Here is a 72,089-nt window from a genome sequence, read left to right on the forward strand (position 1 = left end):
GGATGACTGTTTTCCATCTTTTGTTACAGACCTACACACTGCTCCTGTCTTGTTGTAGCCTTGTTGTTGCTTTGCCGGTCATTTATGGACTGACATTGACTGCTTCCTTGTTTCATGGTGTTTTACTCTTGTTTGTTATATTTTATTCATGCTTTTGAAAGAAGTTGCATCTTATAGTGTGTGTTTGTTCTTCTTTCTTTGATATCTCATTTACTCAGCTTGCCAGAGTGGGTGTGCGTCGCGAAAGGCGCCCGCCAGAGGTGGTGTGCGTGTCAGTTCCCTAACTTTTCTTGGCCCCTGTTTCTTTTACAAGAAAATCCCCCTCCCCCCAAAGAGTTGGAATGCAGGCTGATAATGATGGAGCTGAATTCTCAGAGAATGAAGTGCTATACTGCGCATGACTGAAATGTTTCCGCATCTAAAGACAGCTCTGTGAGTCATGCCGAGGAGTGACGTTAACCTTCTCCATTGTCGAGAGAGAGAGCCCCTGCTACTTTCTTCTACCTGACTCGGCCACCTCAAATTTGGGTTCGACGTGAAGTTGTCACTCCAATGAATGTTTTTTCCTTTTTCACTGTTGTGCTTCGTGGTATTTATCTGCCAAAGCAATACAACGCGCTCCACCGTGCACACTGCAAAGTATCAAACCGGCAGGCTGTTCTTCGCTCTTCACGAGCACACGACTAAGTTCTTCACCAGCGAAAGAGTCGTTACTTCTTATTATCTCCTGCGATGACTTCCTGCATCTTCTTCTTGCGCTACTCAAAGCGAGAACAGAAAACAGTGAGATTTTATAGCTTTGATCTCAGTCCCCGCCCGTCTCCTCCCCCATCTCGCTCTCTACCTCTCTCTCTCTTGCTCGCCGACCTATCGCCACTCCTCTTTCCCTACGTATCTCTCTCTCTCTCTCTCTTGCTCACCCACCTATCGCCACTCCTCTTTCCCTACGTATCGCTCTCTCTCTCTCTCTTGCTCGCCCACCTATCGCCACTCCTCTTTCCCTACGTCTCTCTCTCTCTTTCTCGCCCACCTATCACCACTCCTCTTTCCCTACGTCTCTCTCTCTCGCTCTCTCTTGCTCGCCGACCTATCGCCACTCCTCTTTCCCTACGTCTCTCTCTCTCGCTCTCTCTTGCTCGCCGACCTATCGCCACTCCTCTTTCCCTACGTCTCTCTCTCTCGCTCTCTCTTGCTCGCCGACCTATCGCCACTCCTCTTTCCCTACGTCTCTCTCTCTCTTGCTCGCCCACCTATCGCCACTCCTCTTTCCCTACGTCTCTCTCTCTCTTGCTCGCCCACCTATCGCCACTCCTCTTTCCCTACGTCTCTCTCTCTCTCTCTCTTGCTCGCCCACCTATCACCACTCCTCTTTCCCTATGTCTCTCTCTCTCTTGCTCGCCCACCTATCGCCACTCCTCTTTCCCTACGTCTCTCTCTCTCTCTCTTGCTCGCCCACCTATCGCCACTCCTCTTTCCCTACGTCTCTCTCTCTCTCTCTTGCTCGCCCACCTATCGCCACTCCTCTTTCCCTACGTCTCTCTCTCTCTCTTGCTCGCCCACCTGTCGCCACTCCTCTTTCCCTACGTCTCTCTCTCTCTCTCTCTTGCTCGCCCACCTATCGCCACTCCTCTTTCCCTACGTCTCTCTCTCTCTCTCTTGCTCGCCGACCTATCGCCACTCCTCTTTCCCTACGTCTCTCTCTCTCTCTTGCTCGCCCACCTATCGCCACTCCTCTTTCCCTACGTCTCTCTCTCTCTCTTGCTCGCCCACCTATTGCCACTCCTCTTTCCCTACGTCTCTTTCTCTCTCTCTCTCTTGCTCGCCCACCTATCGCCACTCCTCTTTCCCTACGTCTCTCTCTCTCTCTCTTGCTCGCCCACCTATCGCCACTCCTCTTTCCCTACGTCTCTCTCTCTCTCTCTCTCTTGCTCGCCCACCTATCGCCACTCCTCTTTCCCTACATCTCTCTCTCTCTCTCTCTCTTGCTCGCCGACCTATCGCCACTCCTCTTTCCCTACGTCTCTCTCTCTCTCTTGCTCGCCGACCTATCGCCACTCCTCTTTCCCTACAGCTCTCTCTCTCTCTCTCTCTTGCTCGCCCACCTATCGCCACTCCTCTTTCCCTACGTCTCTCTCTCTCTTGCTCGCCCACCTATCGCCACTCCTCTTTCCCTACGTCTCTCTCTCTTGCTCGCCCACCTATCGCCACTCCTCTTTCCCTACTTCTCTCTCTCTCTCTCTCTCGCTCGCCCACCTATCGCCACTCCTCTTTCCCTACGTCTCTCTCTCTCTCTCTTGCTCGCCCACCTATCGCCACTCCTCTTTCCCTACATCTCTCTCCCTCTCTTGCTCGCCCACCTATCGCCACTCCTCTTTCCCTACAGCGCTCTCTCTCTCTCTCTTGCTCGCCCACCTATCGCCACTCCTCTTTCCCTACGTCTCTCTCTCTCTCTCTCTTGCTCGCCCACCTATCGCCACTCCTCTTTCCCTACGTCTCTCTCTCTCTCTCTTGCTCGCCCACCTTTCGCCACTCCTCTTTCCCTACGTCTCTCTCTCTCTCTCTCTCTCTCTTGCTCGCCCACCTGTCGCCACTCCTCTTTCCCTACGTCTCTCTCTCTCTCTCTCTCTTGCTCGCCGACCTATCGCCACTCCTCTTTCCCTACATCTCTCTCTCTCTCTCTCTTGCTCGCCCACCTATCGCCACTCCTCTTTCCCTACGTCTCTCTCTCTCTCTCTCTCTTGTTCGCCCACCTATCGCCACTCCTCTTTCCCTACTTCTCTCTCTCTCTCTCTCTCGCTCGCCCACCTTTCGCCACTCCTCTTTCCCTACGTCTCTCTCTCTCTCTCTCTTGCTCGCCGACCTATCGCCACTCCTCTTTCCCTACGTCTCTCTCTCTCTCTCTCTCTCTCTTGCTCGCCCACCTGTCGCCACTCCTCTTTCCCTACGTCTCTCTCTCTCTCTCTCTTGCTCGCCGACCTATCGCCACTCCTCTTTCCCTACATCTCTCTCTCTCTCTCTCTTGCTCGCCCACCTATCGCCACTCCTCTTTCCCTACGTCTCTCTCTCTCTCTCTCTCTTGTTCGCCCACCTATCGCCACTCCTCTTTCCCTACGTCTCTCTCTCTCTCTTGCTCGCCCACCTATCGCCACTCCTCTTTCCCTACGTCTCTCTCTCTCTCTTGCTCGCCCACCTATCACCACTCCTCTTTCCCTACGTCTCTCTCTCTCTCTTGCTCGCCGACCTATCGCCACTCCTCTTTCCCTACGTCTCTCTCTCTCTTGCTCGCCCACCTATCGCCACTCCTCTTTCCCTACGTCTCTCTCTCTCTCTCTTGCTCGCCCACCTATCGCCACTCCTCTTTCCCTACGTCTCTCTCTCTTGCTCGCCCACCTATCGCCACTCCTCTTTCCCTACATCTCTCTCTCTCTCTCTCTCTTGCTCGCCGACCTATCGCCACTCCTCTTTCCCTACGTCTCTCTCTCTCTCTCTCTTGCTCGCCCACCTATCGCCACTCCTCTTTCCCTACTTCTCTCTCTCTCTCTCTCTTGCTCGCCGACCTATCGCCACTTTCCCTATGTGTCTCCGTGTGGAAGACTCCATGCAGCTGTTATTTATAAGTTGATTTCCTACTACAAGAGTTGACAGTAAAAAATGGTTCACCATTTAAAGTTAAAAGGGTATACATTTAATACTATTTCATATTAGTTAACATAAACATAAAACATGTAAAAACGGTAAGAAAATTTCTATAAAGTGATTATTTTTCATGTTGCACTACTAGTTGTCATTTTATTCATTAGGATTGCGATGTGTTAATCACTAATCTGCTTGTAAGCCTTTTCCTTATCAATTGGGAGTGCCTCCATTCTCCACTAGGGGGCTTTCGCAACTCAAAATCACTCTCGTGATTCTTTCCCCCTGTTTTCAGAGGTGTAAGACCTGGATGAATGCCCAAGAATTTTGCATGAGCAAAGCAGCAAGCTTGTACTAAGGTCACCTGTAATGCAGCTTCCTGATCTGGCAATAATATAACTTTATACATGTCTGGATAAAAGTAGCAGTGCTTTTAAAAGGAGTACTTTTTCTGGCTCAATAGACCTATTTCCCGCCTAAAATTTGAATGTTTTACATTACAACTGAGCACCACTTCAGTGTGGGTGGGCTTATAGCAACCATAAAGCATCCCAAATGTACAAAATATAACAACAGAGGACATCGAGGAAATGCTGCTCAGTCGATTTTTTTTTTGTCCAGTGACGTCAGCCCAGGATCAGAGTTTGATGGTCTTAAAATATGTGCTCATTTAGACAAAGAAGTAAAATGTAATAGTTAATTTAATTTATGTTTTCATTTTCAATTTGGTGTATTTTGTTTTTTTACAGGACCAAATCACACCTCGAAGTGTTTTATATTGTAAAACAATATTTATATTGTATAACACACATGCTTTATTTACATGCTTATACTTATACACAACAATGTCTTTAAAAATCAACTCACGCACACTCTCACTACTTGAGTCTATCAACGCCCGCTAAGGCTGTAACAAAACGTTGAAAAGTTTTATCTAAAAAAACTATCACCACACCATCAGCAACATAACAGCAACAAAAGGCCAGGATGTCCTCTTTTGAGCACAATAGGACTTATTGGGGCAGCTCACATAAGCCAAAAGATATAGACCAAAAACAAATGTCCAGTAAAGAGGACCGAATTTGATAGTTTTTGTTCAAACGACAAGCAGAAGCAGCCTAACTCTTTTGTACATTCCAACACTGCTCTCTACAGGGAAGAAGATGTTAGGACAGCCGGTTTTGTTTATTTATTTATTTATTTATTTTATCCTATATTATATATCCCATCACAGACTCTCTCAGATATTCTCTGCAGCTTTTCGTTTCTGCAGTCACATCAGACTGACACTGTTTTTAAGAGCTGTTGTTGAGATTGTGGTATTGTGTTAAACAATTCACACACATCATCACTAGATTATTACTCTGCATAAATAAATTTATGTTGGTTCATATTTTAAATACATTTTGTTACAAACTGACAAGTTCAATTTTGTGTTTCTCCATCACCTCAAATGTTTTATAGATCTGCCCACACACAAATCTCAAAGCCAGATGTCAGTAGACTGCAGATTGTATTCTGAGTTCTGTTTTCTTACCCCTTCCAATTCAAGTGCATAATCCTAGCTATGGTAGTATGGAGCCAGAACACTTTGGGGTACTGACAAACAGAAAAGGAAAGGAAAGGAAACTGAAAAACTAGCTGAAGTATACAAGTATGCACTGATTGCATGAAAATAGCAGGCTGTTTACAGTGATGCAATATGTATGGCAGGCTAAATTTAGATTACATCAAGACTTGTAGACAATGGTTTACATTTAAGATGGTGGCGCTGGTTAGATTCACTCAATGAATCCCACCCGTCTACTAGATTCAGCTACTCTTGCAGCTAGTCTAAGGATCTTTAAATGGAAGTGACTGGACTTCTTTATGTTTTGTGAGGATGTTTCATCTCTAGTGTGAGAAGCTTTTTCAGTTCTAAAACCAAAAGGTCCCACCTTTAACCCTAGTGGTGGTGTCACTTAAGAGAGTTGCTAACCCACTATTGATCATGCACCTCATCACAAGAACCAAGATGTGAGCAACAGCGTGGGCCATTACCACCTGAGGTTTCGCATGAAACCACTGTAAGACCTTGCCTCAAACTATCATGTGTCCCACTGGGGTCACCTGAAACAAGATGGGAGGCACCTGGAAATGAATCTCAAGACTGCATTGTATGTAGGTGGCCAAGAGTTGGTGTTGCAGCCACCCCCTCTGTTGACAGATGGCTGTTCATGGTAGACACTGGTCACAGGCCTCTTTTACTCCTCTTCTGTCATCTATCTTCTCAGTTCAACAACGTGATTAGCGAGAATGGCAAGGGCCATTTCAGTCACTGTAATCAACATGGAGGGTCAACGTGGCAGGTCCACGCTCTAATCTCTGCATTTTTAATGGATTCACTTTGAAAATACAGGAGTTTGTTGGAAGATGTGATTACATACTAATAAATGTATACACTCAACTACATCATTATTGTTTTCTACTTAATAAACTCAAAAATGAACTTAACGTAGCTCCAGGTATTCCAGTAATAACTTTATGTATTCAATTTCCTGACTGAGAGAAAGAACTAAGGTGGTGACAAAACAGTTGGGTGCAATTTGCAGATTTCAGCTGAAAAACATTCTGCAAAGTGATGCACAGCTACAACCAGATGGCTCTTCAGAGACCACAAGCATTTGATATCATGAGTGAAAGGAAACAATGCGAGCGACAAGCATTTACAAGGAGGGAAAAACAAAAACAAAAGTAAGAGAGAGGGGTACTGACTTTACTCATGCACATGTGCCTGTATATGCACATTGACCTTTGTATGATATATTTCCGAGGAACGCAGAAGAAATTGAGACCATAATTATTCGCCCAAAAGTGATCAGTCTGGTCAACCTGCTAATAATCCTTCAGAGAGTAGCCGACAGAATTACTGACATTTTCGCATTAATGCCTTTAAGCAAAAAGTCATAGAAATGATAGTAAGATTAGATGACCACTGTAGATGTTTAGCATGTACATATTTCAGCATGCCTCTCCCTGCAGGCCAGTGTAACTCTGATGTTTGTGTTGCTGGTGGTGCTATAGCTAATGGTAAGGATCTGGACAGTCATTTAAATAAGGATGCTGCTGCTGTTAATTGTAATTCTTCTGCTGTTGTTCTACCACCTTCTCCTGGTCATTTTGACATTTATTAGCTTCTAAAACCATCTAGCAATCATTGTGATGCAACTGACAACTCTGTGCAGAGGGGTGGTGGGAGTGGTTGGGATTAGAGCTAGAGATATAGCAGCTTTTAATCCCAGAGAATTGTGTCAGTGTGTTGATTTTAGAGAGACGGGTGTAGATAATCTAGAGCACGCAGATTGTTGTAAACTCCTAAAACACTTACTGTGTGAAGTTGCTGGGGAAATGTTCTCTGAAAACACAACTGGACCTACAATCAAAAATCTTTTGAATAATAGGAAAATCAAACAAACAAAACCTAAGCAACCAAAGAGTTCTCTACTTATTGAAGGCCATGTTGGAAAAAAGGCAGCAGAGATCTGAGCTCTAGACTGAGTCGGCTGTGTAGAATGTCTGATCTGTGAATTCTGTGAATATGACTAACTAAATGGGTGTAATAAAGGGGTGTGGAAAAACACAGAATAAGACTGACCAATGAAGCCTCAATTTAATTCAATTCAATTGTATTCATACAGCACCAAATCACAGGAACTGTCGCCTCAAGGCGCTTCATATTGTAAAGTAGACCCTACAATAATGCACACAGGGAAACTGCAAAACAGGAAAACGGGGTCGGTTGATGTTCAAACTATCAGCTTATAGAACACGAAACAGGAAAGAGGTTATTAACCAGAGTGGTGAAAATAAACTAACAGAAAGGAAATTTACTTGAGAAAGGAGAACACTGTGCAAATCAAAAGGCCAATTTAAGAAAGATTCCCACTATGTTCTACCAAGTTAAAAACAAATTCAACAAAGCACTTTAAGTTATATTTATCATTTAAATCAGTCTAAAAAAGAAGTAGGTGTTCTATTCCACAACAGCAACATTGTCCAAATTAAAAATAGTAATGCTCATAAAGGCTCTGCTCTTCATACTGTCAGGATAAAGCAATATTAAATAACGGATCCTCCATCTGAAATAATTCCAATTTGTATAAATTCACACTGAAGACCAAAATAGTTGTCACACATGATAAAACAGAATTAAATAATGCATTGCCTGTTAATTAAACAACAGTGATTTAAAAGATTACATTGAGCTCAATACCACACTATTGTCTCTAAACATTTAGATCAACAAACTATCAAATTTAAATAACAAGGAATTAGAAATGCATGCTGGTAACAGGTTTTGATTCAGATTGGTTGAAATCAGAGAGAACCAAAAATGAAGCCTAATTAAATCACCCAGGAATTGGGGTGCGGGTTGTGCATGCTCAAACGGGCACATACGTGCACGAGTAAAGCCACCACTTATATACAACTGGGATAAACTCAAACATTGAGACTTGATACAAGGAAAGGTAAGCAAACATGGAGATGTAACCTGAGCACAAGAGATACTAAAGAAAAACACAGAGATGAGACTGGAGCAGAAAAAACACCGAAGAGAGCTAACGTCATTGCTTGAAGAGCTCAAAAGCTTCAACACCAAAAAACCAAAGTAGAGCTAGAACATAATGCCTTACCAAGACCAAAAGCCATAAGCTCAAAAATCTCAAAACTCTGGGTCAAAGATGCAGGGACCATAACAACTAAAGCTGGGCATACACTGTGCGACTTTTGGCCTTTTTTGAGACAATTTCTCAGTCGTGCGACCGTTTTGGGGATCGGCCCAAGTCTTGCCTTAATTGTGTCGTCCATCGTGTAGTATACATGGGGTAACGAGAAGCGATTAACACCTCACGACCAGCTCCTGATCAGCAATAGTATGGTCGCAAGAAAATCAAACCTGCTTGAAATCCTATCGCCCCTCATGAGGTTATCAACGCAACATCTCACACTGCGCACGCGTAATCACAGAAATGAAAGTGAAAAGGTGGAGCAGCACGGCAGTGCAGCGTGTGATCTGGACACAAGCGATGGAGGCACAACTTGTAGAACTTTGGCAAGCTCATCCGAGCCTTTCGATGTGGCCTCACACATAGCTGGACTGGCCATCGGGCATACCGGGCACACACACTCCAGAAGTTTTTGTAACAGTATAAACAATGAAAGGCAGTGGATTGGCTTTTAATAAACAATTATCTGAATCTTACAACCAAAGTGGTCATCTGATGTAAAATGTATAAAAATCCATTATTGTATATAGTAAATATTAAATCTAATATATACTCTAATAAGCTATAGTACTTTTTCCTTTGAGAAGGTACCGTGTGTGCAAGCTGCAATTCTGTTGAAGAAAGATGTTGAATGTATTTAATTACTGTAGAAAAATAATTGGTTTCTGTGCATTTGTTTAACCCTGGCAATAAATTAAAGTTGATTACGTCGATTAAGCATCATGAGGCGGAGGGTGGGGGGTAGTTCCCTATTTTTTTGCTGGGAGTTGGCAACCCTGCTAGTTAGGTATATGTAATTATTGATTAGGTTGTTTGATATTTCCGGTAAGTACTGTTTAAAATACCAGAATTGGGAGGATGGTGTAGGTTTATTAGATTGATACATACCAATAAGATAGTGTACATCACTGTCACAACAGCATTTGTTTTCATTCAAAGGCTTTATGGCTTTTCCTTATAATACCTGGCGGGCCGGTCTCAAAATGCCCGGGCTGATTTTTTTGTCCCAGTCTCACAAAATTATCACGACCACAAAAAATGTGAAAAGAGTTGGATGGACATTGCTGCTCAATCACAGCTGCCTCAATGCTTTTCAGTCTACCAAAGTTGATGGTGGTGGTGTGTGAGTGAAAGACAGAGAGAGAGGGAGAGCAAGAGACAGATTTTGTCTTATAACCTTCATGTTATGGACGCACAGTGTGAGCACTCAGGTCCCATCAGAGCATCGGGCCGACTAGTGTGAGACCCTGTACGTGACCTACAAACTTCTAACCACTGTGGTTCAATCATACAGTTTGAGCAGGAGCTGAATAAGAAGACTGAAAAATTTGCACAGTGTATGCCCAGCTTAAGGAGACAAAGTCCTCAAAAGAAGGGGCCTCATTTTAGGAGATTAATCAGTCTTTCACTTGATCATTTTAGGAGTTTAAGCAGAGGAGGACACTAGCTGGCCGGCCAGACCCAGCTGCCAAGGTGCAAAAGACATATTCAGGGTTTGAAGAAACATGTCTCCACAGCCAGTGTTGGGAAGGTTACTTTTAAAATGTATTCCATTACAGATTACAGATTACATGCCCCAAAATGTATTCTGTAACGTATTCCGTTACGTTACTCAATGAGAGTAACGTATTCTGAATACTTTGGATTACTTAATATATTATCGTGCTGTTTACAACTACGTGAATGTACTATTGCTGTGATTTATTACTGTTACTGAAGGTCCACGGCTCCAAACCGTAGTAAAGGGACCTCTGGCTAATACGGTGGGTTCATGTCGGGCTCGTAGCTGAAAACTAGCTTTACTTTGTTGTCTGGGTCAACTTTGCTAGCAGAGACAGAGAGAGGCATTGAAAGGCTGCTCCAACAGAACTTATTGTTTTGGAGGAAAACACGAACACGGTGTACAGTCGAGTCTTAATAGCTTACTTACAGCTGGGCTCGTCAGGCACTCTTCTTGGCTGCAGTGGTTATTATTATATTTACATGCTTCCAGCTCCCGTTTCTGCTCGATGACAGCTCGTACTTTTCCTTTTTCTCCCTCCCTCGCTCACAGACACATAACGTGTATGGCAGTCCATTCTCCCTGCAGCACGGACTACACTGCCCATGATGCTACATTCTTTAGAGCCTGTAGCATTCTGCCTGTTAGCTTAGCACAACAACAACAAAAAGGCCTCTCTCACCCAGGAAACACAGAGAGAGAGAGCGTCACCGTGTAACCATGGCAACCGTAACGCTGCCGCCTGGAACAACAGAACGTAGCTGTCAAACAAAACCCAAACAGTCCTGACCCGCCACAATATGAAACAGGGAAGTACCGCCGTGTAATCCATTTATTTCAACAAAGTAACTGTATTCTAAATACCACCTTTTTAAACGGTAACTGTAACGGAATACAGTTACTCATATTTTGTATTTTAAATACGTAACGGCGGTACATGTATTCCGTTACTCCCCAACACTGTCCACAGCTGAGCAAAAATGTACAACAAGCAACATATAATGGGTGAATATGAATAACTTTTTATTTCAGCAAATGTTAAATTTAACTTGGGAAAGATTACAATAACAGTGAGCATGTGAAATTATACAGATTTTACTGGCCAGAGTAAACAAACGTTCTCAGTTGTATTATATACCAAACACGCAACCAAAACTCAAAGCATCTTGTTTTAACACAGACTCTACATATTGTATTGAACTACACAAGCATCAGCACTTTGAAATACTTGAAATGAACTTTGAAATACTGTTGGCCATCTTCACTCAACCAAGAGCCAAAATGGTTACATCCTACCCTCTGACAACTTGAGTGGTGACCACCGTTGAGGTGGCCGGCTGCATGTTGGCCCTGATCTTCACCTCACGATGCATCTGGCACCAGACACACTGGTAACACCAAATTATTTTACACCAGTCATCACAGCACGAACCCTGCAGGATGGAGAAGAAGAAGAGAAGAATAAGACATAACACAACACAATGAGGCAAACATGGTGAAGTCCCCATGCTTGTCTGATTTAGATGATGAAAGGAGAGGAGAAAACGCCATCCCACAATTCATGAAAACTGTCAGTATAATTGGTAAAGTATGCAGATGATTTAAATCTTAATTATAATATAATTTTCCAATTTGTGCCATAAGCTAGTGATTTTTCACAAGAGTCTGCACACACAAAGCACATGCAGACAATTTATGTCAATTTTCTGTGTTTCCAAATTTGATATTTGATATTACTCATTGCCATTGTTCCTATTGAAAACATGAAGGCATATAGGGAATGATACATGGGCACTGTAAATATGACTACTTTGGACCTCTGACCTTTCTGCAAGGTCAAATAAGATCAAAATTTCATAACATTCTATTTATTACTTAATGGCAACATTTAGGAAATAATATTGCTATAAGGGGACTCAAAATATCCAAAATAATTTACATCCAAATATCATGTCACATGTGACCTTTTTCCTTCTGACCTCATTTCTACATTGTACATCTATGTTTCTCTTTCAAGGTGACCCAAAATGTGTTTTTATTTTTACTGCCTACATATTCTTAAAGTACATTGAAAAAACACAAAGAAAACAAAATATGAATATTTTGTTTTCTTTGTGAATAAATGAATATATAAAACTGTACAAGATACAGCACTGTTCATTAAAAGTAATTATTGTCCAGAGTGAGCTGGCTTGGCAGACGTTTACACTCCCAGTATGCTTCTTTTTATGTTGATTTTTGTAGGAAAAGCTTATCTTTTAAAACGAAATAGAATTTAAATAAAATCGTTTTTCACTCCTCGGTTTAGCTTTTAGCTAACAACAATAACCGTGACCCTCCCCCGCCCCCAGCCTTACAGGGATGCCGTGGCGCTCTCTGATCGACTGGCGAAGCGTGCAGGACACCACGCAGCATGCATCACAGAGTGGGAGGCAGCAACACCACCCGTGCTTGTTGGCTGTATCGCACTGCATGCAGGGGAAACACCAAAGGGCACAGCAACCTCGACAGAAGAGAAAAAAATATGCAGAAACCCAAGTTTATTTCACTGTTGAATAAGTTCTCCCTCAACAACTAGCTTGTGCATCCTGTGTTTCATATGTTGACTTCAGCTCTAATTTCAGATGATCAGAAGACCCTCTGAATAAAAGTCTGAGGAGATTGTTGATACAAAAAGCACTACTATTTGTAGAGTTTGCTAGATTAACTTACAAGTGCCCATATCAGCACAGCAATCACAGAGGCCAGTGCTCCAAGTCCCAGGGCTTTGATTAGTGCTGGAGACTGTCACTATCTGGGTGGGCTGCTGGTATTCAGCCATTTCTGGAGGAAAGAAGGTAGAAATGGAGATGCATTGAAGGGTTATAGTTTTAGTTGCTCCTGTGTACGGAGAAATCAAATGCTAGAATATGAAAAAGATATCAACATTACTGTCCACAGTGTGGATATTTTTACACATTACAGTTTCCTGTTTCATGAAAATCACTGTAATGACTATTGGCAGCAAATTTATGAGTTCACCCTTTAAAACTCATAAATTTGCTAAAACCAAGTTTACAAACTGCATTCACAGCACATTTCAAATCTATAAAATTCACAGTTTTAAACAGTTCAAAGTCACACAAAATCTTTTGAGAGCATCCAAAATAATGCAGAGCATTCAAGACGCACCACATCAGAAAACCAAAGACACTTTACACATTATTATTTGTCCTTGTGTAGTGATAAATGCAAATTGCAGAACCATTGTGTCAAAAACTAAATTCATCCCATCATTGTTTCCTGTATAACTTTATCAGTCTCTCATATTGTTGTGCATGAATTTTAGCCCACCTTTCTTTTCTTTGAAGTTTGTAGGTGTCTATTTATACAAAGGCCTCATTTTGGATACATTTTGCTCTAAACAAGCACACTTTGATACTTTGATGCTGCTAAAACCATGCAGACAGAAATTAACAAATAAACTTTATCTTTGGTGTGACCACAGCTATCAAAACAGGGCAAAACCTATGAATAAACACACACAACATGCCTTCATTTCCTCATATCAAAAAACATTTTCCAGCTTTGACCTGTTGAACGTTAGAAATGGTAACATTTTTGTGATGTAACAGAAACAATATAAGACATATTTAGAGTTATTTATCCATTTTTTCTTTGGTACATAATTTCATATAATTTGCTTCATATATTTGATGTCTTCAGTCTGAGTACCAAATTTATGGTCAACTCAATGAATGCAACGTACCCAGGTCTTGTGACTGCCAACACAAATCATCACCATTCACCCGTTTTTGACAGTTGGTAAGACAAAAGGAAAATTTATGCCAAGTTTCGTTTTTGCTAACCATGAAGCGGTGCCTGATAACTAAACACTGCCACTTCCGTCTTGTCTGTCCAGATAAACCTTCGCAGACTTGTGAACAGCAAGAAATTAATTAAACCTATGTCAATGAGTGAATACATAGGCATAAAGTCTAATTACACTATCACACATAAAAAAACACAAAAAAACTTCTATTAACACTCTTTAGTTGTTTCAAATAATCTAGCTTTAATAATAAAATATTTTTTTCAACTTTAAGGGTTTTAATAAAACATTTCCTCTTATCTTCCTACAACAGATAGCTAAAATTTGGCATCCCTGGAAAAGATGAGCTTTCTAGCATGACGTACACTGTTTCTTGAATAGTGTAATTAAACAAAAAGGAACTACCTGAAATTCAAGTATATTCATCCATGTAGTGATTTCAAAATGTGGTTTCACCATAACGAACGCTACATGGTCTTCCTGTACCCCCTTTGCTTTTCTCCAAAGACATGCATATTAGGTTAAATGATGATTATAAATTGGCTGTATACTGAAAATGGTACATCTGTAGATGTGAATATGAGCTAAATAAAGATGTGATTTAAAACATGTTGAATGCTGAGCACAAGACTTGAAAAATGCTACATAAAAGCCATACCAAATGCATTTTTAGGCCCATTATTTACAGTTTAGCTAACTTCAGGTTCATTCAAGCATACTAAACAGGGACAGGAGAGGCTATGTGTTTCTAACAAATCCTAAATTTGGCATGCAGTTTATTTCTCACATTGGAAGCTGCTATCTGAATGCATTTATAGCGCAGACAAAGCAACATCAGTAGCCAAAGTTTTGTTGGCTACTGTGCCTAAAATGCTATCATGTAAAGGGTGTTTTCAGTTGTAGTGCATTACATGTTACACATAAAACCCAACAACTAACATTTACTGAACTGTGAGCTAATGCAAATTAATTGTTTGACAGAATAGTCGCTAAAATGAGTTTAAAAGGCTAAACTGTAACTTCCTTTGTCCTCGCTGTGCTGACAGCAATGATAATTATCACACATCCAGATCATGTTTTTCTTGAAGAAAGTACAGTTTTCCTTTAACTAACTCACAGCAGCTTACTCATGATAAAACTAACTACATACCAACCAGTATCATATGTTCACAAAGACCTCACTGTTTTAAGATGTTCATTAGTATAAAAATATTTTGTTACCTTTCCTCTGGTTCTGTAGGCTTTGAAGATGAGAGTAAGAGCGAGAGGAAACTGTAACTACAAACTGTGAGAGGTGTGGTGGGTGGGCTGAAGATTTTCTGAAAATGAAACTCCTCTGCAAGGAGAAACACAATTCCACGTACTTTCAAACCTGTGTACATGCGCAGCTGCATAAAAAGGGAGACAGAAGTGAACTTCCAACAAAGAAAGTGTTAAAAGTACAAGTTATGGTCAGTGCCAAATTTAATGTTAAAGTATTTTATTCTCATCATTATATTATTTACTCTGTAATTAAACCTTGATTGATGTAGAGTATTTGAGTTGTACTCTGTGTGGTGTAAACACAGGAGCTGCATGTGTCTGAATGCAAAGCTGTTTTAGAAGAAAAACAAATTGCACAGATTAAACACAGCCTCTACAGAATAATGCAGTTGACATGACTGATTGTTAACACCCACTGTTGTTTTGCACTCTGCCTGGATACTTCCTGGAACATTTTGTGGTTTCAGATGTGAACAACCGCAGATTGAGCTGATGTGTAGACTCTAACAATGTTTTTAAAAACCGTTCACGTACAATGTCACTACTTGAGTTTTATTAGATCTAACTTCTGCTTTCAATACGGTAGACCATAATGTTCTCCTAATGTGCAAATTCCCTGCTGACTCAGCCTCAGGATGTCTAGAGGCAAGAATCAAGCGCCCCCAAATGAGCGCATCAGTGATCATGTGTGCATCACGCAGAGGGAGAGTGAGAGACGTAAAGCAGCAGCAAAGCATGGCAGTTGTATCGCAGTTTGTGTGATTCCGTGTGCGTTAATGAGACTACAACCATGCTTATAGTCACCTGTACTGCATCTGCCACAATTATAAGTGCATATCTGGCTGTATCACAGTTGGATTTATCCTGGCAAGCCCTGCTGTAACCGGTTCTTCTGTGAAGCTTCATTAAAGACGCTGAACTAAACTCCTGGACTGCTGCAGTCTTTCTGACCGAAGACTTAGGCCAGACTTGTATACCCAGCACTTCCAGTATATATATATTCTACACCTAACAAGGAACATGAAGTTGGAACATGTAGTTGGCCTTAAAGGTAATGTTCTTTAATGGTTTAAATCGTATCTATCAGATAGATCCTTCTCTGTCACCATGGGGAAATACTCTTCCTCTTCTGCCCCTGGTAATTGTGGTTGGCCTCAAGGGTCCGTATTAAGTCCCATGCTGTTCTCCCTGTACATGCTGCCCTTGGGACTCATCTTTAAAAAACATAACATCTCCTATCACTACTATGCAGATGATATCTAAATCTACCTTCCTCTAAATTTGGATGCCATGTCCCCATTCTCGCCTTTGTTCGAATGTCTGCGGGAGGTTAAAGACTGGCTATCCCAGAATTCTCTTAACTTAAATGAAAGCAAAACAGAAATTATTGTTTTTGATAGCCACGTTCCCCTTGGCCAGCTAACTGACACAATGGGGTCTTTCGACAACCACCTTTCTCATTCTGCCAGAAACCTCGAAGTGCTCATGGATAGTTCTTTTAAATTAAACAAGCAAGTATCCACTGTGCTAAAAACCAGCTTTTATCAATTACGCCAAATTTCCAAAGCTAAGCCCTATTTACCACATAAAGAACTCGAAAACTCATCCATGCCTTCATCACTTCTAGATTGGACTATTGCAACTCTCTTTACCTGGGCCTCCAACTCTCCCTCCTTCAGAGCCTGCAATTAGTCCAAAATGCAGCAGCACGCTTCTTAACCGGCACCAGAAGGCATGAGCACATCACCCCTGTCCTCGCTAACCTACACTGGCTTCAAATATCGCATTGATTTCAAAATCCTTCTGCTCACTTTTAAAATTCTAAATAACCTGGCCCCTAGCAATTTAGCTAATCTCCTTAATCCGTACAACCCAAAGAGAGCATTAAGATTCTCCAGCCAACTGCTCCTAATGCAAGGTCTCGTTTAAAAACCAGAGGTGACTGTGCATTTGCCATCGCTGCCTCTAGACTCTGGAATAATCTCCCAATCCGTACATTGTAATCAATTCAATCATTCAAATCCCGCTTAAAAACACACTTGTTTAACTTAGCTTTTGAAACAAATTAGTTTGACTTTCATTCAGCCTGCACTACACCATGTAAATGCAATTTTAAGTATAATTGTACTATTTGTTCTTTGTTCTGCCCGCATTGTGGTTTTATTGTGAAGCACTTTGATGTACTCTAGTCTTTTAAATGTGCTATATAAATAAACTTTGACTTGAGTCTGTTAGGCTGTAAAAAAACAAAAGTTAAAAACTGTCATCATACCAGCAGCCACATAACAATACTCAAGTATATCCCCCTGAGAACCGAAGAAACAAGAATCTTTTGGTTTAACATTTTTTGTAAAGTCCTGCTTATGTGAGCTAAAAAGGGCCAAACAAACACATGAGCTATCACTGGAAAGGCCAGGGTGTCCTCTTTTGAGCACAATAGGACTTATTTGGGTAGCTCAAATACGTCACCTGGTTTTCTCTCACTCTAACTTCTGGTCTGTCTCAGTCAAGCTGCCCACCTAACACTAGTTTTTATTTGTATTTTTGTAGAATTGTGGCTCTGGTGTTATGTATGGGTAAAATGTGAAGAGGCACTGTTGTTACGAGCTCTTAGAAGTTTCATAGCCTTGAAAGAACTCACGAAGGTGTAGAACATAGGTGTCAAACTCTGGCCCGCGGGCCAAATGTAATTTGGCCCGTGAAACCATACCAAATTACTATTAGAGCTGGCCTACTGGTATTATACAGCTAATATATATATTGTTTAGTATTAAGCTTTACTTGTTCCATATTCAGTTTTCCAGCAAAACTTATTTGAGTCCATAAGAAAAGATTCATTCTTATATCTGGAGGAAGTTTTTTTTTCAATAAATATTAATGTTAGCCCGCGACTTTGTTCCAGTTTTGAATTTTGTCCCACTGTGTATTTGAGTTTGACACCCCTGCCATAAGTCATTGTTGATTTTGTCTTCACTCTCCATCCCCTGCCAAGCTGCACCTGTGATTCTGCGGCTGCTCGCTGATGAGCTGACAGATAAGATCTTTTCTTATCCTCTGCATCCTTACCCTATCACCTCTGCTTCCCACAGGGCGCTAGCCTGCCCTGTTGAAACACTATTTTTTTTCAGTGTTTCAACTGAAAAAATAGAATGCCATTGATCCAAAGTAGAATGCCTTTGATCCAAAGTAGAATGCCTTTGATCCCTTGTGATGTCATCATCTTGCTGAGAGAAAAAACCCTTAAGTAGGAGCTTTGCTCTGTTAAACTTTGCTGCTCAACGGACCTTGACCTGACAGTAAGCAAACCCTTTTGGAGAGTTTTGAGAGAATTTCGCGTTACTTAGCAATTCACTGACCAAGCCGACACATTTCACCATGTCAGCTAACCCATCCTTCCGCTCAAATGAGCTTGGAATAGTTGAAGGGAGCATTTTGGGAAACCACTACAAGGTAGAGGCTTTCCTTGGAGAAGGGGGCTTTGGTATTGTAGCCAAATGTCGTGATACCATGACCAACCGAGCTGTGGCTATTAAAGTGAACAAGAGCCGCCCTGATATTCTGCAACAGGCAAAACTGGAAATTTTCATCCTGGAGCAGCTGAGGAGGTTGGATCCAGATGCCGCCAACATTGTTAAATGGAACGGCTTTTTCCACGACGGAGAGCGGGTTTGCTTAAAGTTCGAACTCCTTGATCAATGCCTGTGGGACTACATAGGAGACCGGAAAAACCAGGGTCTCCCCATAAGTGAAGTCAGGCCAATTTTAGGTCAGCTCACAAATGCTCTGTCCCACCTGGGTTCTGTGGGAATAGTGCACGCTGACCTCAAACCTGGAAAACATCATGGTTGCAAACCGCCATGAGTCTCCCATCAAAGTCAAACTTATAGACTTTGGCCTCGCATGTCCTGCGTCTGCAGTGATGCCTGGTGACCGTGTGGGGACAGTTGGTTATAGTGCACCTGAAGTTATGCTTGGCCTTCCTTACAATGAAGTAAGTGACATGTGGTCTCTGGGGCTGGTAGCTGTGGAGCTTGGTACAGGGGTGCCACTCTACCCTGGAAATGAAGACTATGATGTTTTGAAATTCATCATAGAGACTCAGGGTCAGCCACCAGATCATGTTCTAGACCCTGGCGTGTACACTGAAGACTATTTCATTGAAGACAACGACAACCAACAGCGCTGGACATTTAAGACTGACCAACAATTTCAGTACGAGACAGGATATGAGTCCCTGGAGACAAGATACATAAAACTGACGCGTCTCGATGACCTCGAACAAGTAATGATGTTTAGAAGAGGACCTGAAAATGGCCAACGTTTGTTTGTAAGCTTAATTAAACAGATGTTGGCCTTGGATGCAAACCAGCGCATAACACCGTCGGAGGTTCTCCGGCATCCCTTTTTCAACCCTAAGAGTTCCCCTTGCATTGACATGAGTGCTGAAAGACCACAAAACCCTGTGGTCTTTCAGCACCCTTCAAACTTGAAATGCAAGAGATCAGAGAAAATCAACTGCAGTTTTCAAAACTCGGTTAAATTTTCTCAGCAAGTATTCGTCCACACGTCAGCCAGCCCATCCTTCAGCTCAGATGAGCTTGAAATGGTTGAAGGGAGCATTTTGGGAAACCACTACAAGGTAGAGGCTTTCCTCGGAGAAGGGGGCTTTGGTATTGTAGCCAAATGCCGTGATACCAAAACCAACCAAGCTGTAGCTATTAAGGTGAACAAGAGCCGCCCTGATATTCTGCAACAGGCAAAAAAGGAAATTTTCATCCTGGAGCAGCTGCGAAGGTTGGATCCAGATGCCGCCAACATTGTTCAATGGAATGGCTTTTTCCTTGACAGAGAGCGGGTTTGCCTGAAATTTGAACTCCTTGATCAATGCCTGTGGGACTACATACGGGACCCGAATAACCGGCGACTCCCCATAAGCGAAGTCAGGCCAATTTTAGGTCAACTCACAAATGCTCTGTCCCACCTGGGTTCTGTGGGAATAGTGCACGCTGACCTCAAACCTGGAAACATCATGGTTGTAAATCGCTATGAGTCTCCAGTCAAAGTCAGACTTATAGACTTTGGCCTCGCATGTCCTGCGTCTGCAGTGATGCCTGGTGACCGTGTGGGGACAGTTGGTTATAGTGCACCTGAGGTTATGCTTGGCCTTCCTTATAACGAAGCATGTGACATGTGGTCTCTGGGGCTGGTGGCTGTTGAGCTTGTTACAGGGGTGCCACTCTACCCTGGAAAAAAATATTATGATGTTTTGAAATTCATCATAGAGACTCAGGGTCAGCCACCAGATCATGTTCTCGATCCTGGCGTGTACACTGAAGACTATTTCACAAAAGACAACTACAACCAACAACGCTGGACATTTAAGACCGCCCAACAATTTAAATACGAGACAGGATATGAATCTTTGGAGACAAGATACATAAAACTGACACGTCTGGATGACCTCGAACAAATAATGATGTTTAGACGAGGACCAGAAGATGGCCAATGGTTATTTGTCAGCCTAATTAAAGAGATGTTGGCCTTGGATGCACACCAGCGGATAACACCCTCTCAGGTTCTACGGCATCCCTTTTTCAACCCTGGCCTCTCCAACAGGTTCCCAAGTATCAACACTGAAAAACCATACAGAGTCAATCTCCAGCATGACATCTTCCACCCTGGACAAAAGTGATAAAAACACAAACTGGGGTTGGAAAAGGATATTAACAGCAAATTACACTGGAAATATTAATTAAGCTGCTCCAATAATTATCACTTTGCCTTTTTTTTTTTTTAATTTTCACTCCCCCCACCCCAACCAGTCGCGGCAGATGACTGTCCCTTCCTGAGCCTGGTTCTGTCGAAGGTTTCTTCCTTTTTAAAGGGAGTTTTTCCTTCCCACTGTCGCTAAATGCTTGCTCATAGGGAATCTTCTGATTGCTGGGGTGGCCAAAACTCTAGGGGAACTAGCAATTCTTATGAAAATTTAAAAAAAAAAAAAGCTTACCAATATTCAAAGCAGAGCAGCGGACACCTTACCATCACATCAGTCCTTTAATCCGACCTAAAACACCATGTTTACAGAAATAAATTCCATACAAATTGGAAATAAATTGTTGTTTTTGATTGTTTATAAATATATAGTGCTACCCTTCAGCCTCCTAGTAGACATACCTGTGTTATAAATGTGAAACTCCTCCGATTTTCAGAAAAGTTGACCTCTGACCTTGAAGTTTTTAAGCTTCACAGAGATTTTCAATAGATGCAACCATGGTATTGATTTGAAAAATCTACACAATCACAAACTTGGACAGCACCTCGCCATATACCAAAGATTAAGAGGTGTTTTTTTCTAGGTTTTTATAAAGATTACAAAACACAAATAACAAAAATGCCAACACTATTGTCATTTTTGACAATGCTATTTTGATGTTGTCCAATGTAGTGCAAAAAAATAAAACAAAACCAAAATTTAATAAATAAAGTAAATAAGGTATATACTACATAGTATACAAAATTTTAGTGGTCCACAATGGGGTCAATGAACAGAATGAAGGAAGTAAGTCTTTTATATGACAATGGTGTGAAAAAGCGTTTTCCTATTTATTTGTATGTTTGTCACACTTAAACATTTCAGATCATCAAACATTTTTTTTCTTTTTTATGTAAAAAGAAAAAATCCTTTAACTATCCAGTTTTCTTGATGTTATGATGCTTCTACCACTGGTTTGTCATTAATAAATCAGACTTTGGCTGCTGCAGCAGAAAAAGACAAAGAGAAAATGTAATCACACAGATCAGAGGTGCAGATTTACACTTTACCTGAAACAGAGCAAAAGTGCTTTTTAAATAGGTTAATGAATATTAAGTAATATAGGCTAGATGTCTGGACATTACTAGTTTCATTTGGGCCTTCTGGGCCATTAGTCCTCTGGCTTATTGCCAGTTACCAGCCAAATAGCTTGTGTATTTTATTATCTTAGTGTGTTAAAGATTCTAGTTCTTATTCTGGTCAAACTGTGCTTCATTATTTGTTTACAGCACAGCTACAGTTCCAGGTGACTTCAAGTCAAAAGGATACTACGTGTCAATGGCCAGCAGCCTGTATTCAGTTTGAATATTGCAGTAAATGTACCTGGATCTGTTTCTATTGGGTTGTGAATTTGGTCTCACTGTTACATCCAACTTTTAGAGTGGGATAAAGACAAAAAGAAACAAGAGATAATGGATTTGTAGTTAGAAATCCAAAGTTGCTTCTGTTTTGCCCACAGACATTGATGATGATTTCACATCACTAAGCAGGTTATCAAATGTGGACAGAATGTTAGCAGAATCTTATAATTCTCATAAGATTCTGTTTTTGTGTCATTCAATACAATGTGTTTATGTGTGACATACTGATATGAATCATAGTATCTTATGGAATTCCAAAAGTAGCTGCCAGGACAGCTGCCACCACACTGATGTGACACACTACAAATCAACTCTTTGATGCTCTGTGCCGAGTCTGCACAATAACCTGCACTTAAACATTCATTTAGTATCACGTACACATATACACATACTGTCCCTCAAGAAGACACTGAGAAAAAATAAAGAATAACATTGAGACTGTAACTTTGCCATAAGTCATAGGTGTCAAACTCTGGCCCGCCCTTACTATTAGAGCTGGCCTACTGGTATTATACAGCTAATATATATATATTGTTTAGTATTAAGCTTTGCTTGTTCCATATTCAGTTTTCCAGCAAAACTTATTCGAGTCCATAAGAAAAGATTCATTCTTATATCTGGAGGAAGATTTTTTTTTTCAATAAATATTAATGTTAGCCCGCGACTTTGTTCCAGTTTTGAATTTTGGCCCACTGTGTATTTGAGTTTGACACCCCTGGTGTAGAATAATCTGATGTGTAGAGTTAATGGAGCAATGATAACATTTATGTAACACTAAACAAGTGAGTACTGGGTCTGATTGATTTCCTTTGACTGTGTTTTGTCGCCTTTAAAACACCTGTAAGGGTGTAAGCATGTATGTGGGCTACTTCCTTTTTCTTTTTTTTTTAAGAATCCTTTCCTGTCAGCATTTATTTAAAGTGCACTTTAACATAGTGTTAAATTACATTTGCATGCCTGTCTTGCACAAAAGCATTGATGCATGAAAGTGATGCATCTACAGCCCTTCCTGGTTTCTTACTTTCATTTCACAGGTAACAGACAGATGTACATTCTCTGTCTCATTTGGTGCACATCAGACAATATATGAAACTCATCAAACCCACAGGGCTGATCAGAAGTTTCTAATCTGTCAAAGTGTTTATGCAAATAATAATATGCCCTTCACACACCGTGTAATACAAGGATAACAAGATGTTTTTTTACTACTTGTGAAAACAGTGAAAAACATGATTTATTATCATGCAAGGAATTCATTAATATTATTATTTGTATACTTCACAACAACAGACATCTAATGAGACGTGTGAGTTTCTACCATTTTTTTTCACATGGCTGTTGCTCCACTCAAATGTCTTCTAAAATGAAAGTGTCTGATCTCCCTCCTCTGCTTCTCAAATGATTTCCCTCCAAATTTAGTATTAGTTTTAACTCCGCCTTTCTGGCTGTCTGCTCTTAACAGGCTTCATCAGGTCTCAACAGTCTTTTAGTTATTTTTAGGAAGTGACATCTCTGCCGTGGCGGCATTAGTCACTGAGCGAAAAATGTAAGGCCACTTTTTTTTTTACATTCAACACACATAAAAACAACAGTTGAGTACAGAAAGCCTGTCACTTAACTATAAAGGACTGAAGGGCAGGCCAACACTGCCCTCTGCAGCAGTTGTTGTTGATAAAGCTCATGGTTAATATAAAGTCTCCTTATCATTGCTGAAAAGGCTGATTTGATTACCATTTAGCAGAGGGGATCTCACTTTCCTTCCTCATTTCATGGCTGGAAGTTTTCCTGAAGTGTGTGTAAGAGCTGTTGTTGTAACAGCAGTGCCGTGACTGTTAGATTGCCTGAATGCAACCTGTCACAACATTATTACCAGGAGAAATAAAATGTGCTCCTCTTCAGATAAAGTATGTAGGAAGAAGGTGATGACGCTAAATTAACAGCTCCTCCATTTCTTCCAACCTTTACCTCTCTGTTTTTTCTTTTTTAATGTTAAGGATCAGAACACTGTGTGCCACTCCAACAGGTTCAAACACAACCAAATTTAAATTAACTTGTATTTGTGTGAAAACTTAAACAAGTGGACAGCAGAGGTGGAAAGTAACAAATTACAAATACTCTGTTATTGTATTTAAGCAGAATTTTCAGGTATCTGTACTTTACGGAGCCCCGCAGGGGACATGGGAGAAAAAAAAATTAAGACGGACTTTTGCGAGATCTCGTAAAAGTCCGTCTTAATTCCAAAAGTCCGGCCCCTTTTTTTATTTCAGTATTTATTTTTCTGACAACTTTTTACTTTTACTTGCTACATGTATTTTCTACCCCTTACATTTTCAAAACAGGATCGTTACTTTAGGTTCATCTAGTATAAGTCAGCCTAAAGGAGTGCAAGTATCCGTATGTTGTGTTCACAGTACTTCTTTCACTCTAGCTAGCACAAAGGAGGAAGGAAGCACACTTTTATAAGTGTCAGGTAATTCCAAACATCAGCAAACACACAATCTGTTGGTGTGAAGTTTGTCACACTGTGTGTTGCTAGCTAAAGGCCCGGCTGCTGTATTTCACAGAGGGAGAAAAGAGTGAGAGCTAACCTCACTCAGAGATGGAGGAAGAGATAAGAAAAGACACGACAGGAGAGGAAGAAGAGAGAGTAGATTTAAAGGTGAGGACTGATCAGTGATGCTTAGAAAATACTTTAAGCTTACATGTAATGTCATTGTTTTAATCATATATTATATATTCCTGCAAAACAAACTATGTCATACTAACTTTGTGTTATTCAAATCTAAAAAATGTGCTGTAGTTTGTGTGGGATAAAGAGACTAGCTTGTGATAGTGTGATGGATTTACTGAAAAAAAAACTGTTGGACTGGTGCACAGTGCACATTGTTGGTTTATATCAGATGTGGTAGACTAATTTGCATTTATTCACTGAATTCCACCTTTATACAACTGCATACTGAATATTTTTTTAACACGGGTATCTCTACTTCTACCTAAGTAAAGAAAGCCTGTACTTGTGCCTGCCACATGTCCTTGAGGTACCCCACTTCTCGGGAGAAAGCGGAAGGTGATGCGTGTCTGAAAGCGTCTTGGTGCAAAGTATGCACAGCAGACTGACAAACTGCAAAATATTTTTGACACTATGATGTTTTTTTGTAGATAAAGACCAATTCTGATGTATATTCTTATTTGGTAACCTATCAGAATAATGCATGACAGTAAGTGCATTTTAATAGTTTTTATTTTAACAAAGGTTAAACTCAGATCTGAAGAAGAATTCAATTATAATGACAACGATGATTGTATGAAATAGAAGGATTTTATTTGTCACAATGAAAGCTTGTCTCAGATATCATCCAACACATTAATATGCCAACAAAACTCTAAGCATCTGGTCTTAACAGTAACATTTGCTCTCTAATTTGGAGGTCACCCAACCCCTTATACCCTCTATATGTTCCTTTCATGCAAACATGTCACAAAACGCAGTATCCAGTTCACTTCTTTCATGACACTACATGATATAGATATCAGTTTGCTGTTTACAGTGCAACCCATAAGCTAATACTAAGGCTGATGAGACAGCTTGGAGCTTCTTGAGGGTGAGGAGGAAGGATGTGCACATAGAGGAACCTTCAATAATTTTCAGTACACCTTTTGTGGATCTCATAAAATCTACATTATAATTGATGTTATGAACATAAATATAAAAATGCACACATACAAGGCAGCAGATACAAAGTTTCTCATCCACTGATTTGGGATAAATCAGTATAAATAATTTTTAAATGCTTTAACTGTAAACCCCAAGCAGCAACCTTCAGGGCTTGAAAATGAAGCCAGTGTAGAAGTTTTAAGACTGTACTTCCTCCAGTGGTCACCGAACTGAAACTCTCCTCCATGTTTGTGCTAGCTTGAGCATTTTTCAAGGTATCATCAAACAAATAATTAGGCCAACAAAGAAATTTGAGTTGTCGCTTCCCTAACTGAGCTTTACCTGGATGTTAACCTGGATGTTGTAGCGCTCTGATGGCCTTGCGGAGAAACAAGGACACCAGACAACAACAGAGCTCATCCAGGAGTGGCATGCAACACCATCCATATTTGTTGGCTGCATCACACTTCATGCAGGGGAAACCTCAAGGAGGGGGAAAAAAAAAATATATATATATATATATATATATATATGTATATATATATGTGTGTGTGTGTGTGTGTGTGTGGTTCGCATATGTTTTCTCATGTTTTGTTTTGGGGACAGTGCTGACCTCTCCAACACTGTGTTGCAAACTTTCTGGTGGTAATGCCTAAAATGGACAAAAACTCCCTGATGGGTGAGATGGACCCAGATATTTTATCAACCAAAAGATCTTGAAATTTCCGCTCACGTTCGGAAACTCTGCTACCTTTCACAAAAATCACTGCTGTTTGTAGACTTTGTTGGGTTAACCTGCAGGTACCCACATCAGGGGAGCAATCACAGAGGCCAGCGCTCCACTGCCCAACACTTTGAGAGCTGGTGACTGCCACCAGCTGGGTGGGCTACTGGTAGATGACGGCCATGCCTGGAGGAAAGAGAAATGGAGGCTCAGATTTAAGGAGGGATCATATAAAATCACTACAAAGCTGTGAAGTAAATTTTTAAAAAGTTGGGGGGGGGGGGGGGGGGGGGTTGTTTTATTTTTATTATGTTGCATTGCCTTGTGTTTTAAAATATGTTACAGCAAAATCGATGAGTTTGTGTGAGATGCAACAAATATGTTTTCAAGCAAACATTCATCCTCTTGTGGGCTAATGCACAATCGAAAAAACAGGCTAGGAAACCTACACGGCAGGTACGGACATTAGACCAGGGGTTGGCGACCGCGAGCTGCAGGCTCTTTTGGCCCTCAGCTGTGGCTCCTGCAAACTTTGGGTGAAAAAATAAAACTAAGAAAAAATTTCATGTTACAGGCATAACCTTCCCTTTAATACGACAGAGTATTGGGGCCACATTAATAAAAATATTTTTGACCATTTTGAGAATAAATTTGAAATGTCGAGATTACAGTTGTTGTTTTCAGACAAACTGCCACAGTTGCAATGCCCTCTGAGTTAGTGAAATACTTCAGAATCTGTTTTAGTAACAAGGACGGTAATTATTTCTCTTTTAGCACATAAACACAGTGTAGTGATCAGTATAAGGATGTTGAAAAGATGGTTCGTCTGGTCAGAAGGAAAAACACAAGAGTTTCTGTAACCTTCTCTCTCTTCATGTCTCCACTTTGCTATAAGTTGATCCAGACCACAAAGCTAGCTAGCAGTTACTTGCCAAACTCAAGCCAGAGGTCTCTCTGCTACGGTGGTACAATGATGTCCTAACACCACTCGTTCCTGACCGAGGACACTCTGCTGTCCTGCATGAATATTAAAGTGCTCCTGAAGCTCTGCAGTAATGTTTAGAAACAGAACTCACACTAACCTAATTTTATTCTAAAATTATTGGGCCTCTGCTATGTTTTATTTATTTGAAAGTGGGCAATTTTTTAGGTGTGAACTCAAATAGACAAAATACAAAATGATGCTTTATGTAAAAGTAGGCCTCTACATGCCAGTGTTGTTTTTTCTCCTCTTCAAAGCGTTTGTTAAAAGGTTCTTAAAATAAAAAGACTTCTTATTACATTTGTAAGTATTATCCTTTCCGAATTTCATCACTCTGGGCACTCGGTCTGTGACCAAATGTTTTCTACACTGTTAAAAAAAACATCTTAAAAAAACGGTAATATTCCGGCTGCTGGGCGCCAAAATACTACCGTAAAATAACAGAAAATAACTTCCTCAGAAAAATACGGTTATTTTCAGTAATGACAATACAGTTTGTTGCGCTAATTTTACATGGGATCTTGCCTTTTCAAGTGATTTTAAACATTAAATTAGGAACATGTTAATGTGATTAAACAATGAAATTATCTATAAATAGGGGGAAAAAAAACAAATCTTAAAAAAACGGTAATATTCCGGCAGCTGGGGCGCCAAAATACTATCGTAAAATAATAAATAAATAATTCTCATAAAAATACAGTTATTTTTTAGTAATGAAAATAGAGTTTGTTGCGCTAATTTTACATGGGATTCTGCCTTTTCCAAGTGCTTTTAGACAGTAAATTAGGAACATTTTAACGTGATCAAACAATGAAATTACCTATAAACAAGGTCAATGAATGTGGCAATATGAATCATAATATGTAAATGTACAGAAATATACAGTTAACAGTTGGTTTAAATAATAATGGATTGCACGCCCTGGGACAGACTGACAGAGGCCAGGCTGCCATATCGCACCATTGGCCCCTCTGGCCATCACCAGTAGGCGAAGAGTCTTGACCACGGACACAATACCGAAAGACTCGAACTGGCAACCTTCTGATCACAAGGCGAACTGCCAACTCTTGAGCCACGATCGCCCTAAATAACAATGATAATAATACTTATGTGATGTAACACAAGCTTATAGGAATCATGTTTTATACTTTTCCATAGCATTACATTTGAATTCAACAGTTCGATCTTTCAAATAACGGACAGGTATTTGTGAAATCATGATACATTTGTGAATGTATTTTAACAATCTAAATATGCATATGTACAGACAGATACATTTAATAATCATGAAAATTATGTTTTATTACATTACAGTAATTTAATGTTAATTTACATTTGAAATGTGAAATCACAGTCTATTTACATAACTTTAATGATATTCTAGAAGAACAGAACAAAACTGTAAAATGCACAATAAAATACCTTCATATTAGGATTTTTTCCTATAGTGCAGGCATACCCGCGACCTTGTGGTTGTTAATTCACATTCATTGGCCGATGCTTAGCGTCATGTTATTATGTGTCCCAACATCCAATGGCATGTCACATTGTTTTGATGGCCACACCCTCACCCCAGGTGCAGAGGCCTATTTCTGTTCAGGAATGTTGTGAATACTTTTGAGATTTATATTAATTGCAATTCCTACCTCTACATTTATTTTTTAAAATATGTAATTAGCACAGCATGGCCGTGCAATGTTTTTAAAAAATTTTTTTCGTTTTTATTCCTATTAATTATATTTTCACTTGCTACCTCTGAATTATTGAATCATACCTAGATGACATGAAATTTTCAGAAAAATTATAATTCAAATACTCCTTTAATTATTGATTATTCTCATTAATTTTCAATCCTTTTATATCTCACATAACAGACACATATTTGTGAAATTATGATACATTTCTGAATGTATTTTTACAATCTAAATATGCATATGTAAAAAAATATATATTTAAAAAACAAGTAAATTGTGTTTTACTATATTTACAGTGATGTTATGTTATTTTACCTTTGACATGTAAAATCACAGTCTACTTATGTAAATTTAATGATATTCTAGAAAGACAGTACAAAACTAAAATATACAGTTAGATACTTTGACATTACTATTTTTTGGAAAAGTGTGTGGTTCAATCGTACATTTTGAGCATAACATAACATAATAATGAGACTGAAAAATTTGCACAGTGTATGCCCAGCTTAAGGAGACAAAGTCCTCAAAAGAAGGGGCCTCATCTTAGGAGATTAATCAGTCTTTCACTTGATCATTTTAGGAGTTTAAGCAGAGGAGGACACTAGCTGGCCAGCCAAACCCAGCTACCAAAGTGCGAAAGACATATTCAGGGTTTGAAGAAACGTGTCTCCACAGCTGAGCAAAAATGTACAACAAGCAACATATAATGGGTGAATATGAATAACTTTTTATTTCAGCAAATGTTAAATTTAACTTGGGAAAGATTACAATAACAGTGAGCATGTGAAATTATACAGATTTTACTGGCCAGAGTAAACAAACGTTCTCAGTTGTATTATATACCAAACACGCAACCAAAACTCAAAGCATCTGATTTTAACAAAGACTCTACATATCGTACTGAATTACAAAAGCATCAGCACTTTGAAATACTTGAAATGAATTTTGAAATACTGTTGGCCATCTTCACTCAACCAAGAGCCAAAATGGTTACATCCTACCCTCTGACAACTTGAGTGGTGACCACCGTTGAGGTGGCCGGCTGCATGTAGTCCCTGATCTTCACCTCACGATGCATTTGGCACCAGACACACTGGTAACACCAAATTATTTTACACCAGTCATCACAGCACGAACCCTGCAGGATGGAGAAGAAGAAGAGAAGAATAAGACATAACTCAACACAATGAGGCAAACATGGTGAAGTCCCCATGCTTGCCTGATTTAGAGTACTCTCAGTGTTCACTTGGCAAATGTGAACCAACAGTCAAGTAGTTCTTTGATGCTGTTATAAGAAGCTGGGTGAGTTAATAAAAGTGAATTTGTCACAGCCGTAGTGTCCTGTGAAACAGATTTGAACAAACTGCCATTACACTGTCTATGTGTTTAATGAAGGCACACGGGGTATGTTTGAATGGTCAGTTTCACTTAAGAAGAGAAATAAGAATGTGGGTGGCAGCTGTAATAATGTTTAGGAAAAAGAGCTTCAATCATTCTTTAATTACCTCCTTTAGCAAACTGACTGGAGCATCCTTTATGAAAGGAGAGCAGAAAATGCCATCCCACAATTCATAGCAATGGCTCATCCAACTATTCACGAAAACTATCCAGTACGCAGATGATTTAAATCTTAATTATAACTGAATTTTCCAATTTGTGCCATAAGCTAGTGATTTTTCACAACAGCCTGCTAAACACATGAAGAACGTGCAGAAAATGTGTGCCAATTTTCTGTGTTACCAAATTTTATCAAGTTGGCAAAGCACAAAGCTCATCACAATAACTCATAAAGAATCAAAACCTTTACAGCAGTGTAGTTGGCTTACATCCACCAAGGAATTCAAGGTCAACTCAATGATGGTTGAAGATTTTTAAAAAGCCTTATAACATTGAAAATATAATCATTACATGCGTATGTATGTTCAGCAGGTATCTTCAGCACCTCCAACCTCTCCTTCAAGGTCATGAAATGGAGCTAATGGTCCAAGTGATAATAATGCTATACAGGGCTATTTATTAAAACTATATTTCTCATTGTCATTGTTCCTATTGAAAACATGTGCGCATATAGGGAATGATATATGGGCACTGTAAATATCCCATTACTTTGGACCCCTGACCTTTCTGCAATGTCAAATAAGGTCAAATTTTCATAAAATTCTACTTATTACTTATTGGCAACATTTAGGAAATAGTACTGCTATATGGGGACTCAAAATATCCAAAATAATTTACATCCACATATCACCTTTTTCCTTCTGACCTAATTTCTGCATTGTACATCTATGGTTTTCTTTCAAGTTGACCCAAAATGTGTTATTTTTATTGCACTATATATTCTTTAAAAAATATCAAAGAAAACAAAATATGAATTTATAAAAAAAAAAAAAAAAGAATTTATAAAACTGTACAAAATACAACACTTTTCAATTATTCAGTGAGCTGGCCTAACGGAAGTTTGCACTCTCAGTATGCTTCTTTTTATGTTGATTTTTGTAGGAAAAGCATATCTTTTAAAAAGAAATAGAATTTAAATAAAATAGTTTTCATCCCTCAGTTTAGCTTGGCTAACAACAATAACCTTGACCCTCCCCCGCCCCCAGTCTTACAGGGATGCCGTGGCGCTCTCTGATCGACTGGCGAAGCGTGCAGGACACCACGCAGCATACATCACAGAGTGGGAGGCAGCAACACCATCCGTGCTTGTTGGCTGTATCGCACTGCATGCAGGGGAAACACCAAAGGGCACAGCAACCTCAACAGAAGAGAAAAAAATATGCAGAGACACAAGTTTATTTTACTGTTGAATAAGTTCTCCTTCAACAACTAGCTTGTGCATCCTGTGTTTCATATGTTGACTTCAGCTCTAATTTCAGATGATCAGAAGACCCTCTGAATAAAAGTCTGAGGAGATTGTTGATACAAAAAGCACTACTGTTTGTAGAGTTTGCTAGATTAACTTACAAGTGCCCATATCAGCACAGCAATCACAGAGGCCAGTGCTCCAAGTCCCAGGGCTTTGATTAGTGCTGGAGACTGTCACTATCTGGGTGGGTGCCTGGTATTCAGCCATTTCTGGAGGAAAGAAGGTAGAAATAGAGATGCATTGAAGGGTTATAGTTTTTGTTGCTCCTGTGTACGGAGAAATCAAATGCTAGAATATGAAAAAGATAACAGCTGGTTTGAAGCATTGCTGTCCACAGTGTGGATATTTTTACAAATAACAGTTTCCTGATTCGTGAAAATCACTGCAAAGACCATTGGCACTAAAGTTGCGAGTACATCTTTTAAAACTCAGAAATTTGATAAAACCCAGCTTATAAACTGCATTCACAACACATTTCAAACCAATAACTTTTATAAATCTACCGTTTCAAACAGTTCAAAGTCACACAAAATCTTAATCTGTCTTGAATGCTGAGCATTCAAGACAGATTAAGACATATTTAGTGTTATTTATCCATTTTTTTCCTTCGGTACATAATCCCATATATCTTGCTTCATATATTTGATGTCTTCAGTTTGTATCTACAATGTAGAAAGTAATAAATGTAAAGACTTTTGGCTGGTAGTGAATATACATATATATCTACATATATGTGTATATGTACACACACACACACACACACACATGCACATATAAATTTGAGCACAATAGGACTTATTTGGGTAGCTCAAATACGTCACCTGGTTTTCTCTCACTCTAACTTCTGGTCTGTCTCAGTCAAGCTGCCCACCAAACACTAGTTTTTATTTGTATTTTTTTAAGAGTTGTGGCCCTGGTGTTATGTATGAGTAAAATGTGAAGAGGCACTGTTGTTACGAGCTCTTAGAAGTTTCATAGCCTTGAAAGAAATCACGAAGGTGTAGAATAATCTGATGTGTAGAGTTAATGGAGCAATGATAACATTTATGTAACACTAAACAAGTGAGTACTGGGTCTGATTGATTTCCTTTGACTGTGTTTTGTCGCCTTTAAAACACCTGTAAGGGTGTAAGCATGAATATGGGCTACTTCCTATTTTTTTTAAGAATCCTTTCCTGTCAGCATTTATTTAAAGTGCACTTTAGCATAGTGTTAAATTACATTTGCATGCCTGTCTTGCACAAAAGCAATGATGCATGAAAGTGATGCATCTACAGCCCTTCCTGGTTTCTTACTTTCATTTCACAGGTAACAGACAGATGTACATTCTCTGTCTCATTTGGTGCACATCAGACAATATATGAAACTCATCAAACCCACAGGGCTGATCAGAAGTTTCTAATCTGTCAAAGTGTTTATGCAAATAATAATATGCTCTTCACACACCGTGTAACACAAGGATAACAAGATGGGTTTTTTTACTGCTGAAACAGTGAAAAACATGATTTAATATCATGCAAGGAATTCATTAATATTATTCTTTGTATAGTTCTCTACAACAGACATCTAATGAGACGTGTGAGTTTCTGTCATTGTTTTCACATGGCTGTTGCTCCACTCAAATGTCTACTGAAATGAAAGCGTTTCATCTTCCTCCTCTGCCTTTCAGATGATTTCCCTCCAAATTTGGTATTAGTTTTTAACTCCACCTTTCGGGCTGTCTTCTCTTAACTGGCTTCATCAGGTCTCAACAGTCTTTTAGTTATTTTCAGGAAGTGACATCTGTGCCACAGCAGTTACATCTTGAGGTCAGCTTTGCATTACACGAGTCAATGTGATTGCAAAAAAGATGAACTGACATCTGCAAAGTGTCTCTTAAATTCAGTTTAAATGTGAGGCAACTTTTTTTACATTCAGAAAGAGAATGACACAACAAATGCAAACACACATAAGAACAACAATTATATACAGAAGGCCAGTCACTTAACTTAAAGCCCAACACTGCCCTCCACAGCAAAACAGATATTAGCACAGCCTCACCTTCTCTCTTTCTAACCTCTAGTCATTGTTCATAAAGCTCATGGTTAACATAAAGCCTCCTTATCATTGCTGAAAGGGCTGAGTTGATTATCACTGAGTTGAGAATCTCACTTTCCTTCCTCATTTCATGGCTGGAAGTGTCCTGAAGTGTGTGTAAGAGCTGTTGTTGTAACAGCAGTGCCATGACGGTTAGATTGCCTGAAGGAACCCAATCACAACATTATTAGCAGGAGAAATAAAATGTGCTCCTCTTCAGATTAAGTATGTAGGAAGATGGTGATGAAGCTAAATGAACAGCTCCTCCATTTTTCCCAACATTTACCTCTCTATGTTTTATGTTAAGGATCAGGGGACTGTGTGCCACTCCAACAGGTCCCATTTCAGAGGAGTGTTAGCGTTTCAGTAAAATAACATCTCAGGCCTTAAAGTGTGCACATATCTGTTTCAAAAGCTTTGTTTATACTGCAAATGTTTTGTTAGCTTGTGATCTAACTGAGATGCTAGCTTGCAAGGGCTACACTTAATTTAAAAACTGTGAAGTAAATGTTTAGAAAGTTGTATTTTAATTTAAATGTTTTTTTTATTGTGTTGCATAGCCTTATGTTTTTAAAATATGTTACAGCAAAATTAACCCTTTAAAGCCAAGCGTATCGTATTTGATACATGTGTTTTGTGAGGTTTTGAGACTTCTACATCATGACGTGAATTTTTTTTACCATCAAAAAATTATATAAACTGCATGACATTTTTAAAAGGACTAAATTGCAAAAATATGGCCTATATAGCAAGTGTGATACAAATTAAAACTCATATATTTTGTCTAAAGGTTCAACAAACACTCGATTATCAAAAAATTTAAGATTTCTGGCGGTTTTTTCATAGTTCAGGTTTTAAAAGGTTAAAGGGTTTGTGTGAGATGTAAAAAAATATATAATTTGAAACAAAGATTCATCCTCTTGTGGACTAATGCGCAATCGAAAAAAAACAGAGGTCGGCGACCGCAAGCTACAGGCTCTTTTGGTCCTCAGCTGTGGCTCATGCAAACTTTGGGTGAAAGAAAAAAAATATTAAATGTTACAGGCATTACCTTCCCTTTAATACGACAGAGGACACATTGAGAACCCTTTTGAGAATAAAGTTGAAATTTTGAGAGTTTGTGAAATACTTCAGAATCGGTTTTAGTAACAAGGACGCAAATGATTTCTCTTTTAGCACATAAACACAGTGTAGTGATTTGTATAAGGATGTTGAAAAGATGGCTCAGAAAGCTGCATCTGGTCAGAAGAAAAAACACACAAACCTTTCCGAGTTTGTGTAACCTTCCAACATCTCTCTCCATCTTACCACTTTGGTATAAGTTGGTCCAGACCAGAAAGCTAGCTAGCAGCTACTTGCCAAACTGAAAACACTAAGCCTTAGCCAGAGGCCTCTGTACTACGGTACTACTATGAAGTCCAAACACCACTTGTTCTTGACTGAGGACACTCTGCAGTGCTGCATGAATATTGAAGTGACTTCTTACAGCCCTGATATGGAGAAGCTTTTCAGTGATGTTTAGAAACAGAATAACCTAACCTCACTATTTTATTCTAAAGTTATTTGAAAGTGAAATTTTTTTAGGTGTAACCTCAAATAGACAAAGTGCAAAATTATGTTTTATAAAAAAGTAGGCCTCCACATGCCAGTGTTGTTTTTTCTCCTCTTCAAAACGTTTGTTAAAGGTTCTTAAAATAAAAGGACATATTATTACATTTGTATTAAGTGCATGTATTATCCTCTCCGAATTGCACCTGTCAGGGCATTTGTGACCAAGTGTTTTCTAGTTTGGGATTTTATGCTGTTTGTTTTTAAATGTCCATTGTGATTCTTAGGTTCGTAATTATTCCTTTGTCATGTTTGAAGTGTGTTTCGGTTAGCCTTCAGTTAATCTTAGTGCTCCCTCAGAGTCTGTCTTCTCCTGTCTTTACTTGAGTCTCCCCAGTCACCATATCAAGCTTAGGCTACGTCCACACTAATCGTTTTCTCTCCGTTTTGGCTTCGCGTCCACACTGAGATGACGTTTTTTTCAAGGAAAAACGCAGCAGTTTGAAAATGCTCTCGAAAACACATACATTTCAAAACGGAGCAGTCCCGTTGCAGTGTGGACACTTGAAAACGCAGACTTTCTAAAACGATGAGCGTTTTAGTCATGTGATGCAGTCATGTGACCAATTAAACAAAGACAGCGGAGGGCATTGTACAGCAGTTGTTTTGATTGTTCTCAGTTTTGACAGCCCTAAAAAAATATTATTATCAGTTTGCACATGCTCCAGATAGATGTTCTTCAAATTCTTTCATTCTCACTTGCTTTTGCACATGCGTAGGACTGGAACGTAAGCGTTTTGGGCCGTTTCAATGCGGACGCACAAATCTGTGAAAACGACTGAAAATGCTAGTGTGGACGCGGAGCGTTTTCAGACAAAAATGCTGTTTTCAAATCTATCCGGGCTAGTGTGGACGCACCCTCAGACGTCCACACTAGCCCTGATAGGTTTGATAGCACTCCGCTATCTTTGTTTAATTGGTCACATGACTGCATCACATGACTAAAATGCGTCATCGTTTTAGAAGTCTGCGTTTTCGAGTGTCCACACTGCGACTGGACAGCTCCGTTTTGAAATGTATGCGTTTTCGAGAGTGTTTTCAAAACGCTGCATTTTACCTTGAGGAAAGCGCCGTCTCAGTGTTGACAGGAGGCCAAAACGGAGAGAAAACGATACGTTTTCAAATGAAAACACATCAGTGGACGTAGCCTGAGTCGCTTTCTGCATTTCCTTTTGATGTTGCTGACCCTTTGTTGTAATGACTTGGTGATATAAGTAAAATTGAATAGATTTGATTTGAAATAACAGAACTCAAACCAATTCCAGAAACATAACAATAAAGCAACCAAAAAGTAAGAAATAACAATAACAAGAATAAAAATCAAGAATAAAATAGATACAATATACAGCCAGTGGCAGCTAGAATGTATTTCAAACAATCATTTCAAAGGAATACAGATTGAAATGAATGCTTAACAAGACTAACAATTTGAGGAAGTTTTTAAGGTGGAAGGGTTTTAAGGCTGATGAAATAGCTGTTTTAAAATACCACATTGACACTTCTCACTAATTTAAAAAAAAAAAAGTTTGACAACGCCACAGGAACACTAGCTGAAAATGCCTTTTATATCACATAATGGCACGTATTGTATTGTATAAAGGTACTATCATTTTAGAGTTTCATTTTCATGAATACAAATACGTTCGAACACTTATTTAAACTTTCACAACTGTTATGATAATTAAATCTACTACAGATATTATGGTGTGCCTTGATGATCTTGCCAGATTTCAACCTTAGCAGCCTGTATGGCATATCATAGAATATTTTTCTTTTTTAGAAAAATGCTAACAGTTTATTATTGGCAACTTCATGGCCACTCCAGATCGTTGTGTATAGCTGTCGACTCAATTACTCAAACAAATCATAGGATCCATATCAAGAAAGGATTAAGTATATATATCAAATAAGGAAAATATATCAAATGCATGTTAAACAAAATAAGAAAATTTTAGATATACAAAATTTATTAATTACAACATTGGAACTATTATTATTATTATTATTATTATTATTAGTAGTAGTAGTAGTAGTAGTAGTAGTATTACAACTGGCAGAGAAAAATTATTGACTGTTTGCAGTTGTTCATCAGTATAAAAACTTACCTATTAAACCTACTAAACTTACCTTTTCTCTGGTTCGCTCAGCTTTGGAAAAAAAATGAGCGAGTGGACAACTCAGCATTTAACTAGAAATCAGAGAGGGGAGGGGGAAAAGGGAGAGATAATGCTGTAGCTCTATATGCACACAAACACACACACACACCTCTGCAAAACGGTTTCGTTTTGTTTTTTGTTTGTTTGTGGCTTCTTTGTGGTTTCTTTCTCTTGAGGACAGACCAAAAAAATGTCATGTAACGCTGGAACATTGAGAAACATTGTTATAAAAGCCTCGTCATTTCCCCAGTAAAACTGGAACATAGATGGCTTGGCCAATCTTAATGCTGTTTCCACAGCAGAAGTCAGATGCAAAGCAAAAAAAAAAAAAAAAACAAATTAAGAAGAAGAAGAAGATGAATGTGAAGATGCTACAGAATTTGTCTGCTTTACACTACCACACAGTGCAAAGTTAACGGATGACTGAGAAAGCACAGATTTAGTGTTGAAGAAAACTGCTACAAAGTATTTGGTGCATCTTCTGGACAGAGAAAAGAAGATAAGGATGACTTGGTGATCAAGTCAGAGTGAGGTCTAGAGTGAGGAAGTAGAGGAAAGTATTCAAAGCAAGAAGTTAGTAAAACGTTTTCAAGCATGAGATTGCTGTGCAGTGCTATAATGAAAACAGAGGGATACGCTGATGAGCCATATGAAGATAGGGGAAAGAATTGTTTAAAAGAGTGTAATCTTAACTGAATGCCTCAGTTTTACTGCATGATAAAGAAATGTCTGATTTCGGACTGGCAAGAAACTATTCTGTCGTGGTAAGAGGTGTGATGGAGTAGAGCTGTCTTTGGTCTAGAAGAAATGGAGAAAATTTTAAAAATGGCAGACTTAAGCTACAGCACAAGATGTTTTCTGATGCTTTGGTCCTGACTGCAAAACATTTTATCTCAGTGAAATTGCAAATTGCCTTTATTTACAAAGAAGAACTCAGGGCTGTGTGTTGGACAGGGTCGTCTGCAGTACGGGGGCCCCACAGGGAATGGTTCTGGCTCCGTTCCTCTTCACCATCTACACTGCAGACTTCTCCCACAACTCCACCCAGTGCTTCCTGCAGAAGTTCTCTGATGACTCTGCAATAGTCGGCCTCATCACTGATGGGGACGACAAGGAGTACAGAGGACTGACCCAAGACTTTGTGGACTGGTGCCAGCTGAACTACCTCCACATCAACACTAGGTAAAACCAAGGAGCTGGTGGTAGACTTCCGCAGGCACAAACATCCTCCACTGCAACCACTGAACATCCAAGGTATAGACATTGAGGCTGTGGACAGCTACAGGTACCTTGGTGTTCATCTGAACAACAAACTGGACTGGACTCATAACTCAGACGCCCTCTACAGGAAAGGGCAGAGCAGACTGTACCTGCTGTGGAGACTCAGGTCATTAGAAGTGGAGGGCCCACTCCTGAAGACCTTCTATGACTCTGTGGTGGCCTCAGCTATCTTTTACTTTGTAGTCTGCTGGGGTGGCAACATCTCTGCCGGGGACAGGAAGAGACTGAACAGGCTGATCAGAAGGGCCAGCTCTGTTCTAGGATGCCCTCTGGACCCAGTGGAGGTGGTGAGTGACAGGAGAATGGTGGCTAAGCTTTCATCCCTGTTGGACAACATCTCCCACCCCATGCAAAAGACTCTGACAGCACTGAGCAGCTCCTTCAGTGGCAGGCTGCGGCACCCACGGTGTGGGGCGGAGAGATTTTGCAGGTCTTTCCTCCCCACTGCTGTCAGACCCCACAAAGACTCCAACTGATCAAACACACAAATCCACACATGTGCAATAACACTAAATGCATTACTCTTTATCTGAAAAAGTTGTATTTTTACTCAGTTGTATTAAGCGCCTGCCGCCACGCTATTCCATGGCTATATCCCAATTCAGGGTCTGCAGCCTTAAAGGCCACATTTTAAGGCCGATTACGTCACAGTGACGCGACGAAGGCTGTCCCAATTTGAAGGCTGCTCGAAATGCGGCCCTCAAATGCATCCTTCATTTCCCTGAATTTTAAGGACGTGGCGGTGTAGACTTCGTGGCCCAATATATCCCAGAATGCATAGCGCGGCAGTGGGTGTGGATAATTTTGCCGGAAAAAACGGCAGATGAGGCCCGCCCGAAGAGTAAACTTTAAGTAAGTACTGAATATTATGTCACTTATGTATGTGCAAATGTTTAATAATGAAGAACATTAAAACATTACTGTTGGCCACATGTCGGCAAAGTTATGTGACATTAGTGACGTTTGTACTAACTTGGTTTTAAAGCCTTTACTTTAAAATATACGCCGTTCAATAGCTGACCTTAATCTTGCAGAGAATGATCAAAGCTCATGTAGAAACAAACAAACAAATGAACAAAAGATTTTCTCCTTCATTTCTGTCAAACAAAGCTGTATGAAACGTTTCCAGCTGTTAGTATCATGGTTGCTAGGCAACCTGGGCAGCACAACAGAGGCTAGACCGTCCCATTTCACAAGCCTCGGTTTATATTTCTAATACTTTGTTTTATAAATTGTGTTACCACCTATGATGACTAGAGCAAAGGTCTTAGACCTGCAGCTTGAGAGCTCCTTTGCCCATTTCCAGTGGTTTTCCAAAGTTTGGATGAATGTTAAAAGAGCGATAAACATGTTTTAAAAATTTATTTCAACATTTCCTTTTTTATTTACTGAAGTGCATCGTCACTTGGTACCTTACTCCTTACATTTTGCTAATTGTCAATTATAAGAAAAGACAAATTTAGAGTTGTAATGGATCCCATATCCAAGGCAGTAAAAGTTGGTAGTAAAAAGAGAGATTTTAAAAATGTAAGAACAGATTTCTTTCCTTTCACTGCTGCTGTGGGCTTACTGGTGTGTTTGGTCTGCAGCAGGATTTCTTGCTGTCCTTTGAGGTATAAGAATTAAAACACAAGTGAAAACTCTCTAAGGCTGTTTTTAGCAATCTACGTCCACTCCATGAATTACTGTCAAACATCAGCAACCACGTCAAGAGCAGTTGTGGAATACAGCACAAGTGTCATGGTCTGGGTGAGTGCTGGGGTCTTCATCTGAGTTGCTGTCTCCACCTGTGGGCGGAGTGGCTGCACTCTGACACGTCTCCACAACTGCAAGCAATTATGCTGCTGGCTTTTAAGACTCACCACCGCTCACCACTAGTCCTTGCCAAGTGTTCTGCTAGCCACAGTTAGTGCTGGCCGCCACACTTTTGTTGAGAAGAGTTTCCCACAGAAAGCAACTGACCTTTTGTTTGTTTCTACAGCCTTTCAGCTAACTCCATCCGTGACAATACTCACCTTCATCTTGTTGCTTCATCAGCTCCAGTTCACTCTACTCACCTACCTGCCCTCCAGCCACAGTCATGGCAGTCCACCGATTCCCTGCTCTGGAGTCTGGCTGCCTCACCTGGACTGCTCGACCTCCCCCAAACACCAGTTCTCTACCTGCAAAGTGTAAGCCTGAAAGACTCTGCTTTGATTTTTCTTCTCTGGATAGCATGTCTTTAACCACTGAATCTATTCTCCTCTCTTTGCAGTGTACGGAGACTCCCGGTTGCATCTCCTGATGCCCATGCCCTTCCTCCTTGCCCTGAACCAAAGCTTACAAAATGAATTTAGTTTTCTCTCATGTTCTATGTTCTTGTACCAGGATCTATATCACAGATTATATAACAGATCTGGGGAGTCATAGTTCATGGTCTTGCCTTTGCAATTTCGTGTTTTTGTGCAATAAAATCCAGTAATCAACACCTACCAGTGCCTTTGAGGTCTGCTACTGAGTCTGTTTTGTGGAGCCTTGACCGTGACACCAAGTCCCCTACTCGTGGGTCTTCTGCATCACACACCCATGGAGAGATACTTTTAACAGATTTCTGAACACATATATTTAAAGTTTCTTTTAATCCCAATCGTGAAGGGTATTGGGATTTATATTTGTCAAGCACAGTCCCAAGTCACCCAGATTGTTCTGTTTCCTCCTCATTCTCAAAATCCAATGGCTGAAATGTCATGGACAAGTGAACTTGCTGAATTTGAGGAAATTGGTAAAGATTTGGACCACCGACTTTTACGTCCAAACTGCCTGCATTTGCCATGAGCTCCTGGATGGTGTGGGTTTAAGATCATCACACAATGGACAGTGGATTGCCGCCTACTTTGATTGCTGTACACACACATACAGAGAGTTGCAGTTTATCCTTTGATGCATGGGGCATTCACGCATCAACACTCTCTCCACCACTGCTCGCGCTGACACATTCTAGCCTTGTGTCCCTTTAGTCTGGACATCTGGACTACACAGTTGTGCACTAAAGGGAATACACATGTTCGTGTTCCTGGCTCCTCGCTCGTTTGTACTTTCACATGCGGGTTTTGAGACCCGGTCGTGCACGTGGCCATCTGATGTTGTGGCGCGCATTCTCTCAGTGCTCTCATAGCTCCATAGTTTTCCAATGAATTCGGCAAAAGTCATTGCAAATTCACTTTGTGTGACATGATCCTGGCACTTCTTGCGAACCAGTGCTACAAATTGTCCCTCGCTCAATGGCTCACCAGCATTTCTCAGGGCAGCGGTGGCGCCCTAGGTGGCAAAAACACTTCACTTTCTCTAGGCAGTCTTAGCTACTCTGGGCCCATAACCTGTTAGCAGAGGTGAAAATACGCAGGAATTCTGGCGCGAATATCTAGACTGCTCCGAGGACAACTGTGGAGGAAATAAACACACAATAGCCTCAATCCATTTTCTCACTTGAACTCATTCGCAAGAGAGAGAAGCTTTATTGACGATCACCAGCATATACATGAGCATCACATGTCAATCACAATGCATCTTATCCGCTATTTCCACCTGGCCTTATATACTCTCTGCAATAACGCACACGTTTTCTGCGTGTGTGCTATAACAAATAAAGATGTCCTTCTTACAGTTGAGAGTATATTTTTTATCTGTGTCATCACTTTATGAAAACTCTGAAACTTAACAGACAAATTCTCGTGGGTAACTTTTCTTTTAAACCGAGCACACGGATAATGCTTGGACGTCCAACTCCATGCGTCTTTGCGTTCAGCCGTCACACAGGGGGCAGGTCAACGGTGATCCTTCGAACTTGGCCATCTCTCTGTAACGTGAAAGTGATCCCAGGCAGCTGAATGGTCAGAGTCAGAGGTGGAAGCCTGGTCGTGACCGAATACAGAATTTGCCCGCAGGTGCAGAAAACTCTGCGGCTCAGCCAGTAGAGGGAATTCTTCATGTCAATGAGAGCGCGCACCGCGCTGTCACTGAATCGATTCAGCCACGCGTTTGGGTAAGACATCGTGGTTTCACACCAGCGAGGCTGTGCTGCCAGCAGTTTGTCCGAGGGTGTAATACTTGCAGGAGCTGAGTGGATTTGTTTTCAAACCGGCTCTGACACTTCTTCCTCACAAGACCTCTGTCTAGTAAATAATGAAGGATGTTAATACGCTCTTTAGTTGAAGTACAGTACTGGGTTGCTGTGAGCTTTAAGACTTTCTCCTCGCAGGTCTTCTATCTCGTGGAGTTTGTCCAAGGGTGTAATGCTCGTAGCAGCCGAGTAGGTCTGAGACTTCCTCCTTGCACGTCTTCTATCTAGTGAAGTATGAAGTATGTTAATATTGGGCTTTTGTCGAGCACCGTCCAGGCTGGCCTGTTTCCACCTCGTTCTATGGCTCCACACTGGTATTCCTGTGCGTTATGTGTCGTTTTGTGCTTTGAGCCTCACTCTTTACGGGTATGTTAATACTGTCTTTTCATGAAGTGAAGTGGAGTTCCCCGCTGCACAGCACGACGGAGTTGAGAGGCTGTTACGGCTGTGTCTTCGTCATATCTTCGGGGAGCAGGGTCGCTTTTTGCTGTATTTCCTCAGACTTGCTGAAATGCAAGTCAAATACACGAAGATTTGTCCATTTGTTCCACACGCAGCAACAACAAGTCAAGCAGTCAAAACTTGCACCAAGTGAGACACATTACCTTCAGTGTAGCATTTACCTTCATCAATTATACCAGATACACATTGGTAAGAAAGTCTTCATGGTTACAACACGTGTGCATGTATATCAAAGACCATATAAAAACAAGAATACAAAAACGTACAGGAAGAAAGACTTAGCTTGATGGTTTAACAACACTTCTTCTGTGTAACAGAAGTGTCAAGTGTATGCCCTGTGGTCATTAGCAGTAAAGTAAAGCTGTCTGTCCTACAGCACGGCGCTCGCCAACCCACAGGTCGGCGCTCGCCAACCCACAGGTCGGCGCTCGCCAACCCACAGGTCGGCGCTCGCCAACCCACAGGTCGGCGCTCGCCAACCCACAGGTCGGCGCCGTCCTACAGCACGGAGCAGAACGCACCATCCGAGTGACGTAAAAAGCAGCGTTCAAAGACAGACGGAAACGCCGGTTTTTCCGCCACTCGACAGAAAACGCCGTTCAAAGATGCATAAAAACGGCGTTTTTTAAGGCGTTCTGTGCCAGCTGTAACAGCGTTTTATTGAAATTATGCAGGGCACTCCCCATGGTTCCCTCATCCAATTACTTTCAACTCATTTCACCCAATCAAAGAGGAAGTGCAGACCACACTAATGCATCACCGATTCGCCTTGCTGCTAAGTGATTGTGTATTCGTTACCAGTGCTTGTTACCCATTATGTATTTTGATATGTTTAAAGCATGATCAAACAAGCAAACGACGGAATGCTTTTTCTGAAACAAGACCTTAACTGTGTGGCGCATGGGTCGCTTGTTTACTTGAGGGATCAGCTATTAGCGCTGCGCTACCGCAGTGTAGCATTATGATGCTAACGGAGTCTGGCTAACACCGCAAACTCCGGACATGAGTGTGGAGCTGCCCGGTTTTCAGATGCTGCGGGCGGACAGGACGAGAGACAGCGGTGAGAGGAAAGGAGGGGGACTGGCAGTGTTTGTGAACGACAGATAGTGTAACCCTGGGCACACCGCTGTGAAAGAATAACTCTGCAGCAGATACATCGGGCTGCTAGCCGTTAGCGTGTGTCCATGCATCCTGTGACTTTCTCCACTCTGGTCAGCAGACTGCAAACGCAATCTCCGAGAGCCCTTTTTTAATATCAGGAATGCTTTAATCACACATCGTGGACTCGACACGGCCCACCTTCACCCAGTATGTGACATGCCCCACACAGATGGTCGGAGGAAAGCGGGGAGACTATTAAAGATTCTTTTGATTCTATTGTGGAGGAGGACGTTGGCAGCGTTGTGACATGTGTTGCGGGCTACATTAACTTCGGTGTGGATAACACCGGACCCACCTGTGCGGTGTTTCCTACTATAACAGAGTATTTTATTCTTGTTGTATAGTATTGTATTATATTTACCTGAGCCTATTGTGTTTTTCCTAATGTTTACTGCTGTTAAACTTGTACTTTTTGCCATGACCTAAAACTCTCTAACGTGCGAGACTAATAAAGGCTTATCTTATTGTTTATTCTGTCCTGTTTTGGTTTATGAGTAATGTAGGTGTATGAGCTGATACTTAATTTAAAAGATTGCGTACATAAATCATATATAGCATAAACTAAACTTATGTAAACGTTACAGCAGCTGATAATGATAAACAACTATAAAACGTATACAGTAAAGAATTAGATGAAGAAAAAACGGTGTAGTAGGTCTTGAAGTGGCTCAGTACAGTGCAGTGGACATAAAGTGATTTAGTGTGTGTTTGGTGTTGTGACAGTACAATTCTGGGGGAAAAAGTGTTAACGTTAGAGAGCAGATCACTTTTCTCCAGACAGACTTTTTACAAACCCAGTTCTGAAAATACTGGTGTCCTGTGTGGAAATTTAAAAAAAAAGAGAGAGAGAGAGAGAAGAAAGCAGTGATTTGCAGATTTCAAAGCCATTATTTATTCACAGTGTAACATAGAAAATATGTCATATGTTTAAACCTAGACTATGTCGTTAAAAATAACTCCTTTTGAATTTGATGGCAGTAATATGTTTCAAAACAGTTGGTATGGGGCGAGAAAAGGCTGGAAAAAAAGTGGTTCTAAAAAGAAACAGCTGGAGAGACATTTTAAAAGTAATTAGATTACTTGGCAACAGGTCAGTAACATGATTCGATATTAAAACAACATTTTAGAGAAGCAGAGATGATCTGAAAGAAATGTGGGCAGAGGTTGGTCAATCTGCAAAAAACTCCATTAACAAATTGTGCCAAAATATCAGAATAATGTTTCTCAGGGTTAAGTTGTGAAGACTTGAAATATTGCATCCTCTGGAGGTATCAAAATATATTTTATCAAAAGATTAAGTGACTGGAGAAATCTCTTTGCAGAAACAATGAGGCTAAAAGCCATGATGTCAGTGATCTTCAAACGGTCAAAGGAAAGTTATCATCATGGAGCATTATGGCTCCTTTGTTTACGTTAGGGATCAGCTGTTAGCGCTGCGCCCTGCAGCTGCGCTACCGGCAGACAGACACCGCGGTCAAGTGAGCCTTCACTTACGAAGTCACAGTCAAGCTAGCCACAGTCAGACAGACCCGACATCCCCAGTGAGGGAAGAGACGGGGGTGATGTCTCCCGAGAAGGACACCTTACACACCATCTCCCCTTCCTATAATCACTGTAAATGTGAGATCGCTCCTTGATATGATTGAGGAGCTAATGGCACTACTTGCCAAAGCAATATCGCAGTGAGCTAAACTGGCAGAAGTGAGTGTAGCGCGCTGTGTGGGTTTAAGAACCTCTGAGCGGACCGTGATTTGGCGTATACTTTGATTCCTCTATACACACGGATGCTCACGGATACTTTTAAAACTTTCTTTCTCAACACACACCTTAAAAATACATTCACATTTCTTTCCTGTCTTCGTGCGCTGACACATAGCCACAAAGTATCAGCGCGAGCAGTGGCTTTAACACTCGCTCCGCCACTGCTCGCGCTGACACCTTCTATCCTTGTATCCCTTTACTCCGCATCTGGACTACACAGTTGTGCACTAAAGGGAATACACATGTTCCTGTTCATTGGCTCCTCGCTCGTTTGTACTTTCACACGCGGGTTTTGAACTCGGTCGTGCACGCTGTAATCTGATGTGGTGGCGCCCACTGTCTCAGTGCTCTCGTAGGTCCATATATGGAGCTGCGAGAGCACTACTACGAGAGCTATTTTTTCCAATGAATTCGGCAAAAGTCATTGTAACACTTGCAGGAGCTGAGTGGATTTGTTTTCAAACGGGCTCTGACACTTCTTCCTCACAGGACTTCTGTCTAGTAAATAATGAAGGATGTTAATACGCTCTTTAGTTGAAGTACAGTACTGGGTTGCTGTGAGCTTTAAGACTTTCTCCTCGCAGGTCTTCTATGTCGTGGAATTTGTCCGAGGGTGTAATGCTTGTAGCAGCCGAGTAGGTCTGAGACTTCCTCCTTGCACGTCTTCTATCTAGTGAAGTATGAAGTATGTTAATATTGGGCTTTTGTCGGGCACCGTCCAGGCTGGCCTGTTTCCACCTCGTTCTATGGCTCCACACTGGTATTCCTGTGCGTTATGTGTCGTTTTGTGCTTTGAGCCTGACTCTTTACGGGTATGTTAATACTGTCTTTTCATGAAGTGAAGTGGAGTTCCCCGCTGCTCAGCGCTCCAGTACGACGGAGTTGAGAGGCTGTTACGGCTGTGTCTTTGTCGTATCTTCGGCGAGGAGCAGGGTCGCTTTTTGCTGTATTTCCTCCGACTTGCTGAAATGCAAGTCAAATACACGAGGATTTGTCCATTTGTTCCACACGCAGCAACAACAAGTCAAGCAGTCAAAACTTGCACCAAGTGAGACACATTACCTTCAGTGTAGCATTTACCTTCATCAATTATACCAGATACACATTGGTAAGAAAGTCTTCATGGTTACAACTTGTGTGCATGTATATCAAAGACCATATAAAAACACGAATACAAAAACGTACAGGAAGAAAGACTTAGCTTCATGGTTTAACAACACTTCTTCTGTGTAACAGAAGTGTCAAGTGTATGCCCTGTGGTCGTTAGCAGTAAAGTAAAGCTGTCCGTCCTACAGCACGGCGCTCGCTCTAAAACCCACAGGTCGGCGCTCTAAAACCCACAGGTCGGCGCTCTAAAACCCACAGGTCGGCGCTCCAAAACCTACAGGTCGGCGCTCTAAAACCCACAGGTCGGTGCTCCAAAACCCACAGGTCGGCGCTCTAAAACCCACAGGTCGGCGCTATAAAACCTACAGGTCGGCGCTCTAAAACCCACAGGTCGGCGCTATAAAACCCACAGGTCGGCGCTATAAAATCTACAGGTCGGTGCTCCAAAACCCACAGGTCGGCGCTCTAAAACCCACAGGTCGGTGCTCCAAAACCCACAGGTCGGCGCTCTAAAACCCACAGGTCGGTGCTCCAAAACCCACAGGTCGGCGCTCTAAAACCCACAGGTCGGTGCTCCAAAACCCACAGGTCGGCGCTCTAAAACCCACAGGTCGGCGCTCCAAAACCTACAGGTCGGTGCTCCAAAACCCACAGGTCGGCGCTATAAAATCCACAGGTCGGCGCTCCAAAACCTACAGGTCGGCGCTCTAAAACCCACAGGTCGGTGCTCCAAAACCCACAGGTCGGCACTATAAAACCCACAGGTCGGCGCTCCAAAACCCACAGGTCGGCGCTCTAAAACCTACAGGTCGGTGCTCCAAAACCCACAGGTCGGCGCTCTAAAACCCACAGGTCGGCGCTCCAAAACCTACAGGTCGGTGCTCCAAAACCCACAGGTCGGCGCTATAAAATCCACAGGTCGGCGCTCCAAAACCTACAGGTCGGCGCTCTAAAACCCACAGGTCGGTGCTCCAAAACCCACAGGTCGGCGCTATAAAACCTACAGGTCGGCGCTCCAAAACCTACAGGTCGGCGCTCTAAAACCCACAGGTCGGCGCTCCAAAACCCACAGGTCGGCGCTCTAAAACCCACAGGTCGGCGCTCCAAAACCCACAGGTCGGCGCTATAAAACCTACAGGTCGGCGCTCTAAAACCCACAGGTCGGCGCTATAAAATCTACAGGTCGGCGCTCTAAAACCCACAGGTCGGCGCTATAAAACCCACAGGTCGGCGCTATAAAATCTATAGGTCGGCGCTCCAAAACCTACAGGTCGGCGCTCTAAAACCCACAGGTCGGTGCTCCAAAACCCACAGGTCGGCGCTATAAAACCCACAGGTCGGCGCTATAAAACCCACAGGTCGGTGCTCCAAAACCCACAGGTCGGCGCCGTCCTACAGCACGGAGAAGAACGCACCATCCGAGTGACGTAAAAAAGCAGCGTTCAAAGACAGACGGAAACGCTGTTTTTTCCGTCACTCGACAGAAAACGCCGTTCAAAGATGCATAAAAACGGCGTTTTTTAAGGCGTTCTGTGCCAGCTGTAACGGCGTTTTATTGAAATTATGCAGGGCACTCCCCATGGTTCCCTCATCCAATTACTTTCGACTCATTTCACCCAATCAAAGAGGAAGTGCAGACCACACTAATGCATCACCGATTCGCCTTGCTGCTAAGTGATTGTCTATTCGGTACCAGTGCTTGTTACCCATTATGTATTTTGATATGTTTAAAGCATGATCAAACAAGCAAACGACGGAATGCTTTTTCTGAAACAAGACCTTAACTGTATGGCGCATGGGTCGCTTGTTTACTTGAGGGATCAGCTATTAGCGCTGCGCTACCGCAGTGTAGCATTATGATGCTAACGGAGTCTGGCTAACACCGCAAACTCCGGACATGAGTGTGGAGCTGCCCGGTTTTCAGATGCTGCGGGCGGACAGGACGAGAGACAGCGGTGAGAGGAAAGGAGGGGGACTGGCAGTGTTTGTGAACGACAGATAGTGTAACCCTGGGCACACCGCTGTGAAAGAATAACTCTGCAGCAGATACATCGGGCTGCTAGCCGTTAGCGTGTGTCCAGGCATCCTGTGACTTTCTCCACTCTGGTCAGCAGACTGCAAACGCAATCTCCGAGAGCCCTTTTTTAATATCAGGAATGCTTTAATCACACATCGTGGACTCGACGCGGCCCACCTTCACCCAGTATGTGACATGCCCCACACAGATGGTCGGAGGAAAGCGGGGAGACTATTAAAGATTCTTTTGATTCTATTGTGGAGGAGGACGTTGACAGCGTTGTGACATGTGTTGCGGGCTACATTAACTTCGGTGTGGATAACACCGGACCCACCTGTGCGGTGTTTCCTACTATAACAGAGTTTTATTCTTGTTGTATAGTATTGTATTATATTTACCTGAGCCTATTGTGTTTTTCCTAATGTTTACTGCTGTTAAACTTGTACTTTTTGCCATGACCTAAAACTCTCAAACGTGCGAGACTAATAAAGGCTTATCTTATTGTTTATTCTGTCCTGTTTTGGTTTATGAGTAATGTAGGTGTTTGAGCTGATACTTAATTTAAAAGATTGCGTACATAAATCATATATAGCATAAACTAAACTTATGTAAACGTTACAGCAGCTGATAATGATAAACAACTATAAAACGTATACAGTAAAGAATTAGATGAAGAAAAAACGGTGTAGTAGGTCTTGAAGTGGCTCAGTAGTGCAGTGGACATAAAGTGATTTAGTGTGTGTTTGGTGTTGTGACAGTACACAGCTGGGAAAAAAAGTGTTAACTTTAGAGAGCAGATCACTTTTCTCCAGACAGACTTTGTACAAACCCAGTTCTGAAAATACTGGTGTCCTGTGTAAAAAATTTTTTTTAAAAAAAAAGAGAGAGAGAGAAGAAAGCAGTGATTTGCAAATTTCAAAGCCATTATTTATTCACAGTGTAACATAGAAAATATGTCATATGTTTTGTAGCAGTCCCCCGGACCAAGGAAGAAATAGAGAGAGCCTCGACGGGTGCAGTAATTTTTACTTTGAGATTCATTCAGAATCTAACAGTGCTGAGGTGCGCCAATGCACCGTGAAAACTAAACAGAAACACAAAATACATTTTCTTAGACGCTTATTACAAATATGAACTCAAATAAAGTTGAAAATACAACAAAATATCAACTAAACAAACAAATACAACTTAAAACATGTACCTCGCTCCGCATTCCAAGGGCTGCAAATTATTAATTTTGCTAGAGTCCGGTATCACGCTACTTCATGCTTCATCGAGAGCTGCCTACTGGGACATGTGTGCCACAAAAACCGGTCTGAGCTGGAAGTGCAGCTTGCCGCTAACTAAGCAACAGAGCCCTCTACTGGACACTACGCATAGCTGTTCAGGCTTAGCTCAATAAACAAAACTGGACCTTTACACTCCCACCAAATCATGTATAACAAACAACATTCTTTACATGATTTCCAGCTTTAACATATGGACATTACTACAAGAATGAACACAATTTCAAGTACATCATCAATAAACCTTCGCAAAAATACGCCTGATGTGACAGTATTGATTGAAACATCAATTAGTTATTTTCTAATAGAACTACAAGCTTTTGAACAGGTCGCTCAACTATGTGATGTTTGTGTGCTGTTCCCTGCTTCTTTATTAAGCCTCGATCGCCAACTTGAAGCTTGACTCTGCGGACCAAACCGTCATCTTCTTCTGATGCTTCAACCACTCGCGCCAGTTGCCACTGATTTCTGGGAAGCATGTCTTCTTTGATAATGACTATGTCATTGACTTTAAGATTTCAACGTGGTACGTGCCACTTCTGTCTCATAGATATGTTCAGAAGGTACTCTCTTTTCCATCTACTCCAAAACTGCTCAGTGAGATACTGGACTCTGCGCCAACGTTTCCTTGCATATAAGTCCTCTTTCACAAACTTTCCTGGTGGAGGCAGTGCAACCTTCTCGTTGCTGAGGTACCTAATATAGGAGCATGCACCATATCCTAAATCACTAGCATCACAAAAGTGGTGCAGTTCCACCTTTACAATGTCTGTTAGTTCTGGTGGGTGGTAACATCTAGGCACTGCAACCGATTTTAGTCTTTCCAACCCATCTTTCCAGTCCTCCCACCGTGAACGTAAGTTGTCAGGAAGGGGGTCATCCCATTCAGTGCCTCTGCGACACAGTTCCTGTAGGATACCTTTGCCTCTTAAGGTGAAGGGAGCTACGAACCCTAGTGGGTCGTACAGGGATGAGATCACTGACAGTATGCTCCGGCGAGTAGGAGGTTGGTCCTTAGTGTTTATTTTGAAACTGAAAGTGTCATTTTTGATTGACCACTGGATGCCGAGCACATGGCCTTCAGCTGTTGTGTCGGGTTTGAGATCGAGCGGTTCTGTGGTGTCTGCTCTGTCTGAGGGTTCCAGCTGGGAAAGCGCATCACTTTGGTTTGAGTTGAACTTGTGCCGATGTAGACCGCCAAGTCTACAAAGTGCTTGTGTTTCGCTAGTTAGACTATTGTCTACATAAAAGTTCTGTTCAACAAACTCTAAGGCCTTAGGATAGTCTGCTCTGTACACAGCAAATCCAGCATGTCCAAATTAACACTGTCAGATTTGATTTCAACACTTTTAAAGTGTCTATATGGGTCCACACCAGAGAGTGTTAATTTAACTCTTTTTGGAGAGTTGGTATGTTAACTCTGATTTAGTGTTAAACACCAAATCTCTCTGGAGTTGATAATTTAACACTTGGTGTTAAGAGTTTATATATTAACTCTCAAAGAGTATTTTAGTTTAACTACGTAAGAGTTATCTTCTAATTAATTCTAAAAAGCGAGAATTTTACTGTTCTGAACTTCTAGAAATTTCTTTTGGAAATTAACATTTACTAAAAAGACGCAATGGTTTTTGAAAAAACATTTATTCTGAACTGTGCACCACAATTTCAAAACATTTTCTGAAAGATGTAACAGTGTACATGTTCTCACTTTCATTAGAATTTCGTTTATCAAAAGGTCTGACATAGGTGAGCTGGTAAATGCAAATAACAGCATTCTCATCACTTATTTCAATAAATACAAAATACAATATGCATGTCCTTCATTCATCACTTTGTGGAACTGCAACGCACTTCTGCTCTCCCCCATATTCCATCTTCACAAGCATATCCTATGTGGAGATTGAATAAAAATTAGTTGACACTAATTAATGGCACAAATCAATTGCAGCACAGTAAAAAAAAAAAAAAAAAAAAAAAAAAAAAAAGGAATCCTTTTGAGACATTACTTGTGTAAAGTATTTTCCCAAAAGATAAGGACACAGGCAACAGGTAGTACTGAACTAAATGTAAAACCGTGTGCACAAAACTCTGGAGGGATCTAAATGCTAACGTAGAACCCAGTCAGGACATCTGCTACTGCTGTTTGCTCGTTTTTTATGGGAGATCGTTTTCAGGCTTCAAGTAGCACCATTATACCAACATTTCACATTCTAGACATTGTTTTAGGTGTATTTGACCAAAAAATTTAACCGAAAATTCACATGCAAGCTTTTTTTCAAGGCTGTGGTATTTGCCGAAAACAATACCTTTCAGCTAGCTAAAACAGCGAGCGGTGCTATCAGCGAGCAACACGGCTAATGCCTTTCACACAGCTTTGTCTCAACTCCAAAGAGCCACAGAAGTAAAAGCTAATAATAATAATTGAAACAATCTTTGAAAAAATGACTTACCAAGCATGGCAAACAACTCAAATATGTAGAGCAAAATGTTCTGAAACGGCTTCACTTCAGCTTCGATTGGAGCCGTGCTGGGGGCGGAGTCTGTGAATTTACTCTATTAGTGTCATAGCCCCTGTAGGAGTTCAGAGTTAAGAGGTCAAGAGTTAATGTTTCCATTGTAACACCTCCAGATTTGAAATAGAAACACTCATTTTTAACACTCGATTTTAACTACTATCATTTTACACCTCAGAGTTACATTAAAAGCATGTGACTCTACTTAGAGTAAAATTAACTCTAAGACTACTAACACCAAAACATTTAACACTTTTGAATTTGCTGTGTACTGTTGTGCTAAATATTTCAGGCCGAAATTAGCACATCCAGGGGATGAACTGGCACCGAATAGATGTACAGCCATTCTGTACTCTCTGGGTTCTTTGTCTAATTGTCCATCCTGCCACCACAGAAATCTCAGATAGTTGCGCATGTCTGGACAAACAGAGAACTGGTGGAACATTCTCTCGATATCACAGATTATGGCTACATTTTCCTTTCTGAAACGACAGAGTACCCCCACCAATGAGTTGATCATATCTGGACCTGTGAGAAGAGTGTCGTTTAATGAGACACCGAGAAATTTTGCTGAACAGTCAAAGACGACTCTTAGCTTGGCTGTTTTTTTCGGGTGATATACCCCATGGTGTGGGATGTACCATGCAGTCTCACCATCGGTCAAAGGAGGGGCTAATTCTGCATCACCACTGCTGATAATGTCTCTCATAAAGGAACAGTAATGTTCATGATACTGTTTATCAGCCTTTAGCCTTTTCTTCAAGTGTTGCAGTCGGACTGTGGCTAGCTTCTTATTGTTGGGAAGCGCTGGTGGATCATTGCCCTTGAAGGGAAGCGGCATCTCATAGTGCCCATCTGGTCTTTGTTTTATTGTATCACTGAGGATTTGTATGAAGCGAACATCATCCTGTGATACATACTTATCCTCATAGTTTCTCTCATTAAAGTCAGACTCTAGGACTTTGAGTACATCTGTGGCTGATGGTATGGGCATTTCTTTGACTGTGATCCTGTGCACGTAACTCTGGTTACCTTCTCTGTCTAGGTGAGGATTACCAGAACCAATAATACTCCATCCTAGTAGGGTTCTTTGTGCGAAAGGTTCGTTTATTTTGCCTGTGACGATCTTTAGGGGGGCTAGTGCTGATGGGCAGTCATAACCAATCAATAGACCTACTTCACACTTCTGCAATGGCTGTAACTTGTTAGCTAAGCCTTCAAGGTGTGGCCACTGAAGTGCAGTTTCCTTGGTAGGGATATGAGACTTGTCAACTGGGATAAAGTCACAAGAGTAGACTTGTTCAATTCGGACACGAGTCTCAGAGTCAAACCCTCGCACCTGTAAGTTGTTGGCAAGTTTACTTGCAACGACTGTGTCGACGGAAGTCATGGTGCTAAGCTTTAACTGCACTGGTTGGGCGTCTACATTTAGTTCTGAGGCCAAATCCTCTAAAATAAAGGATGAGTCACTCTGGGTGTCAAGCAGGGCATATGTAAGTATTTCTTTCTCAGGCTCAGATGCAACTGACACAAATACTGGTACTATGCTGGATGTGGAAGATGGTTTCCTTGTTAGTACATGAGTCATAACATTATGCACTTCCTTGTTTGCAAGTTCAGCTTCTGCTTCCACCTCACGACTGCCAGTAGAATCTGCCTTTGAGCGTGCGACTGAACCCTCTGGGAATGACGTTTCAGTTTTTGTATCACCAAACACAGAACCATAGTCCCTTTTGTTTAACATCACTCGTACTCTTTCCTTTTCAAGGCGATCGTTAAAGAGCTGATCGATATTTTCCTGTCGTTTAGCAATAACTTCACAAATGTCAGTTGTAAGCACTGCACAAGCATCCATTCGCTTAACAATGTCTGGCGTCATGGATTGGCTGCGGCGAATGGGTTCATAATGCTGTTGTACTACAGCGTGCTTGTCTCTTATGTCATGACTGGCATTGTTTAGCTCTTCAGGTGAGCAGATAGTTTTCAGCTTTGTTATGATTTCTTTAGCTGCCTTCTTCCAAGTGTCATAAGCTTTGTTAAATGCCTTCTCATTTTTCTTTGCCTCATATTCCTGCATTTCTTTACCTTTTTCAGTTAAATGCCTTTCACGATTGCTGGATCTTACTCCTTGTTGCTCTGAGTCGTCGGCTTCTTCAGCAGGGTTCAACATTTTGTTACTGTTATGTGTATGTTGCTCTATGCGATAACGTCTGGACTTAAACTTACGTGAGTGTTACTTTTGGAAACAATGCTCACATCAGACGTTTACATCACATAAATAAACAGATTATCACCCACATATTAGACAAAATGTAACTGTAAATACTGCTGATATACCATAACGTTACTTTCAAGAAGAATAAACCCATACAATTTAAAGATTGTAATTACTTAGTGCAATGCAGTATACCTTTAAAGCTGTAACCACAAAAATATTTAAGGCAAGTAACTCTGTATTAGTGTGCAGACATTTTAACTGTGTTACCAGCAAAGTCCTTATGGGCATAATACCTGCACCTCTGTAAAGTGACTATCAGCGTTCAAAGTGGAGGTAGGCCACGAAGCAAAGATGATCTTGACTGGTGTAGAAATCTCTCACAGCTGACACACGGACCCACATCGTGGCACGGGCTGCACTCATCTGGCATGGGAGCTAGCAAGTAGCCTTCACTCAGCGATCGAGTTTTCACTGTAGCAGTCCCCCGGACCAAGGAAGAAATAGAGAGAGCCTCGACGGGTGCAGTAATTTTTACTTTGAGATTCATTCAGAATCTAACAGTGCTGAGGTGCGCCAATGCACCGTGAAAACTAAACAGAAACACAAAATACATTTTCTTAGACGCTTATTACAAATATGAACTCAAATAAAGCAGAAAATACAACAAAATATCAAGTAAGAAAACAAATACAACTTAAAACATGTACCTCGCTCCGCCTTCCAAGGGCTGCAAATTCTTAATTTTGCTAGAGTCCGGTATCACGCTGCTTCATGCTTCATCGAGAGCTGCCTACTGGGACATGTGCGCCACAAACCCGGTCTGAGCTGGAAGTGCAGTTTGCCGCTAACTAAGCAACAGAGCCCTCTACTGGACACTACGCATAGCTGTTCAGGATTAGATCAATAAACAAAACTGGACCTTTACACTTAATATTGGGCTTTTGTCGAGCGCCGTCCAGGCTGGCCTGTTTGCACCTCGTTCTATGGCTCCACACTGGTATTCCTGTGCGTTATGTGACGTTTTGTGCTTTGAGCCTCACTCTTTACGGGTATGTTAATACTGGCTTTTCATGAAGTGAAGTTCCCCGCTGCTCAGCACGACGGAGTTGAGAGGCTGTTACGGCTGTGTCTTCGTCGTATCTTCGGCGAGCAGGGTCGCTTTTTGCTGTATATCCTCCGACTTGCTGAAATGCAAGTCGAATACACGAGGATTTGTCCATTTGCTCCACACGCATCAGTCAAAACTTCATGTGGGAAGGCGAGGACTCGAACTCGCGACGTTCACCTCGACGCACTACTTGCCAGCGTACTATCGCAGTGAGCTAAACTGGCAGAAGCGAGAGAGGCGCGCTCTGTGGGTTTAAGAACCTCTGAGCGGACAGTGATTTGGCGTATACTTTGATTCCTCTATACACACGGATGCGCACGGACACTTTTAAAACATTCTTTCTCAACACACACCTTAAAAATACATTCACATTTCTTTCCTGTCTTCGTGCGCTGACACATAGCCACAAAGTATCAGCGCGAGCAGTGGCTTTAACACTCGCTCCGCCACTGCTCGCGCTGACACCTTCTAGCCTTGTGTCCCTTTACTCCGCATCTGGACTACACAGTGGTGCACTAAAGGGAACACACATGTTCGTGTTCCGGGCTACTGCTCGTTTGGATTTTCACACGCGGCTTTTGAACTCGGTCGTGCACGCTGTCATCTGATGTGGGGGCGCCCACTGTCTCATTGCTCTCGTAGCTCCATAGCTTTGCAATGAATTCGGCAAAAGTCATTGCAAATTCACTTTGTGTGACATGATCCTGGCACTGGAACCAGTGCTACAAATTGTCCCTCGCTCAATGGCTCACCAACATTTCTCAGGGCAGCGGTGGCGCCCTAGGTGGCAAAAACACTTCACTTTCTCTGGGCAGTCTTAGCTGCTCTGGGCCCATAACCTGTTAGCAGAGGTGAAAATACACAGGAATTCTGGCGCGAATATCTAGACTGCTCCGAGGACAACTGTGGAGGAAATAAACACACAATAGCCTCAATCCATTTTCTCACTTGAACTCATTCGCAAGAGAGAGAAGTTTTATTGACGATCACCAGCATATACATGAGCATCACATGTCAATCACAATGCTTTTTATCCGCTATTTCCACCTGGCCTTATATACTCTCTGCAATAACGCACACGTTTTCTGCGTGTGTGCTATAATAAATAAAGATGTCCTTCTTACAGTTGAGAGTATATTTTTTTTATCTGTGTCATCTCTTTATGAAAACTCTGAAACTTAACAGACAAATTCTCGTGGGTAACTTTTCTTTTAAACCGAGCACACGGATAATGCTTGGACGTCCAACTCCATGCGTCTTTGCGTTCAGCCGTCACACAGGGGGCAGGTCAACGGTGATCCTTCGAACTTGGCCATCTCTCTGTAACGTGAAAGTGATCCCAGGCAGCTGAATGGTCAGAGTCAGAGGTGGAAGCCTGGTCGTGACCGAATACAGAATTTGCCCGCAGGTGCAGAAAACTCTGCGGCTCAGCCAGTAGAGGGAATTCTTCATGTCAATGAGAGCGCGCACCGCGCTGTCACTGAATCGATTCAGCCACGCGTTTGGGTAAGACATCGTGGTTTCACACCAGTGAGGCTGTGCTGCCAGCAGTTTGTCCGAGGGTGTAATACTTGCAGGAGCTGAGTGGATTTCTTTTCAAGCCGGCTCTGACACTTCTTCCTCACAGGACTTCTGTCTAGTAAATAATGAAGGATGTTAATACGCTCTTTAGTTGAAGTACAGTACTGGGTTGCTGTGAGCTTTAAGACTTTCTTCTCGCAGGTCTTCTATGTCGTGGAGTTTGTCCGAGGGTGTAATGTTTGTAGCAGCCGAGTAGGTCTGAGACTTCCTCCTTGCACGTCTTCTATCTAGTGAAGTATGAAGTATGTTAATATTGGGCTTTTGTCGATCGCCGTCCAGGCTGGCCTGTTTCCACCTCGTTCTATGGCTCCACACTGGTATTCCTGTGCGTTATGTGTCGTTTTGTGCTTTGAGCCTGACTCTTTACGGGTATGTTAATACTTTCTTTTCATGAAGTGAAGTGAAGTTCCCCGTGTAGCAATGGGAATTGCATTTACCCGTGTGTTCCGCCCGGAGTCTTGAGAGTGTAACACCGGAAGGTGAGAAGTAGAGACTCGTGACTGCTTGTTAAGAGTTTAATAAAAGTTTACCTCGGAGGAGGGAAAGTTCAACCGACCATCTTGTGGAGTTTATAGAGAGAACAAGATGAAACATGGTGGCAGCGGGGTCTAGAGTGATCCACACCGCGCTTTGATGACAACAGATTGAACGGACGGTATCGACGCGTCCAGCTAGGCTAGTTAGCCTCGGAGGTGCTAACGGCTCAGGACAGCAGGTGAGACGCTGACGAGAAGAGCACAGCGGCATCTACAATGGATGGATTGAAGCCACCCACACAGTGGAGTATGGATTCAGTGAACCTGTCTAAAGCGTGGAAAACATGGAAAGAAGAGTTTACACTCTACACAGAACTAGCTCTGCCGGATGCTGAGGAAAAGGCGAGAGTGAAGCTGTTTTACTATCTGATCGGGGAACGGGGCAGGGAGCTCTGTGGAACGCTGATCGGAGCTGAGTCAAGAGTAACAGTAAGTGAGCTGATGAGAAAAATCGATGAACACTGTAATCCCAAAGTTAACGAGACTGTTGAGAGATACAGATTTTTTGCACGCAATCAGGCTCCTGGAGAAAATATTGATAAATATGTTACGGACCTGAGAATGCTGGCGAGCACCTGCAACTTTGGACAATTAAAAGACTCACTGATCAGAGACAGGATTGTCTGTGGCACGAACAGCTCCAGTTGGAGGGAAAGGTTGCTCAGAGAAGAGAACCTCACATTAGACAGATGTCTAGATATTTGTAGAGCAATGGAGATTTCAAGAGAATACAACAAAACAATAGCGGGACAGGCTGTAGAAGAACTGCATGCAATAAAACAAAAAGAGAGAAAAAGACTGGATAAAGAGATATCATGCAGATTTTGTGGAAGAGCGCATGAAAGACTCAAATCAAAATGCCCAGCATATGGAAGAAAATGCAAAAAATGTGGCAAAGAAAATCATTTTGCTATAGCATGCAGGAGTAAAAGCAGACAGAGTGAAAACGGAAATAAGGTCCACACAGTGACGGAGCAGGACTCGGATTCCGGTGAGGACATAATGACTGTCACAGCTATGACACAGACTGCAGTAGAAGTGAACCAGATCAAAGAATCGGACATGAAAAAACGAGAGCAGCTGTTTGCAGGCATGATGATTGGCAACAGCCTGGTCAAGTTTCAAGTTGACTGTGGTGCAACTTGCAACGTTATTCCCATCAACTTGTTGAACCCGAACATCAAAATGGAGCACACAGACAAGGTTCTTGTGATGTACAATAAGTCAAGGCTGTGTCCATTAGGAAAGTGTAAGGTCAAGCTGACTAACCCAAGAAACAACAAAAAGTACAGAGTCGAGTTCCAAGTGGTAGAGGAGGATTGTAAAACACCTCTACTTGGGAGAACAGCTAGTGAAGCGATGAAGCTAATACAAGTTAAATATGATAACATCTGTGCTTTGGACAGCTCAGTGACAATAGCTCCATCAGAGAAAAACACATGGTTGTTGGAAGAGATAAAGACTGAGTTTCAGGATGTGTTTGCAGGAGATGGATGTTTGCAAGGTGAATATGAGCTGGAAATCGACACAACAGTGCAGCCCGTCAAACTGCCAAAACGCAGAGTCCCAGTGTCGATGATGAAACCACTGAAAGAGGAACTGATGAGCCTTGCAGACAGACAAATAATAGCACCAGTGGATTGTAGTACTGATTGGATCAGTGGGATGGTGACAGTGCAGAAGCCAAATGGCAAACCCAGGATATGTATTGATCCGAGACCGCTCAACAAAGCTTTGAAGCGTAGTCACTTCCCGTTACCAACAATAGATGACATCTTGCCAGATGTGTCAAAAGCGAAAGTTTTCACAGTTTGTGACGTGAAACATGGCTTTTGGCATGTGAAGCTTACAGAAGAGTCAAGCCATCTCACGACATTCGCAACACCATTTGGTCGCTTTCGTTGGCTGAGAATGCCGATGGGGATCAGCCCAGCGCCAGAGGTCTTTCAGCGCAAACTGATGCAAGCGTTGGAGAACCTGCCAGGCACATACATCATTGCTGATGACATCCTGATCACTGGAAAAGGAGAGACAATGGAGTTGGCAGAAATGGATCATGACAGAAACCTGAGACTTTTCTTGGAACGCTGCAGAGAGAGAAACATCAAATTAAATGTGGAAAAACTCAAGCTTAGAAGACAGGAAGTACCATACATCGGACATCTACTCACGGCAGAGGGGCTGAGAGCTGACCCAGAGAAGGTACGGGCCATCACACAGATGCCAGCACCAACTGACATAAAAGGGGTGCAGAGACTAGTTGGAATGGTCAACTATTTATCAAAGTTCTACAAGCATCTGTCAGACGACTGTGAGCCTCTCAGACAACTGACACACAGAGACAGCCTATGGGAGTGGACAGATGTGCAGGAAGATGCATTTAAAAGACTGAAAGAAAAACTAACACAAGTCCCAGTTTTGAAATATTACAGTCCTGAAAAAGAGCTGACGCTGCAGTGTGATGCCAGCGAGACAGGACTGGGAGCAGCTCTGACTCAACATGGAAAACCAGTGGCATTTGCAAGTCGTGCACTGACGCTCACTGAAAGAGGTTATGCACAAATTGAAAAGGAATGTTTAGCTATTGTGTTTGGGATGGAAAAATTCCACCAATATACATATGGTCGTCTTGTGAGAGTGCAATCAGACCACAAGCCACTCGAGAACATTATTAAAAAGCCACTGTTACATGCACCTAAGAGACTACAAAGGATGTTATTAAGGCTGCAAAAATATGATATAACCATAACATATGTTCCAGGCCGCGACATGCTACTCGCTGATACGCTGAGTAGGGCCTATCTGCAGGACAGCATCAAAAGCCAGACGGAGTTGGAGACAGAATGTGTCAACATGGTGGACTATGTACCTGTTTCAACAGAAAGCATGGACAGAATACGAGCAGGGACAAGAACCGACCACACACTACAAACACTGATAAAAACGATACAAAAGGGGTGGCCAGCCTGTAAAAAAGATGTACCTGTTGAAATAACCCAGTTCCAATCATTGCAGGATGAACTGAGCACACAGGAGGGATTGGTCTTCAAGGGAGAGAGAGTGGTGATTCCAGAAGCACTCCAGGCAGATATAACCCAGCGAATTCACTCAACACACATCGGCACAGAAGGGTGCCTCAGGAGAGCTAGAGACTGCGTCTACTGGCACGGTATGAACGACCACATCAAAAAGTACATCGCTACATGTGACATATGTCGGTCTGTGGATGCAAAACAACAGAAAGAGACACTAAAACCACACGAGCCGACCACGAGACCATGGACCAAAGTTGGGACAGATTTATTCAACTTTGAGGGTAGGGACTACCTAATAACCGTTGATTATTACTCCAACTTTTGGGAGATAGATTATCTACCTGATACCAAGTCGATTACTGTGATTAGGAAACTAAAGGCTCATTTCGCACGTCAGGGAATCCCAAATATTGTTTTTTCTGACAACGGGCCCCAGTACAGTTCGACAGAGTTTGCCAACTTCAGCCGGAAATGGGAATTTCGACACCATACCTCATCACCTGGCTATCCGCAGAGCAACGGCAAAGCTGAGTCTGCCGTTAAAACTGCCAAACGACTCATGAAAAAGGCTAAATTGGCTGGACAGGATCCATATTTGGCCTTATTGGACCACAGAAACACCCCAACACAAGGTTTGACTACCAGCCCTGCACAGAGACTGTTAAGCAGGAGAACGAGGGCACTCCTCCCAATAGGAGACAGACTGTTGCAACCCAAAGTGACTGACAACAAGTTAACACTGATGAAAAACCGAGAGAGACAAACAAAGTACTACAACAGAACGGCAAAGGACATGGACACATTAAACCCAGGGGACTTGGTGCGAGTCCAACCTTTTGAACCACACAACTTATGGACCAAGGCTAGAGTGTGTAACACTCTGGGAAACAGATCATATGATGTGGAGTTGGACAACGGCAGAGTCCTCAGAAGGAATCGTCGCCATCTGAGGCGAGCTGTGGAGGTCAAAAAAGACATGTCAGCACATCTCCAGCCTGAGGGGCAGAACATTACTGTGCCGACACAGAGCAAAGAGAACACACAAAACAGCACTACCAGGTCAGGACGGGTAGTACAACAACCTGGATATCTGAAGGACTATGTATGCAATTAAGGTGTAATATGTGAGTTATATGTTGTGATTTGTTTACTGGTTAGAGAACAGACCAAAACATCTGTGATAATATTTTGAGTTATGGCTTTGTAATCTGTTTACTTGTTTCAAAAAAAAAAAAAAAAAAAAAAAAAAGGAAAAGAGAAAGAGAAACAAAACGGAAAAAATGAATAAAAGTAACACTAAAGGAAAATAGAAAGAAAGCTAAAAAAGTAAGTGGAAGAAAGAATTTTTATTTTTGAAGAAAATGGTGTCCAACAAAGAAATGTCATGTCTAAGTTTTGTTCCAGTTGCAAACTGAGTTCTCAACGTATGAATAGTTCATTGTCTTTGTAAAAGAAAAGGGATGTAGCAATGGGAATTGCATTTACCCGTGTGTTCCGCCCGGAGTCTTGAGAGTGTAACACCGGAAGGTGAGAAGTAGAGACTCGTGACTGCTTGTTAAGAGTTTAATAAAAGTTTACCTCGGAGGAGGGAAAGTTCAACCGACCATCTTGTGGAGTTTATAGAGAGAACAAGATGAAACACCCCGCTGCACAGCACGACGGAGTCGAGAGGCTGTTACGGCTGTGTCTTCGTCGTATCTTCGGCGAGCAGGGTCGCTTTTTGCTGTATTTCCTCCGACTTGCTGAAATGCAAGTCGAATACACGAGGATTTGTCCATTTGCTCCACACGCATCAGTCAAAACTTCATGTGGGAAGGCGAGGACTCGAACTCGCGCCGTTCACCTCGACACACTACTTGCCAGCGCACTATCGCAGTGAGCTAAACTGGCAGAACAGGCGCGCTCGGTGGGTTTAAGAACCTCTGAGCGGACCGTGATTTGGCGTACACTTTGATTCCTATGTAGCCTGGCTAAATTAACCAGCCCAGAACACAGATTATCTTTGGGGTTCTTTTAATCTGAATGATAAAGTAAGCGCTCAGAAGAAAATAAAAAAGGTTGTAAAAATAAAGAAATAAAATTGTTACAGACAGTTCTTATCCAGTAACAGCTTTGTGCACTGGTAACCCACTGCTACTGCAGGTTATTCCCCAACTTTATCAGCATCTGGAACTCAAGGACGTCTAGCGTCATTTGGTGTCTGATATAAACCCATACATAAATAAAACAAACTTAGCAGTGCAAAAATAACTGTAGTGGCTTCTCCTGCTAAGATACAGAGCCAAGATTAAACAGTTAACAAGGTACATTTCCCTCTTACCCACAGAGATAGTATAATACAAGTGTGAACTCAAATACATACAATGCATTAATTCAGCAGAAAACGGAATATAGATCCCTCTGAGATGAACGGCGACGTTGGTTGCAGCAACTCCTGGTGCCTTAACTGTTGCACACTTTGCATTCAAAACAGATCACGCAGCGAAAAAAAGGCATTGCACACCCACATAAAACCGCAAGCTAGCACTCCCGTGAATGCCTCTGTAGATCCCCATGATCCCTTGCGCTCTCAGGGGTACCCCAAAAGAAACAGCGCCATCCAGTGGCATGTCCCATAAGATCGAACTTCCACCTGGCTACATTCTCCCCTGCTTAAGAGTCAACGTCCCCGGTGACTCAGTTGGTATATTTCAACTCATGCACTGCTTCTTTAAAGAGGGCAGTACCCATATTAGTCAACAACTGAGACAGTACCTCAGGGCTCAAGGTGATGGCATGACATGCTGATACAGGGACATGGTAAGGGTTTGAATGCACTCCAGCATTAGCTCTTTTACTCCGACGGGGCATTGGTGTTGGTGTAATGACCCCAATATCCCTGTTGGTTTCAGTAGCAACTGTCTCTGGTGTGGACACCTGCTCAGAGGCAGACGGTGCAGTAACACGAGCATCATCAGTGTTTACAGACTCTGAAACGCCACTGCTTTGAACTGCTTCCCTGTCTTCATCAGACCCCTGCTCTGCAATTGGGTATGAGGTTTCTCCGAACAACACATACTCAGGATCTGAATCTGAACAGCCTGTTTTCTCTTCTGGCATAGGACCCACTACCACAAGGGATTCATTATTTTTCTTTTTCCTGGGTGCAGGAATTGGGCCAATACAAGGTCTAAGGTTAGCTCTGTGAACCCGTTTTACTGGCCCACCCTCCACAGGCTCCACCGCATGTGTGCTGCCCTGGACTTCGACAACCCTATAAACTACAGGGCTCCAGGCGTCTTGAATTTTGTTCCTGCCTTGGGGCCAGTGTCGCAGATAAACTAACTGACCTACTTCAACAGGGGGGCAATAGACCCGGGTTCTGTCCAGCTCAAGCCTTTCTGCTGCTTTCTGCTCCGTGTACTGCCTTGCTCTGTTATGTGCTTCATTTAAGCGCTGCTGATGCACAACCAGCCAGTCATGTCTCTTATCAAGCACCTGCTCCTGCCCTAGTAAAGCATCTACAGGAAGGTGGGGGTGCACTCCAAACATGAGGTAATAAGGCGAGTGACCTGTGGTGGCATGGGGAGTCACATTGTATGCATAGACCAACTCTGGCAAATACTCAGGCCAACGGCGTTTCTTGTCTGGTGGGAGGGTACGCAATAGGTCATGAAGTGTCCTATTGAAACGTTCACATTGTGCATTACCTTGGGGATGATGTGGTGTAGTACGGCTTTTTTTAACCCCATATAACTTGCACAGTTCCTGAATCACATCACTTTCAAAATTTCTGCCCTGATCAGAATGTAACCTCTCTGGTACACCATACCTCATGAACCACTCTCTGAGCAAAATCTTAGCAGTTGTATCAGCTTTCTGGTCGCACGTGGGGAAAGCTTGTGTGAACTTGGTGAAAACATCTGTAACCACCAACACATTTTCCCGTCCATCTGAGGCTGGCTCCAACACGCTAAAATCTACTGCAACCACTTCAAGAGGTCTAGTGGCCAGAAAGGGCTTAACAGGGGCATGAATCTTGGGCTGTGGCAACTTAGTAAGCACACATCTGTAGCATTTCTTAATCCACTGGTCCACTTCTTCATACATACCAACCCAAAAACATCTCTGTCTTAACAGATTCTGGGTCCGCTCCACCCCCTGATGCCCCATCTGATCATGCACACTCCCCAGTACAGCTTCCTTTAAACAAGCTGGCAAAAGGAGCTGCTGACACCTCCCCAAATGTCCATCCTCAATGACCCGATACAACAATCCCTCAAACTCTATGATACGTGACCACTGCCGGAGCAGAGAAATCACAGACTTAGCCAAACCTTTCCTCTGCTGGTGTGTGGGTTTCTTCTTTTTGTCCCAAAACTGCCTAAAGGACTTGATAGTAGGGTCAGAGCTCTGAAACTGTCGCAACTCTTCCTTAGAATACCCTGGCAGAGTGGGTGTATTCCCTTGGGAATCAGTAAAATGGGTGTCTTGCTCAACTGCTGTGACCCGGGCCTGCCTCACCTGACAACATTTTACACCTGCACTTACTAAGTCCAGGCCTAGTGTTGTCCCTCTGCTGACTAGGTTACAGATGGATATGCATCCATCAAACTCCTCCTCATCTCCTGCAGGCTGGGGCTCCCCTGCTAATGGCTGTCTAGAGAGGGTATCGGCTGCTGTGTTACACCGACCAGGACGATACTGCACCTCAAAGTCAAATGGCGCTAACTGGGCAACCCAGCGCTGTTCAATGGCTCCCAGCTTTGCTGAGTTCAGGTGGCAGAGGGGGTTGTTATCTGTCACAACTGTGAATTTGGAGCCTAAGAGATACCCCCTAAACTTCTCAGACACAGCCCATTTAAGGGCGAGGAGCTCTAATTTCATGCTGCTATAATTTCTGTCATTTCTCTCTGCATTTCTCAACCTTCGGCTGGCATATGCTATAACACGTTTCCTGCCACCCTGCACCTGATAAAGAATTGCTCCCAGTCCTAAACTGCTGGCATCTGTCTCAACAACAAATGGCAGTGAGAAATCAGCATAAGCAAGTAGGGGGGCACTTGTGAGCTTCTCTTTCAGCTGTTCAAATGACTCTTGACAAGATGGCGTCCACACACTTTCGAGCAAGTTTTTATATTTAGCTGGACTGTCCTCTTTGCCCCATGCATTAATCAGATCATGCAAAGGACCTGCCAGCTGCGAAAATCCATGGAGAAATCTCCTGTAATAACTGCAAAAACCCAGGAAGGATCTCAGCTCTCTAACTGTGGTGGGTACTGGCCAGTGCCTCACTGCAGCTATCTTGTCTGGGTCCGTACCTATCCCTTCAGCTGAGATCTGGTGACCCAAAAAGCGTACACTAGATTGGAGAAAATGACATTTCTCCACCTTAACCTTCAGCCCAGTTTCCTTGAGTCTCTGCAACACTGTCTGAAGACGTGCCAAATGGTCTTCAAAAGTTGATGAGTAGACTAATATGTCATCTAGGTACACGAGCATAATCTGAAGGATTAAGTCACTCATAGTGGCCTGCATGAGTCTTTGGAAAGTGGCTGGACCATTACACACACCAAAGGGCAATCTGGTATATTCAAACAACCCAAATGGGGTTGTAAAAGCAGTCTTGTGCCTGTCCCTTTCGTGAACTGCCACTTGATGATAGCCACTTGCCAGGTCGATAGTCGAGAAAAACCTTGCACCATGTAATGCATCAAAGGATTCATCTATACGGGGCAAAGGAAAGGCATCACGTCTGGTCTTGGCATTTAGCCGCCTGTAATCGACACATAACCTCAAGCTGTTGTCTGTCTTCCTCACCAGCACAATGGGCGATGCATAGGCACTAGTGCTTTCTTTGATCACACCCTTTTTCAGAAGCTGGGTTATGTGTTCTTGCACCTCTTTGTACTGTGTTGGAGGTATCCGTCGGTAGGCCTGGGTGACAGGGACATCATCAACTAGGTGTATCTCATGACTGATCTTCTCTGTATAACCTAGATCTTCATCTTTGAAAGCAAAAACATCTGCATACTGAGCCAAAAGTGCAGCTAATTTGGTCTGTTCCTCTTGGGAGCCACTAATACTCAGCTGCTCTATGAGCAATTTCAGTTCACCATCAGATTCTTTAGCCCCTTTCTTATTCAGTGACACTTCCTCGTGGTCAGCAGAAATGCGATTAAACTGCACCTCAGCTGCATTTTCAACACACTCCACTACAGTAAGCACACCAAGTCTGGTCCGGGGAGTCAACCACACATCTTCCTGAGAGAAGTTCACAACTTGAACTGGAAACACGTGCCTGTCAGTTTCAACAAGAGTAGGAACAACAACCAAACCGCTGGGAACGAGCGTGTTGGTTGGCTCAAGTAACATTAAGGTCTGGTCATCTGAAACTTTCCCAAGCCCTCTAGCAAATACTGTGGCCACGGATGATGCTGGCACGTGTACAGTATTTTTACCAGCTAACCGGGCGGTGGATGACCTCTCTAATACTTCGCAGGCTTGAACCCTCTGAAAAGCTTCTCCCCAAGCAGCATTTAACTCTCCTCCGAGAGTTGAATCAAAACTAGCAATGGCTAGCTCCTTACATCTCTTTATTATGTTCATTCCAACAAGAACAGGGGGGGATCCCTCTAGTCTGCTGGCACCTTTTTCCACCTGCTGTTCCACATCATTTTCCTGCACCTTAACTTTAGCTGACATTAGCTCTTGGTCCTGTGGCCCTCCGGGTTCTGGGGCGGGGTCCCTGACTACCAAAAACCCACACTCCTGCACTGTTAACCCCATGACCTGCACATCCAGCTCAATGTAACCTATATAAGGAATTGGCAATGAGTTAGCTGCAGTCAATTTAAGCCATTTAGCTGTAGGGGTTACATCATCATCTTCACCCATTAGGTGTTGTCGGAAAAATGCCTCTGAGATGGTGCTAACCTGGCTCCCTGTATCCAAAAGGGTCCTAGCCTTAATCCCTCCCACCTCAATTTCAACTTCAGGACATTTACCAACTGCTCTGTCAAAAAATCTCTCACGAGTTAGGGTCTTTGAGCCAGTAGTCTCCCCTCGAATTGCCCGGCTCTTGGCAACCGAGGTAGCTAGTTTCCCTGAACAGGTGCAGGAACAGAAACTGGAGAAGCTCCTTGCTTAAGGGTTTTGCACTCCCTAGCAATGTGTCCAACTCCCTTACACTTGAAACAGATGGGCTTCCCATCATCAGTGAACTGGAACTTTGATCTGGAAATCCCACGTTTAGGGGCCCTTTCTCCAGATGTAACACTCTCCCGAACCACACTGAGTAACTCCCCAATAGCCTTGCCCTGCTCAGAAACCACCTTAAGGATTTCATCTAGAGTTGCAGATGACCTATCTGGAGCTTCACAGGTACTCTGATCCCGTGCAACCGCCCTGTCACTTAATATGGGCCTGCTCTTGGCAACTCTGGTGCCACTAGGTTTTTCTTCCATAGACCAAGCAATTGCTTCCTGACGTACATCAAAAAGTGTAGACTCTGGCTTTTCCCTCACCATCTTGCGAAGCTCCCTTCGCAGAGTGGAGTCTCTTACTCCCTCCACAAACTGGTCTCTAACTGCCATCTTTGTGTCTCGTACTGCATCAGGCCTTTGTTTAAGGGCTAAGCGGAGAATCTGGGACAGAGCGTGTGAGTACTCAAAGAAATCTTCACCTTCTAGCTGGAAACGGCTAAAAAAGGTTTGCAGTAACTGTGCTACACTGCGTCTCTCACCATAAGCTTCTCTGAGAAAACAAAAAATTTCTTCGGGTTCAATCTGCTCTCCCCCAGTACATAACTTGATCTCTTCAAGTGCAGAACCCCTGAGGAGGGAAAAAATGAAGTCAACCTGATCATCATTACCCAAGCCTCTAGTTCTGATACCCCTCTGTACTTCATCAATAAACTCCTCTACAGAACGTCCATCTACGGTTGCATCCCCACTAAAGGGTTGAATAGGTCGCTCTCGCGGCAGATATACATATGACCTACTTGCCCCATCACTCAAAGCAGTTATCCTGGCCATAGCCTGGTCATGTTTGTTACTCAGTTCTGACAATTTTGCCTGAAGCTCAGTGACAGGGTCCCTTGCGGTGGCCCCCGCCAAACCCTGGTCATCGTCACTGTTTGTGTCTGACATAATGAAATGTCTGTGTCCAGATTAGTCTTTGGTCAGGATGCAGAAATTGCCTTAGCAGTCTATTCAGCTAGGTGCCACTGATGTCCTCTTCTCCTCTGGGAAGAATCCTTCCCTCGATCGAAATCGCCTTCTTCTGGACAGACTGGCCACTGCTCCTCTGCACACCTCTGGTATGGCCCCAATCGCCAGGTCCTTTCCAATCCCTCGCGCCGCGGGTGACCACCACTACAGTTATTTTTTTTGCACCGTAAAATAACCTACGTAAACGGAAACCCATAAAAAACTAAATCGCTGAGCTGCCACTTTTGCAGATACCCCACTCCTGGTACCAAATTGTGTAGCCTGGCTAAATTAACCAGCCCAGAACACAGATTATCTTTGGGGTTCTTTTAATCTGAATGATAAAGTAAGCGCTCAGAAGAAAATAAAAAAGGTTGTAAAAATAAAGAAATAAAATTGTTACAGACAGTTCTTATCCAGTAACAGCTTTGTGCACTGGTAACCCACTGCTACTGCAGGTTATTCCCCAACTTTATCAGCATCTGGAACTCAAGGACGTCTAGCGTCATTTGGTGTCTGATATAAACCCATACATAAATAAAACAAACTTAGCAGTGCAAAAATAACTGTAGTGGCTTCTCCTGCTAAGATACAGAGCCAAGATTAAACAGTTAACAAGGTACATTTCCCTCTTACCCACAGAGATAGTATAATACAAGTGTGAACTCAAATACATACAGTGCATTAATTCAGCAGAAAACGGAATATAGATCCCTCTGAGATGAACGGCGACGTTGGTTGCAGCAACTCCTGGTGCCTTAACTGTTGCACACTTTGCATTCAAAACAGATCACGCAGCGAAAAAAAGGCATTGCACACCCACATAAAACCGCAAGCTAGCACTCCCGTGAATGCCTCTGTAGATCCCCATGATCCCTTGCGCTCTCAGGGGTACCCCAAAAGAAACAGCGCCATCCAGTGGCATGTCCCATAAGATCGAACTTCCACCTGGCTACACCTATATACACACGGATGCGCACGGACACTTTTAAAACATTCTTTCTCAACACACACCTTAAAAATACATTCACATTTCTTTCCTGTCTTCGTGCGCTGACACAGCCACAAAGTATCAGCGCGAGCAGTGGCCGAGCGAGTGTTAAAGCCACTGCTCGCGCTGACACCTTCTAGCCTTGTGTCCCTTTACTCCGCATCTGGACTACACAGTGGTGCACTAAAGGAAACACACATGTTCGTGTTCCTGGCTACTGCTCGTTTGGATTTTCACACGCGGCTTTTGAACTCGGTCGTGCACGCTGTCATCTGATGTGGGGGCGCCCACTGTCTCATTGCTCTCGTAGCTCCATAGCTTTGCAATGAATTCGGCAAAAGTCATTGCAAATTCACTTTGTGTGACATGATCCTGGCACTGGAACCAGTGCTACAAATTGTCCCTCGCTCAATGGCTCACCAGCATTTCTCAGGGCAGCGGTGGCGCCCTAGGTGGCAAAAACACTTCACTTTCTCTGGGCAGTCTTAGCTACTCTGGGCCCATAACCTGTTAGCAGAGGTGAAAATACGCAGGAATTGTGGCGCGAATATCTAGACTGCTCCGAGGACAACTGTGGAGGAAATAAACACACAATAGCCTCAATCCATTTTCTCACTTGAACTCATTCGCAAGAGAGAGAAGTTTTATTGACGATCACCAGCATATACATGAGCATCACATGTCAATCACAATGCATCTTATCCGCTATACCTGGCCTTATATACTCTCTGCAATAACGCACACGTTTTCTGCGTGTGTGCTATAATAAATAAAGATGTCCTTCTTACAGTTGAGAGTATATTTTTTTTATCTGTGTCATCTCTTTATGAAAACTC

The 72,089-nt window shown here is 42.2% G+C and overlaps 3 protein-coding genes and 1 long non-coding RNA gene across 5 annotated transcripts; all 4 read right to left on the reverse strand.

Moving 5' to 3' along the window:
- Positions 1 to 10,899: 10,899 nt before the first annotated feature.
- LOC146521899 (placenta-specific gene 8 protein-like) lies at positions 10,900 to 15,232 on the reverse strand. The gene is made up of 4 exons (XM_085153845.1): positions 14,933 to 15,232; positions 12,613 to 12,723; positions 12,258 to 12,403; positions 10,900 to 11,333 (listed from the first exon to the last, which is right to left on the reverse strand). The coding sequence occupies exons 2-4, from the start codon at positions 12,719 to 12,721 to the stop codon at positions 11,193 to 11,195; spliced, it is 396 nt and encodes a 131-aa protein (XP_085009971.1). The 5' UTR covers positions 12,722 to 12,723; positions 14,933 to 15,232; the 3' UTR covers positions 10,900 to 11,192.
- Positions 15,233 to 29,607: 14,375 nt separating this feature from the next.
- Positions 29,608 to 38,117, reverse strand: LOC146521900 (placenta-specific gene 8 protein-like). Of its 2 annotated transcripts, XM_085154636.1 has the most exons (4): positions 37,880 to 38,117; positions 32,167 to 32,277; positions 31,812 to 31,957; positions 29,608 to 30,340 (listed from the first exon to the last, which is right to left on the reverse strand). In XM_085154636.1, exons 2-4 carry the CDS (start codon positions 32,273 to 32,275, stop codon positions 30,200 to 30,202), a joined length of 396 nt encoding a protein of 131 aa, XP_085010762.1. In that variant the 5' UTR covers positions 32,276 to 32,277; positions 37,880 to 38,117; the 3' UTR covers positions 29,608 to 30,199. The 2 variants fall into 2 exon arrangements, with proteins under 2 accessions (XP_085010762.1, XP_085010761.1); XM_085154635.1 differs by lacking the exon at positions 37,880 to 38,117 and having other exon boundaries at positions 32,167 to 32,646.
- A 7,789-nt stretch (positions 38,118 to 45,906) lies between these two features.
- On the reverse strand, positions 45,907 to 48,183 carry LOC146521901 (uncharacterized). Its single transcript, XR_014873265.1, has 2 exons — positions 46,429 to 48,183; positions 45,907 to 46,351 (listed from the first exon to the last, which is right to left on the reverse strand). It is a non-coding gene; the product is annotated as an uncharacterized LOC146521901 (long non-coding RNA).
- Positions 48,184 to 52,375: 4,192 nt separating this feature from the next.
- Positions 52,376 to 56,561, reverse strand: LOC146521902 (uncharacterized). Its single transcript, XM_085154051.1, has 2 exons — positions 53,533 to 56,561; positions 52,376 to 52,971 (listed from the first exon to the last, which is right to left on the reverse strand). Exon 1 carries the CDS (start codon positions 55,763 to 55,765, stop codon positions 53,801 to 53,803), a length of 1,965 nt encoding a protein of 654 aa, XP_085010177.1. The 5' UTR covers positions 55,766 to 56,561; the 3' UTR covers positions 52,376 to 52,971; positions 53,533 to 53,800.
- Positions 56,562 to 72,089: the final 15,528 nt, after the last annotated feature.

Source organism: Neolamprologus multifasciatus, chromosome 3, assembly GCF_963576455.1.
Source record: "Neolamprologus multifasciatus chromosome 3, fNeoMul1.2, whole genome shotgun sequence".
In the NCBI taxonomy this organism is placed as follows: domain Eukaryota; kingdom Metazoa; phylum Chordata; class Actinopteri; order Cichliformes; family Cichlidae; genus Neolamprologus; species Neolamprologus multifasciatus.

Coding starts and splice junctions, on each gene's coding strand:
- LOC146521899 (XM_085153845.1), bottom strand. CDS start 12,721: ATGGCTGAATACCAGCAGCCCACCCAGATAGTGACAGTCTCCAGCACT. Junction 12,404..12,612: donor CTGTGCTGATATGGGCACTT/GTAAGTTAATCT, acceptor TCTTCTGTCGAG/GTTGCTGTGCCCTTTGGTGT. Junction 11,334..12,257: donor GAGAGCGCCACGGCATCCCT/GTAAGGCTGGGG, acceptor TCCATCCTGCAG/GGTTCGTGCTGTGATGACTG.
- LOC146521900 (XM_085154636.1), bottom strand. CDS start 32,275: ATGGCTGAATACCAGGCACCCACCCAGATAGTGACAGTCTCCAGCACT. Junction 31,958..32,166: donor CTGTGCTGATATGGGCACTT/GTAAGTTAATCT, acceptor TCTTCTGTTGAG/GTTGCTGTGCCCTTTGGTGT. Junction 30,341..31,811: donor GAGAGCGCCACGGCATCCCT/GTAAGACTGGGG, acceptor TCCATCCTGCAG/GGTTCGTGCTGTGATGACTG.
- LOC146521902 (XM_085154051.1), bottom strand. CDS start 55,765: ATGTTGAACCCTGCTGAAGAAGCCGACGACTCAGAGCAACAAGGAGTA.